The sequence below is a fragment of the Dermacentor andersoni genome, chromosome 4, assembly GCF_023375885.2.
Source record: "Dermacentor andersoni chromosome 4, qqDerAnde1_hic_scaffold, whole genome shotgun sequence".
NCBI classification, from domain to species: domain Eukaryota; kingdom Metazoa; phylum Arthropoda; class Arachnida; order Ixodida; family Ixodidae; genus Dermacentor; species Dermacentor andersoni.
In genome coordinates this window covers 90,730,754-90,802,842 of record NC_092817.1, presented here as the reverse complement: position 1 = coordinate 90,802,842, position 72,089 = coordinate 90,730,754, and the positions used below count along the sequence as shown (strand labels likewise).

At 45.5% G+C, this 72,089-nt stretch overlaps 1 protein-coding gene across 1 annotated transcript; it reads right to left on the bottom strand.

Annotated features, from left to right (window-relative positions):
* Positions 1-18,626: 18,626 nt before the first annotated feature.
* LOC126536452 (fatty acyl-CoA reductase 1-like) lies at positions 18,627-40,430 on the bottom strand. The gene is made up of 12 exons (XM_072287626.1): positions 40,346-40,430; positions 39,846-40,006; positions 37,355-37,468; positions 35,806-35,981; positions 35,290-35,362; positions 33,547-33,768; positions 33,121-33,165; positions 32,882-33,000; positions 28,176-28,415; positions 27,108-27,237; positions 26,026-26,153; positions 18,627-19,586 (listed from the first exon to the last, which is right to left on the bottom strand). Exons 1-12 carry the CDS (start codon positions 40,347-40,349, stop codon positions 19,436-19,438), a joined length of 1,563 nt encoding a protein of 520 aa, XP_072143727.1. The 5' UTR covers positions 40,350-40,430; the 3' UTR covers positions 18,627-19,435.
* Between the last annotated feature and the right edge of the window lie 31,659 nt (positions 40,431-72,089).

Genomic DNA, 72,089 nt, shown 5'->3' with positions numbered 1-72,089 from the left:
AAAAACCTTCGAGCGTCTATATACATATTTGCATCTAGATATATGTTTATTCTAGCACAGAAATAAGCATTATCTTATGTTTGCCTTGTTTAAATGGTACAGTAATCGAAAAGGCAGCATTTTATATCAAAGTATAATTTGTTGTAGGCCTTGGTAGTTCCCATATTTCAGAACTCCTTGTACTGAACGCCTTATGTTTTGCTATTAAGTTGGAAAGACCTTTAAGGGTGTCGTTGTTTTTTTTTCAATACTGCTCATATAATTTGGTATTAACATATCTTCATAAATGTTAGGTATTGACAGCAAATTGAGCTTTTCAAATAGAGTACTAGCATGCGTTAAGGGACCTCTAGTATACCAACATATGACCTTCTTCTGTATTTTATACACTGCATTGATGTTAGAAAGCATTGTAGTACCCCAGACAAGATGACAGTAGTTTATATATTGTAATAACAGTGATTTGTACAAAAGAAGTTTAATACTTTCTGGAAGAAAAACACGCAACTTATATAGTATTCCAGTCACTCGACAGAGCTTACCCATTACCATTTCCATGTGAGCATTCCACGACAGATGCTGTTCAAATATAACTCTCAGACACTTAGTGGAAGAAAGAATAGGCAAAATGGAGTTGTTGACACATAGACGCATAGCCGATGGCACATAGCCGAGTTGAAAGTATAAACCCAAACGGTCGATGCAAAGATAAAGCACATTGCATGAGTGCGGGTACTTCAAGGACCTCACGTACTGAGAGGGAAATTCAGTTACGTGTCCCGCATCTCATCACAGGTAAAGACGTGTTTCAAGCTACGTACCGCACCACAGAAATTAAGAGTGGAGATACAATCACAGTTTTGTGGACAAGATTCGCAAATTGTGACGCGGTCGTATTTCAGGAAAGCTTTTGAAGTCAACGTTCTGGGCACAAGGCGTGTTCTGAACCTCTGCAGGTGAATGCTAAATATTTGCGTAAGCTCCAGCGTGTCTTTCTTCATTTCATAGTGTCTGTACCGAATATTTCATGCATTTCCCCCTTTTTTGTTTCGCCAAGATGCGTCGAATCCATTAGGTGGGAAAGTGTTTTCTTTAGAGTTTGTTTTGTTTGCTTGCTGCTGCTTCTTCTAATTACTCTAGCCTCTAGCGTCTCTTCTGAGCTGCATGGCGTGCCGCCTGCTGGTGTAGTGGTGGTGGTGGTGGTGGTGGTCTCATGCAACTGCGATGCAACGTTCGCACGTATGAACGCTACGCGGCGTACATCTCATATGGTGTGCCTTTTCGCGCGTGTATATGGCATTGTTCCGCTAACAACTACCAGACGTTGGCGTGGCTACATCCGTGGCTTCAATATACTGGGTAATGAAGTAAAAGTCTTAGCTTATGCAGACGATCTAGCGTTCTTCTGCACGGATAAGTCCAGTGTTGAAAAGGTAGTATCGAAAATAGAAGAATTTGGCAGTGTATCAGGAGCACGAATGAACTCCGCAAAAAGCCTAGGCTTATGGTTTGGCTCATGGTGCTATACACCAGAACAGTTTGCAGGCGTTAATTGGACCGGTGTCCCGCCAAAGTATCTCGGCGTGCCGCTAGACGCATATAAATTAAGCGTACACTATTGGAAAGAACAAGTTTCGGCCCTGCAAAGTTACACCCAGACATTCGTTCAACACCGACTTTCTATTTTTGGGAAAGCCGAGGCCTGCAATAAGTTCTTGGCAACAAAAATTTACTATGTATTGCAAGTTATACGTTATGCCAGGCTCTACATCCAACGCTTTCACTGAATCTTTGCAACCTTCGTATGGTCTTCAATTTTTGAGCCCATGAGGCGAGACAATATTTTCAGGCCCGTTAGTGAAGGTGGGCTGGGTTTAGTACATCTTTATGTGCGGCAAATAGTGTCTCGTTTCTTCTTTTTTTGCGATACATCGCATCCTATAATTCGGTCATTCATGTAAGTCACACTTGTTAATGCGTTACCTGATTTAATCGTTTCTTCGAATTTTTCTTCGTGTTTATGCTTATGGGGGTTCCTGCAAGAAGTTTACTTGGCGGTTCGTTTCCTGACAGTTCGGTTTTCCACTGAATACTAGTACTCTTTGTCGCGTAAAACGTTATACAAAGATCTATTGTCCATGCTTTTTCCGCCTCCATTTTACCGATCACTATACATTCAATGGCCAGGTCACGATGTTCTAAGGCGAGTTCGTAAAATGTACCTTGCTGCAAAACATTCTTTTATAAACTTCATAGTGAAACCATACCGGTTAAAACATGGCTACAGAAAAAGGGTATCTTTGTCTCTTCTGTTAGCTGTCGCCTTTGTGACGTGCCAGAGACGATTGAACATTGTTTTATTAGCTGCACCGACGCCATACTATTTTGGGATGTCCTCCAACGGACTTTAAAAGAAGACTTTAACATCAACGCTCACACTGTGCGATACCTGCTGCCGACCGCTGATAATAGTGCACCTTTCGATATGTTTTTTCTCATCGGAATGCACAGTTTGTGGGAAACGCGAATGATGGACCGAAACGCCGAAACGGTTGTACCTACAAGGGTGAATTTCATCCAAATGACACTACACCTAAAGCAGGTTTATGATGGACTTGATACCCAGCCGGACTGGTACCCCATTTTGGTGAGGTGCCTATCCTTACCACGCTTCTAAAGTGAAACCACATTTCTACCCACAGTATGAACGATGCCTTTTCTCTGAGTGACTATCATTGTGCTCTCCATTCTCTGACTATGCACAACTGGTGAATATCGGGTTGTTGCTACTGTGATAAATACCATGAAAGGACGAAAAAAAAAAACGTTGGCGTGGCTCAGTGGTAGAGTAGCTGAGTCTCGCGCAGTGGGCCCAGGTTCGATACCCATGGAAAGTGGGCACTTTTTTTTTTCTAATTCCCGTAGACAGCTGCGACAGACACTGGCTGCGGTGGCGGCGGACACCATCACCAACCGAAACGGCAATTGGAATGAGCTCATAACAGCTTACGCTGTAAAAATAAGTATATGTAAGAATCCGGGGCACTCGGGGGTGCTAGTAGGCATGCGGGTTCACTATGGGCAGTACTCGAAGCTTCGAAACTGGACCAGCTTTGAATGGGGGCGCGGCTCATTTGCTTCGTGACCGCGGAAACGCAGAGTAGCAAGCTATAGGTCCTCGGCGGCCGCCTTCCCTTTGAAGCATTCGCGAGAGCCCTCTACGATCACGGAAACCGACTAATTGTTGGTGACGGGGATAAGAGTAACTACAGGCATTCTAAAAGTGAATAGCTTTCATACTTGACCCACAGCAGCGCTAACACAGACGAGGGCAAAGAAACAAGATTCACAACAAGTGCGCTGACTCCCACGTAAATGTTCTTTCTTTTTTTGGGGAAAAAAAGACGAGGATATATAGCGTTTTTTTTTTTTAGCTACACCAAATTTTTAAACATCACTTGTGGCAGATAGCACAATTATATCCGTCAAACCAAATTACTCGATGAGGTGGACATTACTACCGCTAATAAATCAAATGCGTAATTGAGCAATTAAAACAATTTCGCTTAATATTTCTTAAACTTATTAATTTGCAGCACATATTGCAATTTACGAATTGTGGCTACAGAATTTGCAAGGCATACCGACTTGAAACGAATCCTCAGGATGGCACCGGTGAAACTTGCGGTAAAAATTCATTTTAGTGGCACCTAAAAAAAGAAAAAAGAAGAAACGCTATTTTATGCATTGAAACTCAAAAGTAACTGGAATGCCAGTGTATTTCGTCGTACAGTTTGAAAATGAGAACCTCGAAACTAGCGTCATTTTCATCCTGATAACTCGTTCCGAATGGATACACCTTGCGAACTCAGGGGCTACAATTTGTAAATTGAAATATGTGCCGTAAAATAATGCAGTAAAGTTTTCATTGGTGCAGCTATGTTAAATCATCTATTAAGTAATTTGATTTATTGTATATAGAAGGAATGCCCGCTTCATCGAGTAATTTAGTTCGAGGGTTAGAATAGTGCTATACGCCACGGGTGAGTTTTAAAAATGTGGTGCAGCTAAAAAAAATAATAAATACAAAAATAAAGAACACCTGGTATAGATTTATTGCCAGTCTGACAACAATAGAAAGCCGTGCATGCAGTCGGGAGCCACAAGTTCACTGTCACGTGCAATAAACATGTGTGTAAAAAAAAAAAAAGGAGACAAAGAAAGAGAAATGAACGCAAGCAAAACTCACGAGGGTTGCAATGTGGGCTTGTTGGTAATGCATCTTGAAGCGGTGTACGGTAGCGCGGTTAAAATACGCGACCAAAGAAGACATACAGGGACACACACAGCGCTGTGTGTGTACTTGTGTGTCTTCTTTTGTCCTGTCTTTTTATCGCGCTGCCCTACACCCCTGCAAGCAAAACGACCGATTTTCCCCGTAGGCCGAATACAATCCAACGTGAAATTGTTCCTTTTTAAGGAACCGCACTTCATTCTCACTCAGGACAACAGACGCTGTCAAGCTGGCGGTTGTTCTATACATGATCGTCATTGTTTTTTTTCCCCGTGAATAAACATTCAGTAGCGAGTCAGCGCCCGTGTTGCGAAGTTTATTTCTTCGTGCTCGCCTGCGGCTGCTGCATGCGTCAGGTACGAACTTCTACGAACTCACCCAAGTTTTCCGAACATTGAACAGTCTGTCTTTTTCGCCTGTTCTCGCCCTTTTTGCCTTTTTCGCCTGTTTTTCGCCTCTGGTCGGCGGTCGGTGTTGGTCGGACTTTCGCCGCCGACACCAAAGGCGCGTGCTCTCGTGCAACACGGTTGCGCGAGAGCATAGATCTTGCAGACGCATTATCGCGCGAGACCACTGGGGTGTTTGAAGGCTTACAGATTGGCTTCTACGCTGGCGCTTGCGCTGTTGGAGGTAACACGTATATGACGAATCGACTTGCACGTACAGCCATCTATGCGCTACCACTACATATTTACAGCTTAACAACTGTGTTCTCTACGGAATTACGCAATGGAAAAAACTCCACCTAAATATTTTCACTCCAGCAAATATACGCCTCTAGGCGCATAATTCCTTCAACCAAGTGAATAACCTTAAAGAAGCGTTCCACTATTTGCCTACATTGACAATCATCGCTGATGGCTCCTGCACAATTAATAAAAAAAAGTTAATGTTTTCTTGTTGTCGATTATATGTGACGAGGTAAGATGCCTCTCAGCCCAGAGGCCCCCTGACAACAACGCACTTACAACCTAATGTCACCTAAAATGGCTCATGAAACGCCTTGGAAACGAACATGGTTTGCCGCTACCTGCTGACAAGAAATCATGCGCCTGCTGTTCGGACAGGCAGCCACCTTTGTTTTTATAATCTTTTATTGCTTGGGGGGTAGACACGCCGATGTCGATTGGTTATATTTATTACATAACTACTGCATGGACATCGTTTCGACGTGTTTGATGTTTGAGGTTCTCAGGTGTGACGTAACGTGCAAATAGGGCCACATAAGTATACATCCTACTAGAAAAGAGCGCTCCGAGATGTTGAATGCACATTGGGCAATTTAGAGACGACGAGTAAAGCTTGGCCTCGGCGGTGGTTGTGATCCGGCAGTGACGATCTCTGCAATATGCCGCTGCCCATCCCTCCACTGCGGCTTGATGGGTAGGCTCGTTAGTAGAAACTCCGAGTACTGTTCCTAATTATTTACCTAAAGCAGTCTCTAATTTACAGCTTTGCGACCCGATGACTGCTTGAGAGGGTCAAGGGGGCTCATGACGCGAGACCTTACCGTGGATTTAGTATTTTCTTAGTGTCAGTGACTGTTCTCTCCTTGGTGCAGCTTCGCGATTCCTAATTTCACGCCATAAATTTCGTTTATGTGGTTGGCAACGGTTTAGGTTAACATTATGGTTCTCATTTCCCGTAGTATGACAAAGTCCACAATCTGGACGACTATGCTTTGGCTATATAGTGGGAAGGACGGTTACATTAAGAGAGAGGAGGTTGGTGCGTGTAGATCTTTATCTTTTGCTGCTATTCATCATCATCATCATCAGCCTAGTTACGCCCACTGCAGGGCAAAGGCCTCTCCCATACTTCTCCAACTACCCCGGTCATGTACTAATTGTGGCCATGTTGTCCCTGCAAACGTCTTAATGTCATCCGCCCACCTAACTTTCTGCCGCCCCCTGCTACGCTTCCCTTCCCTTGGAATCCAGTCCGTAACTCTTAGTGACCATCGGTTATCTTCCTTCCTCATTACATGTCCGGCCCATGCCTATTTCTTTTTCTTGATTTCAACTAAGATGTCGTTTACCCGCGTTTGTTGCCTCACCCAATCTGCTCTTTTCTTATCCCTTAACGTTACACCCATCATTCTTCTTTCCATAGCTCGTTGCGTCGTCTTCAATTTCAGCAGAACCCTTTTCGTAAGCCTCCAGGTTTCTGCCCCATATGTGAGTACTGTAGTAATCGCACCGCTGGCACGAGTTGTTGGGGTCTCGGTGCTGACGCCCGTTATTGCCAATGGGTCGCAAGCCCCAAGGGTAGCGTTGGCCTGGCGGCCTGGGGCACTGGAAGCATCCGAAGGTCCCGGCAAAGCAAGAGTAGACTGGTAACAGAACAACTTGTTTATTCTAACATAGCAAAAGAGCGGCCGGTCAGGTCGACCGGAGTGGAGAGACGGGAGAGCAAGTAACTCAACAGTACAAATCGGAGCCTCTCCCCTGGCGTCCGGGGGCAGCTGCTCTTATACTCTCGGCGTCGCGGTCCAAAAGGGAAGGTCACGGGAAGAGCCCACGCGACGGCGGAGCATGAGCCCACGACGGCGCGCACGGTCGAGCCGAGAGACATGGCGAACCGAGTGCAGTGACGCATCGCCAACCCGCCCACACGACGGCGCGCACGGTTGAGCCGAGAGACATAGCGAACCGAGTGCAGTGACGCATCGCCAACCCGCCCACACGACGGCGCGCACGGTTGAGCCGAGAGACCTCCTGGCTCCTCATTTGGGGAACTCCGCTCCCCGGCTGCCGCGCTTTGACAAGCGAGGGCACACACACACACACGCACACACGAAGACACGTGGCACTGAAACACGCCTGGACACGCTTGGCGGGGAGGCGTTGCGGCGGCGTCGAACGGGCCAAAATGTCCGCCGCTTTGAACGAAGCCCCGGCGTCCGTTGCATCCGCGCCGGCATTACCGCGCGTTGAAGGCGAAACGTAACAGACCGCCCCGCCGGGGGAAGGAGATCCCGATGGTCAGGGGACTGCATCCGCTGTCCGGAGGGATGTCGCTCGATGATGCTCATAACCGAAGTCGGGCGTCCTTTGGCGTTTCTTGAGCGCAGCGCACAGAGAAGGCCTCGTTCTCACGTTCAGGTTCACACAGGACACTGCAAAGTGACTTCGGGAGAGTTGACATTTTTGTTCTCGTTTCCAGCAAGCGTTAGAACCACGCCTGAAAGTCAACCGCTCAGTCAGCAAGCACGGCACAACCCTCACTAAGCCCTGCCAGGCTCTTTCCCCTTTTATACTGCTGCCTAGTTCCTTACAGTAGTTTAGCAGCACTCAGAACGCGTCCACAAATCGGAAAATTGCACTAGAAAGCACATCATCACTTTGAAACACTACACAAAAGCAATAAGTTAAAAAAAAATCCTGCCTCAGGAAGAAAAACATCAGAAACAAGCAATTTTGAGGCTGATTCCCACGTTAGGGGCTTCGACTTAAGCCATCGGCGTTACCGTTGAGACTCCCCTTTTTGTAACGCACCTCAAAGGAATATTGTTGCAAAGCGAGGCTCCAGCGCAGGAGGCGGCCATTTTTGGGAGAGATGGTCTGCAGCCATTGGAGAGGGCAGTGATCCGTTTCAATGATAAACCTCGAGCCGGCTAGGTAACATGACAATTTCTGAACGGCCCACACGATACACGCACACTCTTTCTCGGTGGCGCTATACGCCTGCTCACGACTGGTCAGCTTACGACTAGTATACAGGACGGGGTGTTCTACTTCTCCATTTTCCCGTTGGCACAGTACAACGCCCATGCCTCGCTCACTAGCATCACACTGAACAACGAACCCTTTTGTGTAGTCGGGCGATCGTAGCACAGGCTGGCTTGTTAGGGCGCTCTTTAGGGCGCTAAAAGCTCTTTCCTTCGTCTCATCCCAGACGACTGTTTGCGGCTCTGTCTTTCTTAGAGCATCCGTCAAGGGAGCCGCGATATCAGAGTACCTGGGGATGTACCTCTGATAGTAGCCGGCGACACCTAAGAACGACCGAATATCGGTCTTCGTGCGCGGTTGCGGGAAGTCTCGCACAGCGGCCACCTTTATTTCAGAGGGGCGGCGTCGACCCCGACCAATCACGTGTCCGAGGTAGACAACCTCGGCCTGTGCTAACTGGCACTTGGGAGCCTTGACTGTCAAGCCCGCATCGCGCAGGCGGGTTAGCACTGCCCGCAAGTGCGCCATATGCTCAGGCCAGGATGCGGAGAATATCGCTACGTCGTCTAGATACGGTAAAGCGAATTCTTGCTGTCCCCGCAACACTTTATCCATGAGGCTTGAAAAGCAGTATGGCGCGTTCTTCAAACCAAAACTCAAAACTTTAGGACGGAATGTCCCCATTGGTGAAATGAACGCCGCATACCTACTAGCCTCTTCTGTAAGTGGAACCTGCCAATAACCCCTGACAAGATCTAGGGTGGAAATAAACTGAGCGCTACTCACTCTCTCAAGGCGCTCCTCGATGTTAGGGATCGGATAAATTTGATCCTTAGTGATGGAATTAAGCCTGCGGTAGTCGACGCAAGGACGAGGTTCCTTGCCCGGTACCTCAACTAAAATCAAAGGGGAGGTATAATCACTCTCAACCGCTTCAATAACACCGAGCTGTAGCATTTTCTTTACCTCAGCCTCCATAATATCGCTCTGGCGGGGTGACACCCGGTACGCCTTGGATCGTACTGGCTCTGGGGAGGTAAGTTCTATGTCATGAGTAAGGACAGAAGTCCTACCAGGCCTCTCAGAGAACAGACCTTGAAACTCTTGTAAGAGCTGGTGTAGTTCGGTTTTCTGCTCAGGCGACAGCGATGCTTTACTTACTAAGTCACTAATGACTTGATCGGTGTCTTTCCTGTTCGTCACTGAGCCTAGTCCCGGAAGCTCGACCGGAAGCTCTTCGGGCACGTTTACCATCATGCACACCACTGCTTCCCGTTGCTTATAGGGTTTGAGCAGATTACAGTGGTAAACTTGCTGTGCTTTCCGCTTTCCTGGCAGACTCACCACGTAGTTAACGTCCGACAGTTTTTGAACAATCCGTGCTGGGCCCTCCCACTGCACGTCGAGTTTGTTCTTTAGCGATGTGCGCAATATCATGACCTCATCGCCCACCTCAAAACGACGGGCCCTGGCTGTCCGATCATAATAAACCTTGGCCCTCTGCTGGGCCTCTGCCATTGCTTCACCTGACAACTCCTGTGCCCTTCTTAAGCGTTCGAGGAGCTTAAGCACGTACTCTACCACGACTGGGTCGTCGCCCCTGCCTTCCCATGATTCTCGAAGCATGCGAAGCGGAGATCGCAGCGAGCGACCGTACACCAGCTCAGCTGGCGAGAACCCCGTAGCCGCATGCGGCGCGGTTCTTAAAGCAAACATCACTCCAGGCAGACACAGCTCCCAGTCAGTTTGATGTTCAAAACACAATGCTCTCAACACGCGCTTCATGACGGAGTGGAGCTTCTCAACGGAATTCGACAGGGGGTGGTGCACTGAGCGGTGTAACAGCCTTACCCCGCACCTTTCGAGAAAGGCTGTCGTCAAAGCGCTAGTAAACACTGTACCCTGATCTGACTGGATTTCTGCAGGAAAACCAACTCGCGCAAATATGGACAGTAGTGCATTGACTATCTCAACTGAGCTGAGTTCTTTAAGCGGCACTGCTTCAGGGAACTTTGTCGCTGGGCAGATCACAGTCAAAATGTGTCGGTACCCCGTGGCTGTTACCGGCAGAGGTCCCACTGTATCAATAACGAGCCGTCTAAAAGGCTCCGTAATGATAGGTACCAACTTCAACGGCGCCCTCGATTTGTCCCCTGGCTTGCCCACCCGCTGACAGGTGTCGCATGTCTTCACAAAGTGGTCTGCGTCCCGAAAACACCCTGGCCAATAGTACTCCTGCAAGAGACGGTCCTTAGTTTTCTTAACTCCTAGGTGTCCGGACCACGAACCCCCATGCGACAAGCGCAACAGATCCTGACGATAGCATTGAGGCACGATCAGCTGATCGAACTCCACTCCCCTGCGGTCTAGATACTTCCGGTACAGGACCCCACCTCTTTCCACAAAGCGAGCATTTTTTTTTGCGATACCTTCCTTGATAATGCAGCGTATGTTTTCTAGGCTGCCATCCTTCTTTTGCTCGGCTATCAAAGCCGACCGGCTGACTTTTAGCAACCTGTTAAGTCCGTCTGACGTAGGCGCGATGAGCAAATCTGGAGACAGCTCTTCTAACTTTCCCGTGTCGGGAATTTCCTCTCCAGTATCTGCTGCCTTTAACGCTACAGGCTCAATTTTATTCAGTTCGGGCGTGCTCTGAATACCAGCTTGCTGCGCCTCTGACCCTTTTTCATCGTTCAACAACGTCGGCCCCGCAACTACCGCCTTTGCAGCGAGCTCCCGAACCTTCGATCTGGTTAAGGCCTGAACGCTAGCCTCACCAAACAAAAGCCCCTTCTCGCGCAGGAGGTGATCGGACCTGTTCGAAAATAGGTACGGGTACTGGGGGGGCAGCATAGATGACACTGCGGCCTCCGTCTCAAGTGCTCCGAAAGGTCCTTCAATAAGCACTTTTGCTACCGGCAGACACACGCTATGAGCTTCCACTGCTTGCTTGATCCATGCGCACTCGCCCGTGAACATATCGGGTTCTACGTAAGAGGGGTGAACTACATCCATTGTAGCTGCGGAATCGCGAAGCACTCGGCACTCTTTCCCGTTCACGAGGAGGTCTCGCATGTAAGGCTCGAGAAGCTTCATGTTCTCGTCAGTGCTGCATAAAGACAAAAACACGACTTGTGTTTTTGTTTCTGGACACTGCGCCGAAAAGTGACCCGGCTTCTGGCACGTATAACAAACGCGCGCTTGCCTCGTCTCGAACCGCTTTCTGCGTTCGGCTTCGGTTGCCGCCGTCTCCTTACGTTCGGTCGGACTGCTTTCACTCGCATCCGAACTACGTGTGTCCCCCTTTGCTCTCATGGGCGTGAACTTTGGCCTCTCAAACTTGGAGCCAAATTCACCCTTTTGACCGTCCTTAGCTCCACGAGCCCGACGCGTCACAAACTCCTCGGCTAACTCAGCGGCTCTAGCCACCGTACTAACGTCTGGCCTATCCAAGACCCAGTACCGCACGTTCTCAGGTAACCGACTATAAAACTGTTCTAGCCCGAAACACTGCAGAACTTTCTCGTGGTCACCAAACGCTTTCTCTTCTTTGAGCCACTCCTGCATGTTTGACATAAGCCTGTACGCAAACTCTGTATATGACTCACTTCTGCCTTTCTCATTTTCCCGAAACTTCCGACGGAACGCCTCCGCTGACAGCCGGTACTTTTTTAGCAGACTCGATTTCACTTTGTCGAAATCCTCTGCCTCCTCTCTCTCCAAGCGAGCGACTACGTCGGCCGCCTCGCCGGGTAGCAAAGTGAGCAAGCGCTGTGGCCACGTTTCCCGAGAGAACCCCTGCTTCTCGCACGTTCGCTCAAAGTTAACCAGGAACAAACCAATGTCCTCTCCAAGCTTAAACGGCCGCATCAGGTCAGTCATTTTGAACAATACTCGTTCTCCTGCACCGTGTGCCTGACTTCCATTACGAGCGCGTTCCATCTCTAACTCGAGACGCTTCATTTCCAAAGCGTGTTGACGGTCGCGCTCTTCTTTTTCTTTCTCTTTTTGTTCTTTAAGTTCGCGCTCATCTTTCTCTTTCTGTTCTTTTCGTTCACGCTCATCTTTCTCTTTCTGTTCTTTAAGTTCACGCTCCTGTCTTTTTGCCGTCTCCCTCTCCTCAATGGTCTCAAGGCATTCCGACAGCTCGTCATCCTCAGCTTCTAACTCAAGAATAGCCCTTAGCAGTTCTGGTTTTCTGAGTTTGTCTGAGACATCCAGACCCAACTCTCTCGCAAGCTCCAGCAATTTCGGTTTGCGCAACGACTTCAAATCCATGGCTGCTCTGAATGCTGCTTTCTCTACTGCCTACTATTGTCTTGCCGCAAACTAACCCGGTAGCAACGACAACCACAATTACCAGCTCTGTTTCTAACACTAACAAAAGCCTGGCAAAACTCAGAAGAAGAAAGTCCCGCACTCACCAAACCTTGCAACCAAGACTTCAGCGCAGTCGTTCCGCTGCAGGCAACCAGTCATCACACAGGGCTCGTTGCGCTGCTCCCGGATGGTCGTTGTGCTGCTCAGCATACAGTCAACCGCATCTCTTCGCTGCTGGCCTCCGTTGTCGCGATCTCTCCGCTGCCAACCAGTTGTAGTAATCGCACCGCTGGCACGAGTTGTTGGGGTCTCGGTGCTGACGCCCGTTATTGCCAATGGGTCGCAAGCCCCAAGGGTAGCGTTGGCCTGGCGGCCTGGGGCACTGGAAGCATCCGAAGGTCCCGGCAAAGCAAGAGTAGACTGGTAACAGAACAACTTGTTTATTCTAACATAGCAAAAGAGCGGCCGGTCAGGTCGACCGGAGTGGAGAGACGGGAGAGCAAGTAACTCAACAGTACAAATCGGAGCCTCTCCCCTGGCGTCCGGGGGCAGCTGCTCTTATACTCTCGGCGTCGCGGTCCAAAAGGGAAGGTCACGGGAAGAGCCCACGCGACGGCGGAGCATGAGCCCACGACGGCGCGCACGGTCGAGCCGAGAGACATGGCGAACCGAGTGCAGTGACGCATCGCCAACCCGCCCACACGATGGCGCGCACGGTTGAGCCGAGAGACATGGCGAACCGAGTGCAGTGACGCATCGCCAACCCGCCCACACGACGGCGCGCACGGTTGAGCCGAGAGACCTCCTGGCTCCTCATTTGGGGAACTCCGCTCCCCGGCTGCCGCGCTTTGACAAGCGAGGGCACACACACACACACGCACACACGAAGACACGTGGCACTGAAACACGCCTGGACACGCTTGGCGGGGAGGCGTTGCGGCGGCGTCGAACGGGCCAAAATGTCCGCCGCTTTGAACGAAGCCCCGGCGTCCGTTGCATCCGCGCCGGCATTACCGCGCGTTGAAGGCGAAACGTAACAGTACTGGTAACACACAGCTGTTGTACACTTTCCTTTTGAGGGATAGTGGCAACCTGCTGTTCATGATTTGAGAATGCCTGCCAAACGCACCCCAACCCATTCTTATTCTTCTGGTTATTTCAGTCTCATGATCCGGATCCGTGGTCACTACCTGCCCTAAGTAGATGTATTCCCTTACCACTTCCAGTGCTTCGCTACCTATCGTAAACTGCTGTTCTCTTCCGAGACTGTTAAACAATACTTTAGTTTTCTGCAGATTAATTTTCAGACCCACCCTTCTGCTTTGCCTCTCCAGGTCAGTGAGCATGCATTGCAATTGGTCTCCTGAGTTACTAAGCAAGGCAATATCATCAGCGAATCGCAAGTTGCTAAGGTATTCTCCATCAACTTTTATCCCCAATTCTTCCCACTCCAGGCCTCTGAATACCTCCTGTAAACATGCTGTGAATAGCATTGGAGATATCGTATCTCCCTGTCTGACGCCTTTCTTTATAGGGATTTTGTTGCTTTCTTTGTGGAGGACTACGGTGGCTGTGGAGCCGCTATAGATATCTTCCAGTATTTTTACATATGGCTCATCTACACCCTGATTCCGTAATGCCTCCATGACTGCTGAGGTTTCGACTGAATCAAACGCTTTCTCGTAATCAATGAAAGCTATATATAAGGGTTGGTTATATTCTGCACATTTCTCTATCACTTGATTGATAGTGTGAATATGGTCTATTGTTGAGTAGCCTTTACGGAATCCTGCCTGGTCCTTTGGTTGACAGAAGTCTAAGGTGTTCCTGATTCTATTTGCGATTACCTTAGTAAATACTTTGTAGGCAACGGACAGTAAGCTGATCGGTCTATAATTTTTCAAGTCTTTGGCGTCCCCTTTCTTATGGATTAGGATTATGTTAGCGTTCTTCCAAGATTCCGGTACGCTCGAGGTTATGAGGCATTGCGTATACAGGGTGGCCAGTTTCTCTAGAACAATCTGACCACCATCCTTCAACAAATCTGCTGTTACCTGATCCTCCCCAGCTGCCTTCCCCCTTTGCATAGCTCCTAAGGCTTTCTTTACTTCTTCTGGCGTTACCTGTGGGATTTCGAATTCCTCTAGGCTATTCTCTCTTCCACTATCGTCAATTTCACTATCTTCAATTTTTTGGCCGAGTACGATGCGTCCAATACTGAGAACTTGCTACCTGGACTGAGGAGGCCACCCACCTTTGGGCTCAAGAAGTCTGGTCTAACAATAAAGTTTATTTCTCTCTCTCTGCTGGTTAATAACATTTACCGGTAGTTGCAAAGCGCCATCGTGGTCTTCTATGCGGCTCCCAAGGCCCTCGTGTATGCCCTCGTGTATGCGTGTATAGCCTGGTGAATATGTCGAAATCTGTTGAATTCGTTCAATATGTGCGAAGAAAAACTAATTTGTCGCACCATAAGAAGACAAGAAACACTGACATCAAGGACAACATAGGGGAAGTTACTTGTGCTTAATAAATGAAATAAATAAACGATAAATAAATGCAAATGAAAGTGGATGGAAAAGCAACTTGCCGCAGGTGGGGAAGATTGCAAGCTGTGGTCAATAAATTGACAAATTGAAGTTGGGGAAGGCAGTGCCGGACAGTGGGAACAGTATACAGTGGCTAACAATTCTCCACGCAATTTCTCACTTGATGCTCACATGATACAGAGACTTGGCCGTGTATACTTTTGTCGTATGTACTCAGATGTCGGTTTGTTTCATCATCCTGCTGCTATTTGCTTTTACTTCTATAGCATTGGGAAGATACGTCTATCCGCGCCTGAAAATTATTTCAGAATCGGGCATTGTAGTGTGCCTTCACGCTGCCCGACAGTAGTGTTAGTCCGTATGCCCCCACAGAACATATACAGTCAACTCTAGTCCACAGATGTTAGCGTACTTCATCGGAGAGGTACTATAAACAGGTAAAATTAAATGTCAGCCACATAATTACCAGCGCTTCCATATTTTTTAAACTGAAAGCGAAATATTGGAATGCTACAACTAATGAATAAGTGAAGTAACCCACCGTTAGGCGACGAAGCCTTAGCGAAAGTCGAAGCATGCTCACTTAATGAGCTCTTACGTTCACTAATACGCCCAGCGTCTTTTAAAATTCTGCTTAGGGGAGAGCACCAGACCGCGAGTGACCTTGCAGTGAGTAGTGCCCGTGGGGCGCGGAGCTTTGCTCTTGACGAGAATCCAGTATCTTTGCCGTCCGAAGAGTAGGTTTCACGGGATGTATTACACTGAGGCAAAACGCTCGCGACTCTTGCACAATGATCTCAGTTTCCATATTGGTTAAGCGTGCGTCTAGTAAAGGTCACAAGGTCAGAAACTGTGATAGATGGTGAAAGAGTGATGTTAAATTCGCTTTGCACTGGTTTTCTGGCAGCCCACGACAAACCTCTTACGCCACGTCCATAGTAATGAGGCTGAATGTGGCGCCTTCAGCACGATAAGCCGCTTTCTTGCAGCCTTGCCCAGTGCGACTGCTTTCAGTGTATATTTACGGAACCACCCCGTGTCGTATATCCTAAAAAATTTACAGTGTCTCTTATGTTATCCCTTGAACACGAAAATCCAAGTTCCTATGCATTAAAGACGTACATAAAGGTATACATCTCCTTTAATTCGGTTAGTCTACTTCGCTTTGTCATCCCTTTTAATTCGCTGAGTCGTCCTCTCAATTCGCTTATTCTACTTCGCTTAGTAATCCGTCTTAATTCCCTTACTCATCCTCTTAATTCGCTTAGTAATCCCTCTTAATTCACTTAGTCATCCACTTCATTCGCTTACTTATCCTCTTATATCGCTTAGTCATCTTCTAAAATCGCCTAGTTATCGATATTAATTATATTGCCTTTACTCGCCATCCACTTAATTCGCTGAGTCATTCTCTTATTTCGCTTTATCATCCAGCTGTATCGTTCATCTTGCTTGCTTAGGGAACATTATTTAGACATCTTATAAGCGCCACCTGGTGGTGAAACTAATAACATGACAGAAAAGTCTAATGTAAACATTGGAAACATACACCGGTTGGCCTTTACTGTCAGTCGATCTCGCGATACGTGCTGCAAACACATGCGAATTATTTTTCTATTAAGAAAATATACGGCAGGCTGACCCAAACGTCTCCCGTTTTTTTTTTTTTTTTTGATATGGAACGCTTCTATAAGTTCTCCGTTAACCTGCCGCCTGTCTCCCGACAAAATGCGGGTGTTCGTGAACACAGGTCTGCAGCCACGACTATGCAGCAATAGTCTGCCAAGATGGAGCGTGCAGGGGCGTTCCATAATAAAAAGCGTGCTATCAATTTTGTTAATAAAAATTATTTTAGAGGCGTTCTACATTAAAAAATTGCGGCAGAACTCATCTCACAGTGACTGTGGATGGTTGTGCGTTATCATTGTATCTGTATGGCGACACAACGTATTGCCACCGTCGAAACAAGATATGTAACACTCCGCGCCATCTAGAGTCACTGCCGTGAAGTTCGCGCATGGCTTCCGAAATGGACGGCGCGCCCGTGCGTGCAGACGTTGAACGCGTCTATCTATCTATTTATTTGTTTATTTACTTAGGTACCTAATTACTTATTTATTTTAGCAATCCCCTCCCAGTATTATGGAGGGGATCTTATGTAGTAAAACATCGAGTGTTAGCTACCTACAACACTATAAAAAAAGGGATACATCTACAAAATGTCTCCTTATGAGATACAGCTTAGTTGCCGTCCTACGGCAACCGGCCTCCTCTCTCGCGCTTCTTTCTGAACACGCTGCGTCATCTAGTGGCACTGCCGGGAAGTCCTCGCGTGACCTCTGAGACGAGAAGCGTGGCGCGCCGGTGATCGCCAACGCTGAGAATCGGTCCTTCGCTTGACCGCACACTCAGTGGCACATACTCAGTGACTCGAGTTGGTGAGCGGCTCATTGAATAGCAGAACGCACGCGGTGCATTTGTGGCACCGGCTACTAATGCGTCGCGCCGCTGTCCTTGTGGAATCCTTGCGACGTGGGCTTGCTTCCGCTCAGCATCGGAGAAATTCAAGTGCCTTTTTCGTCACTGTAGAGTGGCAGTTTCATAATGGCACGTAACTAGTTATCGAAGCCGGCTTGAAAGACGTTCATTGAACAGCGGCTCACACCTATTGTCACATACTTAGTGATAAAACTTGGCATCGAAAAGGTTCATAGAGCGAGTGGGATATAAACAGTACTCCAAGTCGGTGTCAAAGAGTTTCTTCGAACCGTGTTACCTACCCAGTCCCGCGTCTACAGTGCTCCATGTCGGCGTTAAGAGTTCGCTGAAGAACGGCACGTATGTACACGTCACCACATACTCAGTGGCCCAAGCTGATCTAATGGTAGGTTTCGAACTCTGTTACTTCAGCACAGCAGCAAGCTGCGCTACCCATTCGACCACTGACTACCCAGTGATCAAGGTAAGCGGAAGAATGGTTAGATACAAAGATGCAAACATATATACATACATAGCCCTCGGAAAGTTCCTGAAGTACCCAAATAATGTCAACGCTTTAAAATATGGGAGGCGCTTGCGTCAGTCTGCCATATATTTTGTTAACAGGAAGAACATCCGCGTATCTTTGCCGCACGTGTCGTGGGATCGACTGATAGCAGAGGCCAGCCGGTGCACATTCGCAGTGTTTAGATGACACCTTGTGTTCATGAAGCTAGTTTCACCACCAAGTGACGCTTGTAAGTTCAGTATAAGTATTGTTTCTTCAATAAAAAGATCAGTTGAAACATTGCGCTCGTGTCGCCTAACGTTTTCTTTCGTCTGCGTGTATCGTGCCTAACCCAAAGTTTGAATAGGTACCAACGCGCCCAACTTGCAGCTCTTCTGCTGAGTCAAAATGATATCATTCTACTAGATCAGTCCAGAGCATTCGATTGCGTATACGATAACCAGTTAATTCCTAAAGTATCGGGTGCCTCAGGAAGCGGACCACTATCCTGTTGGATTTAAGCTATTCGGTTAAATCCAAAACACTTTGTTTATTCTCTCCGAACATTAGACGGCGAAAATACTTTATTTCATTTCCGCTACCACAGGGATCGGTGCTTGGGCCGTTATTGTTCCACACATCACATCACACACTGATAACGCTTCACCTTTGGTAAAAGATGCTCACTTTGCCAAAAGTTTATATGAGTTTACCAGATAGGTTTGTCCCAATAAGCTCAACTCTGAAAACAAACGTAAGTAAACATCACTGCTTCGCAGAAGAAAAATAAAAGACACCACCAAACGAACCGTTTCACCATAAAGATTTAATTTATAATACATTTTGATCGAATTAGTAATGAAACAAAAGCGCTTTGTGTATTGCACTTTCGTGCAGCTGTTGCGAGAAGGCTGAATTTGTTAGAAGTATTGAGGGAAAAAGAAAGCTCCGAGCTGATAGATATCTTTGCTTGCAACTTGCGCTCAACATTATTTTTATAGCCGTTGTGGGACTCTTCGCTCCCAATTAGACCTACAGATCCCAATGACTGCTAAGACCCACACCGCCAGGAAGTTTGATCATGAAAAGTTACCTATGGGCGCCGGAATTTTTATTAAATTATCGTATTTGTGATAACGAACATAGAATTGAGCACCGCGGTAAGCCGAAACGATGTTTTACGGAATATATTTTACTAAACTTTGAGAAGTGGGCAAGGCTAAGCTCGTTTGTATTAAGCGGAACTACTACTCTGTTTTCAAAGTCGTTGCGACGATGAACGGGTTAGCTTTCCTTGCGTTGCAGTAGTTTCGCATGCGAAACTCTTGAGATGAGGGACGGAGTATTCCTTACTTCATGAACTTTAGAGCAGCAGAGGTCATAAGGAGCGCCCGCCAAAGAGCCTGGCGGGATACACTGAGGCTCATTTAGGGACTGCGAAATGTCTGGTAGAGAGTGCGCGGAAGCGTAACTAAGCTATCGAATTCATCACCATAGCAAACCGGTGTCGTGCTACTCCGTAACCTTCGTCTTCAGAACATATATGCTTCGCTTTGCCCACAGTTCACGGCTGTCCATGTTTTTTTTAATCTTTTTTTTTGTGTGATGGCGAGAATCACAGCAACCGCGGGAAGCCAATCATGTCGCCGAGTACCGCGGCAAGGACACGTACTGAGCTGTAGGTGTTCCAAGCCTTCGGCGTTACTGCAAGTCGCCACGCAAGAACGGCCAGTGCCAAGTACCAGAACCAGCGCACGGCGTCGAGCCTGGGAAAAAAAGTAGAATTGCATGCACATTGTTCGTATGTAAGCTTCAAATTTCTGCCCTGACCTGTCATATGTTACTTCCGCACCTATCCTTTTCAAGGGTGTGTAGCTGACTGCGTTGTTTCGACACTATTAATAAAGCCTAACTTTTCCCGTGACAGAAATGGAGCGTGTCGTCACGCTTCAACTCCGCAAGCTGATGGCCCGCTGCCAGCAGTTTTCCTTTGCGTAATATTGTCCCTCTTACGGTAAGCACATTGGCGCACTGTGTGTTATGCTTCCTCAACTGTGTTATGCTGAAGTCCCTATAGGTAAGCTTTCTCAGCGCACGCACGCACGCACACACGCGCACGCACACAAAGGCTACGAGGAACATTAAAGCAGGAAAATTTAAGGAATCGAAAAGCGCCAGACCGTGTGTGTGTCTTTTCCCTATTTCCGTCCATATGTCACGTAAGATTTAATGTATCGCTACCCCACGCCTGCCTATAGATATGAACAAGGCCTAGCTTACTTTTTAATGGGGCTAATGCCACATAATACTAAAGCTCTAGATTTCCCAGCGCATGATGAACAATCGTCACGCGCACTGCAGCTCCTCTGCAAGGTCAAAGAAAATTCAGTTAGTGGCTTATATTAGCAAGCCTTGCTCGTACCTTTTGGTATGTGGTATTAGCAAAGGAAGGTCCAAATGCTAAAGCCGACAAAGAAATTCTTAACGCCCGTTGTAGGCACTCCGCCATTCTGACAATTCAAGAAATACTTAAAAACAATTCTATAAGGAAAATGGACAGCAGCCGATGGGTAAAAAGATTACCTTCTGGATTTCTAGCAAGAAATACGGCCTATATTATTGGCCCACCTGGCTTGGGTCTTTCATTCGAAAGTAAATATGTAACAGTAGACCAAACTGATTGTCGCTTTCAAACGTTCCCACGCCGTTACGGCTGATCAGTCCGTTATTGTGTTATGGCACTTCTGCGTAAATCTTTGCTCCCGTTACTGTTGAAAGCTTATTCGAAAAACCCCTTCCATGTACTGCTGGGTTTTACCGGGAATTCCTTACCTGGGTCTGTTCGCTCATGCCCATCGCAAAGATTTCTATCTGCCATCCAAGATGTATGGTCTTAGCACATCACCTTCATCGTTTTATCTTATTTTGCGGTGCATAATTTTCCTTTGTTAACCCACTCCTGATATAGCGCTTATTGCGCTGCAGTATGTGTAAATAAATAAATAAATAAATAAATAAATAAATAAATAAATCTACAAAAGAATAAAAATAATAAAAGGAGGGCGACAATGTAGCATACCATTCTGTCATGCTTATTTAAAAGAAATATGTTGTGCGTCTCTTCGATTGGCATATAGACAGACATGCAAAGTAAAAGATATAAGGTAGAAATTATTTTGTTGAGCATTCACACCTTCTGGCACACTTCTTTTAAGGAAGCCTTTGGTATGACTCTCCTTTTTCCTTCCCACGACACATCGGTCTCGACGCACCACATAGCCAGCCGCGAGCACCAAGTGAACGCCTAAGAATCCGCACGTCGGTCCCGATCCATGGTCGGGCAACCCGCAGCCTAGGCCTCTTTATTTCTTAGCACGTTTCCTTGTTGATTGCTTTACAGAGGTAGGTATCGCATAGGCACCTTCCCTTTACAGCGAAACTGTATAGCTCTATCTCCCAATGGGTCTGTCGTCCCCGCAGGTAAACACTCGGGAAGCGCATGCCGCCTGCGCCGATGGGTTCCTTGCAGAACCAGCAGATGGCGCTCGCTTCCGCGCATCCTGGGTGAGGAGCGAGGAGATTATGATGAATCAACATTTATTGGGCCCGAAATAAATCGGTGGTGCACGCAGGCACCAGACGGGGTGGTTCCCTAGTTACGGGACCCGTATGTTCCCAGCAGCTCCTGGCCCCTGTCCGTCAGTGCGAGCTGAATCGGTAACGCGTGGCTGGATAACAAGGTCTCCCATCGCTCAAGGGGTTGGGGATTGGGGGTGTTGGTGGGAAGGGGAGGAGGGGGGGTCTTTAGTTTTGTGCACTCTGCCAAGACGTGCGGCAGGGTGCCCTTTCCTCTTTAACAAAAAGGACAAAGCATATCGTGTTTCGCAGGGTACATGCGTTTCATCAGTACGGGATGCGCAAGCGATCCCGCCTGCGCTCGACGCCGGATCGTCTGTTGTTGCCTGGTGAGTTTGGGGTGTGGTTCAGGCAGTCTGCACCTTTCCTCTCGGTACATCCGGGTAATGTCCCGAAAGCTGGTAACCGGGTGCGGTAGCTCTTCCACCTCGTGCTCGGCCCAGATTGACATTTCTCGGGCATGGTAGTCGGCGATGGTGTTACCTGCTACCTGCGAGTGAGCCGGAACCCACACGATCTCTGTGGCTCTTCCCGGAGGCTTGCGCTTGGATAGAATGTCTCGGGCCGCGGAGGAGATTACCCTCCTGCAGAAGCTTCCGTAGGCTGTCTTTGAGTCGGTGACTACGGTGTCCACGCTCCGCTGTGCGAGTGCGAGGGCCACGGCCGCTTGTTGATATTAACAGGGGACTGAGGCAGGGGTGCCCTTTATCCTCACTGCAGTTTATGATGTACATATTGAGGATGGAGAGGGCGCTAGAGGGAAATAATATCAAGTTTAATCTCTCATGCAGACAGGTGGGTACAGTAGTAGAGCAGCAGCTTCCAGGTTTATTTTATGCGGACGACATTGTGTTGCAAGCTAACAAGCAAAGTGATTTGCGACGTCTGGCTAATATCTGTGGACAGGAAGGCAAGAATTTAGGTCTGAAATTTAGTGTTAGAAAATCAGGTGTTATGATATTCAATGAAAACAGTGAACACACAGTTGTAATACAGGGCCAGGAAATACCTCGGGTGGGAGTAGATAAATACCTTGGTATATGCATAAACGAAGGCAATAGATATATGGAAACACAGGAAAAATTAATAACAGTAAAGGGGAAGAGAAAGACAGCCATAATGAAGCACAGAACGCTATGGGGATACAGTAGGTGCGAGGTGCTCCGGGGTATGTGGAAAGGTGTTATGTTTCCAGGACTTACTTTTGGAAATACGGTTGTTTGCTTTAAATCAAGGGTACAATAAGGATTCGATGGGAATCAGGTCAGTGGGACGCCTCGCATTGGGCGCTCACGGGAAGACGAGAAATGAAGCTGTGCAGGGTGATATGGGCTGAACAAGTCTTGAAGTGAGGGAAGCTCACAGTAAAATTGATTATGAAAAACGACTGCGGAATATGGAAGAATGTAAACGGGCTCGGAGAGTGTTTAGGTATTTGTTCGGAAAAAAACATTTATTCACAGTGGAGGATACGAACTAGGAAGCTTAGCAGCAAGTATGCAGCCTGTAGGGTGAGCAATACAGCAACAAAGAAGGTCAAGCGGAAAGTCAGAGAGGCTGAAATAATCTCATGGGTGGCGGCAATGAAAAAAAAAAGAAAAACCCTGCCATGAGTAACTACTTAAGAGGAAAAAACGAATTCAGGAAAGAAACAATTTATGATAACTCAAAGGGAAGCTCATTACTTTTCGAAGTGAGATCAGGTGCCTTAGAACACGCACCTACAAGCGGGATATAAGAGGGAAGAAGAAGCATGTGCCTGCTGCGGTAAAGCTATGAAAACGATAGAGCATGTTTGATTAGAATGTGAGGATATCTGCCCAGCGGTCTATTTAGGCACCACTTGACTCCTTGAAGCCCTTGGATGCAGCGAGAGCAGGGGGAAAGTAAACATTTCCACAATAGAGATTAATAAGAGGCGACTGGTGGAAGTAGGGAAATGACAAAACACGGAGACGTACAAAAACAAAGTTCAAAATAGAATGTCAGAAATTTTGTTTATGTTAATTCATCGTGCGCTTTTTTTTTCGTTTTCTCTTTTTTCTTATTTAACCTAGGTAGGACATTAATCACTATAATAGCAAGAGCTTGGTGGCGCAACCCACCACCCAGTTCCACAGCGGACGCTCATAACATCCATCCATACATCTATCCATCCGCGGCAGCGGCGACGCCGGCTGTGCGGAAAAAAAAAACAACAACAATAACAAAAGAACCAGACAGCTCGCCTTCGCGCATAGCGTTCGCAGCAAGCGTTTCCCGGTTAAGGTACTGCAGTTGTCGGGAAGCGGCAACTGTAGCATACGAAGCAGAGAGTGACGTAGCTACGCTTTTATATGTAAAAGAAGAACTCACCCAGCAACTTATTTGTATTGTGGCAGTGCTATGGGAAGGTCACGTGTAGTGAGGACTCCTAAAGAGCAGCGCGCATACGAGGCGCGGCGAAAGTGCGGTTAAGTGCATATCTCTTTTCTCTCGTGCACTGTTTGTAGGCGCACGAAGTATTAGTGTAAGCCAAGTCGTAGGTCGCCTTAGGCTAATAGTCAAGTAAATGCATGTGAATGCCCCCATGTGGATAATTTCAAGCTAGGTCAGACTGGGTAATCGTTCTAATTGTCGTTTACAGCGTCGCTGTCATACCACCTCCAGTGCATGGATTGCAGACCAATTTCTTTTCTTTTTTGTCTGCTTATGCGTCACTGCGACTAGAATTGCGCAATGGGGAATTATGATGATGATGAGCTGTGACCATTACCTTTGTAGCGGGCAGGCGAACGGTTACCCTGCTCTGAATAGATAAATGAACGCAATAAAAGTAAATAAAAACTAAATGCGCGTACATAGCGTGCACTGTCACGTCACCTGTCTATTGTCCACAGTACGGTCTATCGGCGCACGAGCGTCCAACACTCCGCGAGGCGTCGTTTAGTCACTCCCACTGTCACTGCCAGGCCCGCGGTGGCCTCTCCATCTGCACGAAAACCTAGCGCTGTCGGGAGCGCTGCCTCCTCCTGCGGGGGTGTTTGCAGATTTGTACGTCACCTGTCCATGTTGTCTACGTCCTCAGCTACCTTGCCGCATGCCCTACACATTGTTCATTCGACAGTGGTGTCGAAGCGCCCGCGCCTCGAACATGCTGCCACCCACGCCATTGTCGTATATTGGCTCTGGAAAGATGCCCGTTTTCCAGGCTTTGTATTGCTGCAGCGTTGAATTTGACTCCAGCGTTAGGCGCCATGCTTCCATCTCCTTTTGGCGCACCCGTTCGTCCACCGCTCTGGCCCACTTTTGGGCACTGTCCTCTCGCATGGGGTCGCCGAAAAAAGCTGAATTTCCGGCGTAGGTATTGAAGCCGCTTCATCCAGTGTGTGCAGACGCAGTTCGTACTAATGTAATCAAACACTTTACGTGAGAGGCGTTCTCTAGCCATCAGCCGGCGTCTTCTTGCTACGCTATTGTTACGCTATTAAAAATGTCAAGAGCCATCTGTCGACTTGCAGTAAAGCTCCATCCGCCATGTTGCCGAAAGCACAGTAAAACGAAACTGCCCATTCGACAGCAGAGGCACACATAACTGCTGCTTTGACCGCTTCCCTAGTTGGTGTTTTTCTGTTGTTATTCGCTGCTATATTTGAAGCACCAGGGTTTGTGGCAACGCCAGGAAAAAGCGGCCAATGCGAACGACGTTTTCCATCCAGTCTGCATCGCGTCTATTTGTTTGAAGCCACGTCTATGAACGTCCTCTCAGACAGTTAACTCCTGAAACAATTAACTTCCGGAACAAATTGACTCCCGACCCTCGACTTGCCAATTGCGTTTGTCCTCCGTCTTCACGGGACATACGTGCGCGAATTGACTCGCACAGTTTCAGCTCACACTCCTTGAAGCCAGAATACAACACGAACAAGCTACCACAGCACACATTAGTGCGTGCACAGAGCTGTGTAAACTTCGACTAACCTCACTAGTATCAGAGCTTCGTTTTTTTCAGTTGAGAACGCGTTTACTTGCGGGCGCAACGAATCTGCAGGGTTGTAAAGCAACGCAAGGTTATCTAAGAGAGTTCAGTCGCAAGTTCCAGAACGCATAAGCAATTGTTTAGGATACTTAGCTAAGGTGTTGAAGTACTTGTCACCGCGAAAAGAGGCTCGGCAAAGGTTTCGGTTTCAAAGCAGTACGCCTCTTGAGAATGCCGCCTGAGCGGATATACAAATGTGCAAAAACTACTGGGCTTGGCTTCGTTGATTCGCGGGCCGCCGTGAAGTTCGCTCCTCATGAATTGGTGGACAATGAAGGCGAGTTTTGCATTTCTAGAGTCCTGAATAGCTGCACGGTGACAATCGCGGAGACACATCGGAGCGCATGAGATACAGGCGCTTCGCAACTGAGACTCGGGCAAGATGGCGGACGCGGCCAGTACTGCCACATCAGTATGCATTTTCAAAACCGCATTCACTCCAAAAAAATTTTTTTCGCATGATATTTGCCACTGTATCACGCGCTAGAAATCGCTTTGCAACTTAGGCTGCCGGTTACGATTTCATTGTTCGCTGAAAAATGAGTTCTTACCGCCCAAAGTGCTTTCGTGCAGTTGGAAATTCTGCATCGCCGGTCTTGAAGATGAACTTGCGGATTCCTTGTATGTACTGATCCCAGTAATGGCACCACTCCAACTTCCGAACGTCAATGTTGAACAACTGCAGCGACAGCAGGTTTTATATGACTTACAGAATACCTACGCGCCATTATTTTATTTTTATTTGCACTAGAAAGTGCTCATATACGTACAATACCATGCACGGCAGGTGGCACTGACATATCTACGACTGTCAGACTTATCACGAAGCATCTCACGTGTAAATCTCCCGGCTTCATTGTCACTTGGCTCTGCGGTCATGAAACACACACACACACACACACACACACACACACACACACACACACACACACACACACACACACGCACACGCACACGCACACGCACACACACACACACACATGCAATGCAACCGTTCCCTGCAGACCACATATGATTACTAGCAAACATTCTCTATCAAACCAAGCATGCTTCGCCTATAGTTGCTGCTGATTTTTTAATATCTACATTGTTCCCTCGTTTAACTTTCTTTTTTTTTTTCTATTGCTGTAATATTGCGATTGCGGGCTCTTAAGCAGCCAAACTTTCCATTCTGTCACAGTTAACAAGAAACAACAAACAACAATACGTGCAACAGAGAATTTTCGCCATCAGTGCATAATCATGTGCAATAAACAGCGGATTACTGAAGTTAAAAACGGGGCTATGTGCGATCATAGCTAAGAAAGTATAACAGCCTCAACAGCACTGCGCGGGTAAAGGGGTGTGGGGAGAAAAAGATGAAGGAAGAGGAAAGGAGAAGGTGGGAGGGGCCAACCCTCGTGTGCTCGGGTACGTGGCGTCGCAACACACCAAACGCCTGCTGACGCAGACGCCCCTGCGGTGGACACAGACTCTTCCTCGATTGCTTTTCGTATGTCGCTCGCTGTGTTCATCACCGACTGTGTTCTTCTTTTTCTTTTTATTACATGTAGAAGCAAGGCAGTACCAACCACTGCCCGCCATCGTGATGATTGTGTTTTTGAGCTAAAGCTATGCGGAACGGCCAACACACCTGCTTGTCCGTAGGAGAGAGGTCGTTGATCAGCCCCACGACGTTGTTTGATCGAAACAGCCAGCTGTTTGTGGTGTGGAACTGCAGGGATTTCATGGCGTTTATGGCCTTGGCACAACGAACAGCAAAACTAGATAGAGAATCAGCAAAAGGGGAAATGCATTGTAGTTATTTATTCAAGCGCTTTTCTTGAATACGGAGGTTTTGTTACCAGCCACGTTTAATTTTTTTTTAATGTCCGATAACCTCCACTGGCATGCACAAACGCGCACAAACACTTTGTTTTTCTTTCGTTTGGAGGCCGGAAAGACGTTCAAATGACTCTTTGTTTCCGCTAAGAACTTTGTTCCCTTTAAAACGATAATTTTCTATATATACCAGTATTGGTGCATGGCCACTCTGAAACTTTATTACTTAAATTTTTATTGCGTATTGGCAAATTGGAAAATTACGTTCCTGCTTTGATGTTGCCCTCATTAATCCTCCAAATTAGATACTGCTTGATGAATGCACAGTCAGCCAAAACATGAAAAGTAAGCAGCGTGGTGTACGTTAATTCGCAAGCACGTACAAGTGTAACCATACCTTGGTATGTTAAGAAATCAAGGGATCAACACGTGAATTCTGCTGATCAATACGTGGTCTTTGGAAGTTGTAACACAGCCCGAAGCACTCCAATAATTGTATCGATGATACATAGTAGGGATATCGGCTCACTGGGTATTTATTTGGCAGAGTTTCACTTATGACCCATCGTTCCCAAAGTGAATCAAGCTGCGTTCGCAAAATGGGACGGGTTGCTAATTCACTTGATAGATGATCATGACGTAGCTGAGGTGCTACTGATCGCGCTGCTAGAATCTCGTGTGTGGCCTTATATAGTCGGCCTGAGGTACGTCATCTTCGCCCGCCGATTGAATAAGTGAACTGTCCCGTCGTACAAATCCAGCTTTAACAGCTTTGATTTTAGGCGGGAGTACTCACAGACGAAACAGTTTACAGACTTACGCATTAAATGCAGGCATTTGTATAAGCAGGTTAGGCGCTTTAAAAGACTGCAGAACCAACCTGGGTTGCCGTCCAGTCATCCGCAAGGCCACGTCTCCTAGGAACGCAGGCACCAAACAAAGGCCGTACAGAGTGAGACGATGCAAGGCTGCGCTGCTGGTCACCATGAAGCTGGGGAAGCCACAGCTGCTCGACAGAGGGTTACGCATCATCGTTCTCCGTAATTCCTTGATTACCTCGCCCCACGTATGTGGTTGTAATGCACCGCTAGTACAGTTGTACACTCTCAGGTATGTTGGCCTGCGAAACGAAGAAAAAGAAAAGTTTATGCAGGAGCACTTAAGAAAATGTTCAGTTCAAGTGTGAGTCTATCATGAGTTCGAGTGGATCCAAATTAAATAGGAAACACAAAATATGCTGCAATAGGTTTAATGCTGACATACATCACGGGACGTAAACAAAGTGAACAATGTGAGCAGTAATACTACCGTGGTCTCACTTGTAATACTGCTGTAGTCGCGCCACGGGCACCCGCTGTTTACGTGTAGAATTTGGACCCACGTACAAGTCGCTTTCCCTAAGAATTTGGTCATATTTTATGTAATGAGTAGCACATGTGTATGAACATAACGGTGACATGGTCAACCACGGCCTCCGAGTTTTGCACGCGCTGGCAGATATTGCTCCAGCCGTTTCATTCGCCTGGAGAAAACATTAGTTTCAGCAGTGGGCGTGGCCTGCTGCTTCGTCGCACCGCGGTGCTCGCACACGATGGATTTTCATGCGTCCAAGAGGCCTTCACGCGCTCCGGCACTGTTGATGCGTCTCGAATGAGGCAAGAAAAACAGGATTTTTTCACTGGCTGCTATACTATTTCTTACTGATTAGGAAATGACGGCTGAAGGTTGTGGGGATCTCACCCGTCCTCGTGGGTCAAACGAACGACAACACAGTAGCGCAGACAATCACAAGAGCATTTATTGCACCTTTCATGCACTGATGCCTGCTACCTGAGTTGCTATCCACAAAACATGCCGATGGGCGCACGACAAATGGAGGAAGTCTGACTCACTGGATAGCGAGCGAGTATGTTCGCCCCATACTGGAAAACCAACGCCTGGTCGTTCGCGCGTACGGTCACGCGAACGCTGGCGCCTTCGAACGATCGTGTTCGTCCAGTCAGGTGTAAGTCTCGCGAGACGGTCTCGCAGAAGCATGGATGGGCGCACGCGCTGAACGTCCCCGCCCCTTGTGGACCCCGAACCCAAGAGGAAGAGACTACTCCCTGTCGCACCCGACCAACTCTGCCGTGGATGGATGGATGTTATCAGCGTCCCCTTTGAAACGAGGCGGTGGATTGCACCACCAAGCTCTTGCTACTATACTGCCTAATGTCATACCTAGGCTAAAAAAGCAAAAAAAAAACCACTACGAACTCCCACAACCAAATTTTCTGACCCCCTTATTGCGAACTTTGCTTTTGTAAGTCTGCGTTTTTTGTCGTTTCGCTACTTTTCTTCCACCAATCTTCCGATTGCCTCTCTCTATTACAGGCATATTTACCGTTTCACTGCTTTCGCTGAACCCAGGGCTTCAAGGAGGCCAGTGGTGCCTAAATCGACCGCTGGGCAGACGTCTTCACATTCTAATAAAACATGCTCCATCGTTTCCCTAGCTTTACCGCAGCAAGCACATGCTTCTTCTTCCTTTTTATATCTCACTTTATAGGTGCGTGTTCTAAGGCATTTTGATCTCGCTACGAAAAGTTATGAGCTACCCTTTGAGTTATCATAAATGGTTTCTCTCCTGATTTCGTTTTTTCCTCTTAAGTAGTTACTCATGTCAGGTTTCTTTTCCATTGGCTGCAGACCCCAAGTGTGATACGCAAATTTCTAGAGCACCTTGAGAAACCTCAAGAGAACGAGAACATAGCTTTATTTTTTTATGCGTCAAATGAGCAAGAGCTGGCAGCCTGCCGAGGAGTGTAATGGGGTTGGGTGGAGAGGAGGCGTTAGGGCCGGAATGATTTTCCAGTGACCTTCAATCCAAAAAGCGCCCTTTGATTATAATGCGTGTTCGAAGAGGTCACCATCTGCTGCAATACACATTTGGCATCTCAGGTACATTTTCCGAGGCGTTTTTGATCATTGCATCATGGATGGAGTTGCAGACCTGTCTTTTAGGTGCTCTGATGTTGTGGTTGGCGTCCGGTATACTTGGGCCTTTACGTGGCCCCAAAGAAAGAAACAGAGGGGAGTTAAATCTGGCGACCGTGCCGGCCAATGAATGGGCCCGTGTCGTCCAAACCACTGCTGCGGGAGTACTTGATGCAGCCCTTTGCAAGCTTTGCTGCTGCCGTGCGGGGGAGCACCATCATGCTGATACCAAATATCCTTGATCCTAGCCAATAGAACTTCGCAAAGAAAATCCTCAAGTGTCCCATGAAGGATGCCGTTGACGTATCTTTCGCCTGTAAGCGTGTTATAAAAAAAACACGGGTCCAATGATAGTGCACCACACCACACATTAACCGACCCCTGATATTGGTGATGCGTCTTCAAAACCCAGTGATGGTTTTCATTGCTCCAATATTGAGCGTTGTGGATGTTCACTTGGCCATTACGTGAGAAGGTAGCTTCATCGGTCCACAGTATATTATTGACAAAGCCTGGGTCCTCTTCCGTCTTTATTATAATCCAGTTTGCAAAGTCCTTTGGATTTTGAAAATCGCGGGGCTCCAACATCTGCTGCAACTGCACGTGGTACGGATGAAGTTGCCTCTTCTTAAGTGCTCTCCACGCTGAAGATTTTGACACTTCAGCTTCAGCACCCACACTACAAACACTTGCATGTGCGCCTGAAGAAAACTTTGACAGAGTATCTGTCTCCTCGTCCTCGCCCAGAATTCAAGATTTATGTCGTTTCTTCGTGAAAGTCCTAGTCTGCCTCAGCGCTTCATATGCAAGCACAATCGTCATTGAGCTCGGACGCGTACCTGGATGCCACCGTTGAAATAGCTCAACTGCGCGCCTTCTATGTCCACTTGACGCACCTAGAGCCAAAACCGCATACGCTCTTTCCTCATTGGAGTAAGCCATATCTGCTGCTCAACGTTGGTCACAGCCAAATAGCGTTGCTGTGGAGAACACGCAGGGATACGGGTGCCTGAGGAGCACTGTATGTATTTCAGTTCGCTGAGATTGGTTCAAACGAGGTACGTACATAAGGTATGATCTACATCCGGGAAACTGGAACAGACTGCGGGCGCACTCTCTGATGGACTGACGCACCAGTCACGGTGCACAAGTGTGAAGCCATACGCGGCCACCCGATAATGCGACTACGAAGTGATGCGCACGTACAGGGTGCGAGATCAAAAAAGAACGTCTGGTAGACAGTAAGTGACAGAAGGAGAGCAGACGGGGCCAGTGCGAAAAGAGTCATTGTCTAAAGAAGACATGCGTAATCTTCCTTGCATATAGCGAAGGTTTTTTTTTTTTTGCCATTACGTTTGTCCCCGTGCAATTTATTCGCTGCTATTCGAGCCCTAAGGTTTAAAGTTGTAACAACAGCGTTCCATTCGAAAACTGCTACAAGGTCTTGTGTACAAAGGCAAGATTGTAGCAGCCGTCATCAGCTTCCGTCGTTCCCACGTGCTTCGCCCTTTCCTTCTTTCGAGCAGAATCAAAATGCTGCTTTCGTCTTTTCTTTGTCGTGGCCTTAGACGCTTTATCGCTTCGGCAACGCTCGGCCAGCAGCATGCATTTGCACCGTCATGCTATATGAGCCGCATGCCCAGATACCTACACCAGAAATGACTCCCTGTTGCGGGCCAGTCTCGATGCAGCAGACCTTGTTCATCCATCGCACGCTTGAGAGCAGCCCAATAACTGTGCGCCAGCACCCCGTCATACTTGGGGTCTGCAGCCAATACTTAAATAGTTGATTAATTGAGCATAACTAATCTGTTAGTTCAGGGGAAAATAAAAAAAATTGCCTGAGTAACTCTAGGCCAGTGTCAACATTATGCATTCGGTTCAACTCGAGATTGGAGTGCCTTTTATTTTTAAAACAGTGGCTCAAGTTACGTGGGACAGCCTATATATATATATATATATATATATTGCTGGCGATATTGCTCGCGCCGAATGGGACGACGGGATCAACAAGAACCTAGCTAAATTCACAGCGCGAAGTATTGGGACACAAGCTAAGGCACAAGAAAATAGATGACACGGCGCTATTTCGGAAGGTTAGAGATTATGTCTTATGTCCTATGTCATCAAGCGTCATAAAACGGCATAAAAGCAAAATAAGTAGTTCAGTAGTTCGCGCTCGGAATTTAGCCATGCTTCCATACCAACTCGCCCATTTTTCAATTTCGAGCAAAACCTGTCCACCCACGATCTCGGAGGCTGTTGTGTAGCACAAGAAACCACGAGCAGTATGGCATAAAATCAATTTTCAGAACGCATTCCTCCGGGCTAACGGCGTGCCTTTTCTTTGGCTCTGCAGCTTGAACTCTGACTACATATAACCTATCGCGCAAAGGTCATCTGCCTGATTGTATGATCGCGAGACAGTAGCCTCCGAGATTGCATCACGCGTCTTTCGAGCCACGTAATCTAGTGCTATCTCGGAGGCCTCGGCCAGACAATGAAGTCAAGATGCTAAACAGCTTGCTCTTTAACACCAAACCAGTCACTGAGGCAACAAATATAAGCGGCTTACACTCTTGATGCGCAAAGGTTTAGTGTAGCCCTTACCTAGTCGTGGCGATCTGCCAGCCAACGCATATTAGCGTATCGGCTACAACGTCAACCGGAATGAGGTCTGCGACGCAGTTTTTTCCCAGTAATACTGATGGTAGCAAACCAAAACCTAGCTGAAAATGAAAGAAAAGGAGTGAGTAACCGCACGGCGCAAAACTGGTTCCAGAACATGCTTCGTGTTTACGCGCAGCATCACAAATTTGGACGTGATGAAGCATTTAAGTCGTACTTACCGACACGATGACATCGGTGCAGCTGTTCCGATAGTCTGTCCACCCCTTTGAAAAAGAGCGATGAACGAAGCGAGTGGTTATGCTACTTCAGCGGAATATATGTGGTGCTTCCTTTGAAATATAGCATAGGGAATGTGCTATAATTACTATTTGCTGTTAGAGCTGCCAAACACGCAATTTGTCCCTATAATAGCAGCTTGGGCGTGTTGGTTTTCCATACTGGTGTTAACAGCGCAAAACGTATACGGGACACCAGATGGCGGTGTCGCCTTCTAGTCTCTTGTCCCGTCTTACATTTGCACTGTTAACACCAGGACGTCATTTGTGACAATTTGGTTAAAGCATCCCGGTCGTCCGGCATACCAAGATCCTTGACCACTTGTGTAAAAAAAAAAAAAAACATTTCTGGACGTGCTGGCGTCTCACCGGGAAGGGATCTTTCCACGATGCAGTGACAATGGAGGGGCGGACTATAGCAAGAGGCAGCTGTCCGCGCTCATCCAGCAGTAGTGATTCAGTTACAGCACTTGTCAGAGTGAAATTATTTGGCTGCCCAAATAAAGATTTCTCAACAAGCTTAGTTGTCTTCTCGTCGGCACACCTGCATAAAGAGTTATACGCTCCAATGAGCCGTTTTATTTTAAGGAACTGGTGGCATCCTTAACAAATAAGAAACATTTGTAATTGAAATGGAATTGAAATTGAAATGGAGCTATCTATAATAGAACGGGTAATAAAGAACAATAATATACAGACAATTACCAAATGACGCAGTGATCGTGGTCATTGGACCTTTTCTTCTCTAGATAAATAAAAGTGAAGCTGCAACCATAATTGATACTTCTACATTGATACTTCTACGACCTAGAAATATTTTGCCAGCTAATTAATTGAACAATGAGATCTGAAACTTTAACGAGTAGTTACAGCTGTTCTTGGGCTTTTTCCTGTTTGCGACAGGGGCCATGTTCTCGCTGTATACCTTTAGGGGATAACACTTTAATGCGTGATGATTGGCTAAGCCATTGACACCAAGCATAAACCTCGCGCCAGTGAGACGGCGCCCTGGAAATAACGCCGCACAAAACTAGAAGTATCCCTTGCAGTTATCGACCGAGAACACGTGACGAGGGAGAGGAAATTTAAATACATTGCTGGGTGTGCTGTCTTTTATCATATTCCACTTTCTACGACTCACTTCCAACGCACGTGACAGTAGTTAAGGGTATAGTATCTGCAATCCAAGAAACTAAATGTGCTGCAATATGTGCGCTTTTTTGAGTAACTATAGGAATAATTATCTGAATCAGAAGAGAGGTCTGTTCCCAAGGGCAACAATTTGGTTAGTCACACTACGAGATAGAAACTATGGCCAGATTACTTACTGAGCTGCTTCGATAACTTCGTTTGCTTCTACTGGTGTTTGGTAGACCATCTCGTGAACATCCCTCTTGCCCCAGTTGCTATAGGCTGTTGACACATGAACAAGTGCCTACGAACGAGTGAGTAAAGAATTCATGCATATGTAGGGAGTACAGAAGAGCACCGATGATACTTGAAATGAATTCAGGTTCATTTTAATGGGCAGGTCTGGAGATAAATACGAGAAAGATATTCGCCAAAGATAATACAGAACGCCAAGTTATGATTAGATGTTTTCGTCCTCAGGAACTAAGGGAGGTTGTGGCCCATTGAGAGACGTCCTTAGGAATTGATGTCCTTAAAATGTCTCTGCGAAGAGAACCCACGTTGTGTTCTGTTATCTTGCAGTACTAAGCTCAGCGGCTGGAGAAAAAAAAAAAGTGCGTTCAGAAAAACTTCCTATGCACGTTAGACAGTGTGAATGAATTGTTTGTCTTTAGTTTCTGAGCAACAAAGATGTAAATTACTGAATCTCAAAGCATTTTACTTAGAACATTCTTTTATTGGGAGCATTACCAACAACCGCAACCACACTGCCACCAACTAGCAATCTTATGGTGCTATCTTCGTATCACCTTTTTTTCTTTCGGTACCCATCTTGGTTCTAGTAATAATTTTACGTGCGGTGTAATAGCACAAAAAATTTAACTGGGACTATGCATTGCATTTTGATGAAAATTTGGGCAAGTTGCCATATCCAAAGCTCTCTAATATACAAATGTCTGTAAACAATTTGGAGTAACTCACGCAGAGGCTTCGCATTTGTTTACAGATGTCCACCGTACGCCGTGTTCCCAAAACATTCAGCTGGACCGCCTGTCTGAAATATATAAAACAGATGTTCTAGATGCTCTATACCAGTCGTGATGCTGTAATCAAAACCCTTCGTAGAATACACATTAGATATGTATAGTCACTTAAGTCTCATGCAACTTTAACTTATAGCAGGTACAGATGTATTCACGTCATGAGGCATGACACCCAAAATGCTTCATTTGTAACTATGTTTAACTGAAAAGCTTAGTTTGAATCAGCAAAAGCAGATAAGCTTCATTCACTTCCACAACGCTTCTCCCCCCATGTTTAAATTCAAGAAAAATTCAAGGAAGCCGCAAGCTCCAAATGTATATTGCTGCTCCAGGGTGCCTGTATTACTTATTTACACAAATTATTCCTTACACGAAATTATCTACAATCGTATAACAGAATATTGGTACTGAGTGGAAGCTCTGTGTTGCAGGGCACATAGCTCTCTTTACTCACTTGAACGTTTCATTGGGTTTGGCTGTGGCTGCCAAGTGGAAGACGACCGACACTTCATCCACTAGGGTGTGCAGACTAGTTTCACTTAATCCCAGGTCTGGCTGAGTCAGATCACCAGCAACTGCCTTTACTTTACCGAGAGCATCGGGTACTTCTAGTCTGATTCGCTGAAATACCTAGACAAATAAAAAAAGGCGAGTGAAATGTATACGTGTCCATGCGATCGATGACAAAGTATTATTGTACTTGTACTACGGGCCTGCTTCTGGCATTGAAAAACGAGGGTGGACACACGCCAGAGCAACTTTGTTACCGCGTCGAACATAGTTTCAATGTATCTATTTCTATGTGTTCATAGTTTCCTAACGTAATTTTATAGTCACAGTTACGAATATTGTGCGTCAAACCTCTGCATGTGGACCGCAAGATTATGCTATAGACCAGCGAAATGTCCGATTCAACCTTTACCTAATTTTAGTTTAAAATGGACACTAGAGTCTTAACACACGTAACGTACTTACTAAACTTTAGAGATGTGCGTGAAGCTGGTCTAAGGACGTACACGTGTGTAATCTTCCAATTACATTCTAATATGTAAACACGTTATCTAATACTGCTGCTATGATGCATGTAGTTGCCACAAGTGAATTGTGCAGAGCCGTAACCACATGCGCGCAATTTTCGAGCGACGGCGACAATCGACAGTTTTGGCCATCGCGGAAAGCGTCACCATGGCTTGTCGCGTTGCCGCGGTTTCTGGTCAGCCAGAAAACTTCGCTTGTGGCCGGCGGGTCCACGCTTCGATCTGATTTAGCGCTTGCTACTTGCTCTCCGACGTGACAGCAAAAGACAACGGTAAAATCAGCCTTCGTTTGGTGTCATGTCGCGATTAGTACAGCGATCTTGCGATATTTCGTCGTTATTCTTTTAGAGGAGATGTTTGCTTTGATGCTGCGGGCCCAAGAGGCCAGCGAAAACCGCCCACGTGTTTTGATTTGTACCTACCAGATGGATCCACAACATTTAGCGCTGGGGACATAAAACGTTTCTTTTTTTTTCCTTGTGATGACGGCGTATTCAAACTATACATATAGAGTGATCAGATTACAACGTTTGCTTTGTGGTGCGTTTGCATTTCTTACGGCCGTACCATTGTACTTGATCAGAAAACAATAGAAACGTCTTCGCGATATTGCGTTCATGTGGTTGCACCACACCATTACACGACAGCGCGACAGGGTCCTCCCGTCGATTGTCGCTCCCTCCATCCCTCCCTCCCTCCCTCCCTCCCTCACTCACTCACTCACTCACTCACTCACTCACTCACTCACTCACTCACTCACTCACTCACTCACTCACTCACTCACTCACTCACTCTTTTTTTTATCTTACGTGTCTCATCGGGCTCATGGCCGCGGTGTATTCAGATTCAGCCTGTAGCTTCACATTTTCTCGTTCTGTAGACGTTAGCTGTACTAAGTGAAGAGTAGATTGCTAAAGACACCTTTGCTCTTATTTTAAACATAAACAGTTGGCATTCGAAACTTACTTCAGAACGGAGCATAGCTTCCAGCCTCGCGTCTGGTTCCACGCCGTGCTTGCTGCGTATCAAAAGGTAGATCCGCTTAACAGGGCAAGATCGCAGCAATTTCTCGAGCAGAACCTGAAACATAGGAGCACTTGTAAGTCACTGTCGCAGAGCGACACTTGAGTCAGAAAACAGCCCTTCCATAGATTTAAATGTCTGGAAATGTCAGAAAAATTAAATTGTTTCGCATTTTGTGTACCTCTGAGGGCGCTCAGATTGGCAGCAACTTTCATGACACTCCGCGTAAGACTCCGTAACATTTCTCTTACACAAAAACTATGACTGATGATTTGTAAAGAGATCATAAGGTTGTAAACTAAACAGGCAACACTAATTGTGAACATGAAGAATTATACATAACTTTGTTGATAATTTAATTACCATAAGTCATAATTTGACCTATATTGCACTGATGAACGTATTGACCTAATTTAGGACTTGAGCAATCCACAATATTTTTAATCAGCCCTACCACTGCAAAATATATCGACCATATCATCATAATCATCATCATCATCATCATAATCATATGCTTCTTCTTCTTCTTCTTTAGCCTGGCTACGCCCACTGCAGGGCAAAGGCCTCTCGCATACTTCTCCAACTACCCCAGTCATGTTCTAATTGCGGCCATGTTGTCCCTGCAAACTTCTTAATCTCATCCGCCCACCTAACTTTCTGCCGTCCCCTGCTACGCTTCCCTTGGATTCCAGTCCGTAACCCTTAATGACCGTCGGTTATCTTCCCCCCTCATTACATGCCCTGCCCATGCCCATTTCTTTTTCTTGATTTTAACTAAGATGTCATTAACTCGCCGTTTGTTCCCTCACCCAATCTGCTCATGTAGCATATAGCTGTACCTATATAGCATGGCCATATAGCTATACCTTATATTTGTATTTACCATGCATAGACAGCAGTCGCACGCACACTCGAAGGAGCACAACAACTGGTGCTGTTCTCCCGTTTCTTTCCTTCTTTTCGTCCCTCTATTTCCGCAGGGTAGCCAACTGGACGTGCGTCTGGCTAACTTCCCTGGCTTTCTTTACCTCTCTCTCTATCTCTCTGTTTGACACCAGACCAAGCTTCTTGCCGCGGCAGCAACGTCGATTCAAGCCCGTCAGCGCTAAGTGCTCTTCATTGTGCAAATGTATGTGTGGTCGCGGTATCGAATCCTGGCCACAGCGGCCGCATTTCGACGGGGGTAAAATGCGAAAAGACCTGTGTATTAAGATTTAGGCGCACGTTAAAGAATCCAAGGTGGTCTAGATTTCCGGAGTACGCCACTACGGCGTGCCTCATAACCACATCGTGGTCTTGGCATGTAAAACCGCATAATTTAATTTTACTTTCTTTTAATGCGTGTGTGTTTCTGCAAATTCGTTTAACAATCAAATATTGTGAAAATGCGGCTGACGAAAGTTTTCAACCTTTCAAATGTTGTCAAGCAAATAAATAAATAAACAAATAAATAAATAACAAAAAAATAATCGACAAACACTAGTTAGTTCACTTAGTCATAAAATTGAAAGCTCAGTTGCTATGTGCAAGTTCTTCGACACTTTAACGAACTCGTTGAGTTTCCTTTTAGCTGATGGATCGATATTTGCTTCGGTACTTTGTGGCAGATTGCGCAAGCGCTGCAACATTCCCGCCCTGTGCGTCACGCCAACTTAACATTTGTGAACACACCAAAGCTATAAACTTGCAGCCCTTTGAATGCGCCAGAGTGGTCCGCATTTGACAGCAGACCTTTTAGGACAACACAGTGTTTAAAGAAGCATGAACCTCACCTGGATTTTGATCATCGCTAGCTTCAACGGCGCAACACGAAAGGTTGCAGTCGGAATTGATTTCTCTCGTGAGACGAATGCCGGATAATCGGCGTTCCCTCGTTGTGTATCAAGGATTTTTTTTTCAACTATAAATTTCAGGCTCCAAAGATATTATCTGGTTATGAGGAACGCTGCGTGGCGGTGAAGGCGGCATTCTGCATTAATATTAGCCACTTAGGGATGTCTACGCGATAGCATTTGTACTCCGCTTTCGCAGTTTGTGTTAGCAACAATAGGTAGTCATAATCTGCAATGGCAAGAATTCAAAATGCTTGCAATCAGAACCTCACTGAAATAATAACAATAATAATAATAATAATAATAAACCCAATCAATAGACTGGAAGATCTGAGACCTCTAGCATAGATATCGGATTACCGATGTCCTGTATCCAAGAATTATTACATCGATTTGAATTCAGTTTGAATTGCAAAACAATCTCATCTATACCAAGCCTTATTTTGGCAATGACCTCATGGTACTTTTTGACAAAGCCAACTTCGCAGACAATATCAAGATATATATATATATATATATATATATATATATATATATATAAACGTAAGATACTGCAGCTATGAGTGCAACACACCCTTTCACTAGTATGAAAGCAGGCGCACCTTTCCGATAAAACTGGTTGCTCCTGTGATAAATACCACTTGATCTTGGTAAAAGTGGGCAATCTGCGATATCCCATTGTCTCCGGTTGTCCCCTGCGGCTCCAGGATGTGTTGAGGGCGGCTTTCCCTTCCCACCATGTCTCTTTGACGTCCGCAGTCTGCTGCAGATGAGAAACAAGTCGTTTGAATGTGTAAGGAACTATATAGATAGACTGTCGATTCTCGCGCAGAGTCAGATTATTTATTTGCGCAGTGATCTGCCGGGCATCATCTATCTAACAACATCGAATGGGCTTTAGTCTGCTTGCGCCCGCTGGGAACTTGTTTTCTACTCGCGCACTTTTCAATAGTACTTCGCATATACTCTTTTTCGCTGCTCGGTCGACAACCAAAGAAGAAAGAAAAGAAGCACGAAAACCCTACAAATTTTTCAAAAAACACTTGTCATTCTTTTCTTTCTTGATTTCCTGCTGGTCATTAGACTTTCTGATGGAACTCACCCATATTTTCAGGCGTTCACCGTGCTCCCTACTCAGTCAACGTCGCCGCACTCCACGCGCACGAATCCTTGCAAAAACTGTAACATTTACGACATCCGCTTCGTCGGGATCAGCAAGCTCGCAGCTGTTGGCAAACATCGTCGAAACCGGCCTGCAAAGTCAGCTGCCTACCCAGTCACCGAGGCACCACCAAGCGGTCGCAAGCGACCGACCGCTCCCTTGCTTGACTGCTCGCTTTCTTGCTTAACATGTTTACTTTGCTAACCTTGCATTGCGCGCACTGTGGCGAGATAGTCTGGATTGCATCACGCTTACTTATCAATACCGTGCCGCGTCGAGAAAAACTCTGAAGCTGGCGCCGAGACATTCAGACAAGGGATACGAAAGCGGTACTGCACGTACTCAAATCGACTTACCATTATTCCCATACCTTATCTGACTCATCGCAGGATGAACGTCGTAGTCAATGGTGAGGCCTATCAGGGACCACCTTCAGTAGCGACGGGCCATTGTTTGGGCTGTTAGTATGTTACTGTGCAGCATTACATTTACACAAAAGCCGAAAACACCGTGCGTAGCGATCGCCGTGAAAGCGAGCGAGAAGGAGAGAGAGAAAGAGAGAGAGAGAGAGAGAGAAAAAGCTAATTTGTTTCGAGCGCATGCTGTGGTCGCGTTGAGCAGATTTCGCTGTGTTCGTCCTCTGATAGGCTGACGGCAGCTCCGGCTTCAACGGTGCTGCGTCAGTGTGACAAAGCTGCGTAGGTGAATCGGCTGCCCGAAGGCCGCCAATACGGTGGAAGCTAATCCAGCCACAAAGCAACAGTTGCCTCATTGCTTGCAGCTAGCAATACACGTGTCTCTCTCTCTCTCTCCACTTTTTCCAGAGTATGGGGACCAGAGTTGAACGCCCCGTCACGCTGAAGGCAGCATAAAAAAAAAAAAAAAAAAACACTGACTCGTTAACTCTTCCCTGCGAAAGTGGATGTCCAGTGAAGCGGTTCAAAACCACCGCTACAACTGCTCAGGCGGGTGTACAATGCTTTATTGCTTTACAGTAATGGTAGTAATTTTTACAGAACAGGTATTCGGCTTTAACTCAGGAAGAGGACCTTAGTGTCGAAGCAATGGACGACAATCTTGTGGTCATCAATAATGAGTGTGCAATAGAAGTCGGTGGTAACTCCGTTAGACTGGTTGCCAGTAAGCTATCGCAGGAGACGAAAGATCTGATCAAGAAACGCCAATGCATGAAAGCATCTAACCCTACAGCTAGAACAGAACTGGCAGAACTTTCCAAGTTAATCAACAAGCGTAAGACAGCTGACATAAGGAAGTATAATATGGATAGAATTGAACATGCTCTCAGGAACGGATGAAGCCTAAAAGCAGTGACGAAGAAACTAGGAATTGGCAAGAATGAGATGTATGCGTTAAGAGACAAAGCCGGCAATATCATTACTAATATGGATGAGATAGTTCAAGTGGCTAAGGAGTTCTATAGAGATTTATACAGTACCAGTGGCACCCACGACGATAATGGAAGAGAGAATAGTCTAGATGAATTCGAAATCCCACAGGTAACGCCGGAAGAAAGGAAAGCCTTGGGAGCTATGCAAAGGGGGAAGGCAGCTGGGGAGGATCAGGTAACAGCAGATTTGTTGAAGGATGGTGGGCCGATTGTTCTAGAGAAACTGGCCACCCTGTATACGCAATGCCTCATGACTTCGAACGTACCGGAATCTTGGAAAAACGCTAACATAATCCTAATCCATAAGAAAGGGGACGCCAAAGACTTGAAAAATTATAGACCGATCAGCTTACTGTCCGTTGCCTACAAAGTATTTACTAAGGTAATTGCAAATAGAATCAGGAACACCTTACACTTCCGTCAACCAAAGGACCAGGCAGGATTCCGTAAAGGCTACTCAACAATAGACCATATTCACACTATCAATCAGGTGATAGAAAAATGTGCGGAATATAACCAACCTTTATATAAAGCTTTCATTGATTACGAAAAAGCGTTTGATTCAGTCGAAACCTCAGCAGTCATGGAGGCATTGCGGAATCAGGGTGTAGACGAGCCGTATGTAAAAATACTGAAAGATATCTATAGCGGCTCCACAGCCACCGTAGTCCTCCATAAAGAAAGCGACGAAATCCCAATAAAGAAAGGCGTCAGGCAGGGAGATACGATCTCTCCAATGCTATTCACAGCGTGTTTACAGGGGGTATTCAGAGACCTGGTTTGGGAAGAATTGGGGATAAGAGTTAATGGAGAATACTTTAGTAACTTGCGATTCGCTGATGATATTGCCTTGCTTAGTAACTCAGGGGACCAACTGCTATGCATGGTCACTGACCTGGAGCGGCAAAGCCGAAGGGTGGGTCTAAAAATTATTCTGCAGAAAACTAAAGTAATTTTTAACAGTCTCGAAAGAGAACAGCAGTTTACGATAGGTAGTGAGGCACTGGAAGTGGTAAGGGAATACATCTACTTAGGACAGGTAGTGACTGCGGATCCGGATCATGAGAATGAAATAATCAGAAGAATAAGAATGGGCTGGGGTGCGTTTGGCAGGCATTCTCAGATCATGAACAGCAGGTTGCCATTATCCCTCAAGAGAAAAGTTTATAACAGCTGTGTCTTACCAGTACTCACGTACTGGGCAGAAACCTGGGGGCTTACGAAAAGGGTTCTACTTAAATTGAGGACGACGCAACGAGCAATAGAAAGAAGAATGATAGGTGTAACGTTAAGGGATAAGAAAAGAGCAGATTGGGTGAGGGAACAAACGCGAGTTAATGATATCTTAGTTGAAATCAAGAAAAGGAAATGGGCATGGGCAGGACACGTAATGAGGAGGGAAGATAACCGATGGTCATTAAGAGTTACGGAATGAATTCCAAGGGAAGGGAAGCGTAGCAGAGGGCGGCAGAAAGTTAGGTGGGCGGATGAGATTAAGAAGTTTGCAGGGACAACATGGCCACAATTAGTACATGACCGGGGTAGTTGGAGAAGTATGGGAGAGGCCGTTGCCCTGCAGTGGGCGTAACCAGGCTGATGATGATGATGATGATGAATGGTAGTAATGAGAGTAATGGTTGTATAGGGTAGCACGCCGCAGCTGGTCGCACGCCACAACTATGCGTTGCCTACCAACAAAGGTGCTGCAGCAACAATGCAATCAGTTGCTGGGCTGGTTCTTTTATATATCTAAGGCTGGTGACGTCTCTGCGCACGTCATCCTTGCGCAGCAGTAATCTTTGCCAGGAAACGTATGCGAGGAGCGCTATGTGCTTCGCATTTTTATCAGGAGCTCCTTAGCATCAATTATGTGGTTTAGATGCTTGTTTTTTGCTTGTTCTTTATTGAATCGAATGCTGTGCTCGATATTGTAGGCCTGATACCAAAGAATCTATGCAATTTTCGCTTCAATCGCTGACGTTTTCTTGTTTTTTTTTTAGTTGCTGAAGATACTTTTTTCCGTGAGGACGCGCTGCCGAAAATCCCGATCAACTGGGGGCTAACAGCTTCGCTGTAAAAGTGCATCGTAGATGCCGCACTTGGGGCAACGATGTCCAAGCGCGGCAGCGTGGCGTTTACCTCCCATTTCTTGTTTCGCAAAAGTTTCTCGTTTTTTCGCTGTTCCGAGTGCTTGTGATAATTTACCGACAGAGAAAACTTGTTGAAAACTCTTCGCTACAGTCGCTACAGATCGCAGATCATCGATCAAAGTGAACCGTTGTGAAATGCGGACCTCATACGCTATGCCAGCAAAGGGTGACGAAGGCACTGCTAAAAACAGTTGTCACAAACAACAGTCTTGAACAAACTGTTTTATCCTGTGCTGGTGTACGTTATCGTGTACTGCGATTGGCTTTGGTGATTCCGATCGACTGTGGTCGTGTGTAGGTGCTCTCTACCTCTCGCTCCACTTTTTAATAATCTTTCAACTACGTAACTTCTACTCCGTTCCTTAGTGTAGTGTAACAAACTGAATTTTCTGTTCTAGTTATAAGCGTCCTGTTTTTTCTTCTATACATACCAAGCTGCAATAGTGCTTTTCTCCGTTCCGCCGCAGTAGCTGTCCACGGACAACACTCTTCAGCCTACACGACCTCTGAAGAAGCGCACTGTCGTACGCGAAGTGATGGATTACGTCACTTTGCTTACGACACTTGCTGCATAGACACTTGCTGCGTTTATGTCTTTGTATCGTCTTACAGTATTTGACTGGTTAGTGCGGATGCGAAAATATATATAAGAAACTGCGTTTTTTACCTAAGGAAAGCGTTCAGTCCAATGGCGCATTCTAGAGCGCACTAGTGGTGCTCTTGTGTCTTTTCAAAGGTAAACATTCGGCAGAGATCTTTCTGGTTGGGAACAACTGAAATAAAGACTGCAGAAGCTCGAACAGAAATTTATTTTAAGAAATCACACATTCGACGCGAACGCGGGTGGGCTTGATTACATGTACAGCACCTCGCAGCCCATGTTGCTCACCAAACCGAGCGGGCCAAGAACCGTACCTAAACATGTGGGTCGATGGTTCTCCTAGCAAGCACCGATGCATTATATTTTAACCAGAAGAAAAGATGATAGAAAACAGAGACTATTAGAAGCTACACCAGTGCATGTGTTTGACGACAAAGGTGGGGTTAGTCGCGCGCAAGAGTTTTTTTTTAACAAGGTTATGGCCAACACTACTTATACACCACTACCAAGCCAGACAAGCTACGAGTGCGAACACTTGTACCTGATTCACACATTGCCAGGAGTCATGCAGAGCGAACTTGCCACACCTCATTTGGAGCGGCGTAGCTTTTTCACAAGGAAGATCCGGCATCCAACACATGCTGCACGGAGACATTAGAACCATAGGAAACCGAATAAATACTAACTCATAAACACAATAAAACCATCGTAAAATACGGCAGACAAAGTGGCTTGTTTCGAGTGGTGTAGGAGGGGCCACCCAGCCCATGCGAGAGCGACGGAACTGAACATGCACCTAGAAGTATCAGAGTGTACATAAACCGGAATGCCAAAGACTGAAGTGAAGCTGTGGCTCAGCCAACAATCTGCTAACTTAGATTCCTTTTCCCCTTAATATCCAACAGCGACCGAGAGCCCCTTAAAATAACGGTTTTATTCATTCATCCACTTTAAGAACCAGACGGTTTCGGCACCCGACCGGCTCCTCCTTCAGTGGCGAGATGGCGTGAGGCTCAGCTTATATGCGTTTTATTAGTGCTTTGTCAGGCCTACGGAGACTTTGCGCAGTCCTTTGAAATAGAAGGCGGGGTTCGTCTGACGGACGGCGGATGTTTGCCTACACCTTTTGAATTTGCCAGGACTCTGAGCATTGTTTTGTGAACTATATATGCTCAAGCCTGACCCCCATGGTGTCGCTGCTTTTTGTCCTCTCCATATCCTACTAGACAGCCTTCAAAATTACAAAAGCGTTGCGTTTTGGGCGAGTGGAGTTCTTTGTACATGGTACGTGGTGCATTCAAAAGTCTAATAAGATTCAATATAACCTTCATACGATAAGCGGAATGATTACAACACCTACGTTGTTTTGGACATGAACGGTCGTAAGGGGTTAGGCAAGTTCAGCAGTTGTAATGCAGAATCTACAGTGTCATTTGAGTAAAAATATTTTGAATATGGCACCCATTGTCACACGTGCTCTGCCGCATACCAAGTCTTCATTATTTGATGTCGCAAAATAAATGCACAGATAATAACTGTTTAATATTAAAATGTTCTCTGCGCTAGTCAGCTTCCTTGCATCATCGGGTTTGAAACTATGATAGGTGATAACTAAAGCATTCTTACCGTGATTCTTTAACAAGGCATATCGACGTCGCCTTTATTACGGGCCTGGATTATCGATACTAACATGCTAGTTCGCACGCAGGTGCATTCTTCTGTACCTTGACGTGAACATCAGTTCATAGGTCTTTCATCCATCATTATAAGACGAGCTTCGTTTGCCCTGAAAAGTTGTACGTAGCGTCTGCGGCATTACTTCAAATGTGTGATTACTTCTGCACACAATTTATCCCTTCCCCTGACTGCATATATGGCCGATTAGTTCTTTCGTTCTATTGATTTCTTCAAACCAGAACATACATATACGCCTCCTTATGATTCTGGTTTTCCTTCTTTTTCAAGCCTTTGATTTCAATATTAGAGTTCGCTGAAGATTGCTCATTATCAGTTATTATAAATTGCTGGTACCCAAGGGTCTTCTTCACAACCTTTAGCTAGTTGTTAGGCGTTCTATATCGGCGTTCTTGTCACCTTTCTTTACTTTCTTCTTTCTCTCTCAAGTAATCCAGGCTTGCTTTCTTGTTTCTTTGACTGTCGTTAAACTTGAGACATTCATATCCTCCCACAAAGTTCCTAGGTCACTCGACTTTTTTCAAGATTGCGTGCACCTTGAAATCCTTCTATCAGCTCCTTGAAACAAGCTCCCGCTCTACAGGTTAAAGTTGGTTTGTTGGTACCAAGTAATATGCACGGCTGGGCAGAAGGCGTCAACAGGGAAAAAATTTGTCGCAATAATGTTGCAGGAACATTAACGACACAAAAAGCAAAACACAACGCCTGCTACAAAGATGCACTCATGACGGCCGCAAAACAGCAAAAGGAGAAGACAAGTTGAAGCCGCACAAATGAAGGAGATATTTTAGGTATATCTTATGAAAACGTTGGTTTTGACGATTCATCTCCGTTGCGGATTTCCGCTGAGCTAATTTGTAAAATTGTAAAATGTTCCAACCTGCCGCGAAGAGAACGATGCGTGGTTGAGGATCAGCCGTCTGTTGTCCGCGCTTCCGTCAAGTCAGAGTATCTAGAATATCCAGAGTAGGTCAGAGTATCCGGCTTCTCTGCCGCTCAGATGCCTCTGAGAGTCACATATGATCGGCGAAGCTGCAAACTTGCACCGAGGAAATAGCGTAAATAGTGACGCCACATCCTTTAACGGAGGAAGAAGTGAAACTGTGCGGCGCTTTCCTTTCATGGATTACGAGCTGCCGTAAGAGCGATCGATGATTAGCGAGCAGCCATTAGTGGTCCACGCCGCTGCAAATTGACTAGGCTGAGATAATCGTAGACACGACATGCCAAACCTCATCGACTATATTATCTAATGCACCATCTCCACTCTCATCCGTGCCAAGACCACAGAAAGGACAAATAGTGCCGTAACGCTGCACAGCTTTAATAATGATATAGTCGTAAGTAATTTAGCAGCAGCGGTTGCGGCTACGAATTGGCATGCTGAATCGTATTTTGCCTACAAGTGTTTTCTGCTAACCGTCCGTAACAACTGCTCGGCCCCAGTTCCCGCGCTCCTGATCTCGGACCTACAAAGCCTCCGCCTGCGTGGGTTGTCGGCGACGCTTCCTCAGCAGATCTTTATAGCCTGCGCAGATCACCGACTCAACGCGTTTGGCTCCTGGTTAAAAGGCATGGCGGATTACTTCGGCCAGCCAGTTTAGCAACAGCGGTTGAGGCTACGGATTGGCATAGTGAATCGTATTTTCACTACAGGTGCGAATCACACTTTCCTTTCTCATTCCCTTGTTTTACGCCGCTTCTGCTGCTGCTGCTGCTGCTGGGATTTCGTACTGACTTAGCGATGCCTACGTGTGTTGAACTTTCAAAGTGCATAGAAGTCTTGGAAAAAATTATCCAGAGCAAAATTGCTGAAGTTGTTGACGGACGTTGCTTCCCGTACTGACACAAGAATGGTTCCTCAGCCAAACCCATTGAATCATAAGATGAGAAAAGAAGTTGAATAACTCCAGATTAGTGTGAAGTTCTTTAAAGAAACAGTAGAGAAGCCGAACTCTGAACAAGAACATTTGTTAGCTGAAAACAAGATTTTGAGTGCCCGGAACTCTGAACTTGGACAAAGGAGTTGCTGAGATGGAACAATACTCTCGTAAAAATAATCTAGAAATCAAGCGTGTTCAGGGCACACAGGGTGAAAGTTGTCTGGCAATTCTTCAGAGCATTGGTGACAAAATTCAGTGCCCATTTCTGACGCTGACGTAGACATAGTTCATCGTGTTACCTCGAGCTCGAATTCGAGAAACTTGAGAGTGCGTTTCCATTTGTCCTTGTCGCCTTTTTAGTTTCTCGTGTCCACTCTTGCGCTAGTCACTTCAGCATGAAATACCAACTAGCCTGGTCTCACTCCTGCTCTATTCTTGAACAAAGAAGGCTGAGTTCACGGGCAGAACACGAAGGACATGGCTGCAGACTAACGACCTTGGTTTTTCAGGAAATGATGTTCAGCCCGTGTATGCAAACTATCACTTGACCCAGCACAATAAAAATATTTCCGCAGTCGCCCTAAAGCTGAAAAAAGATAGAAAATTGAAATTTTTATGGACGGATGACTGTTTGATCAAGGCTCGTAAAACATGTAACGGCTGTATCTTCCGGACCCTAGCATCTTTCCAATCTAATCTCCTCTGATATCTTGTCATCACAATGCCCTTACATCGATTCTAATAACCTTCAGTCTATATCATCTCAGACCTATAATTCCCTGATCCACTTCAACGCGCGCAGTCTCCGCAAGCACTTTGATGATTTCCTGGCCCTTTTTTGGTCGTCCCTTCCGTTCCCTTTTTCGATAAGCTGTGTGTCCGATACATCGCTTACCGATTCCGATAAAAAAATTTGTTTTGCTTTCCAAATTACAATGCAGAATATCACCACCATGTGTCCTCGTTGTCATGATGGCGCAGCGATATATATATCGAACGGTACAATCTACAAACGTAGAATTGACCTGGTTCTTGATGTGCCCGATTGGGAGGCCGTTTGTATTGAAACTGATAGTCCTGACTTCAATTGCAACGCACGTAAAACCGTGTTCAGCTGTATGTACCATTCACCTGGCTTTTTCGTGAACAACTTTTGCTCCACACTCGTTGTGTTGCTTCTCACATTAACCCAAGAAAATAAGAACGTAGTTATCATGGGTGACATCAATATCAACTTATTGGATGATTCATGCTACTCTTTGAATCTTTATAAAAATATTTTTCTTAGATGTGGTCTTGATTCGCTCTTGAACACTCCAACTCACCTGTATTGGCAACGTTTCTGGTAGTTCAATTGATCGTGCTTTAACAAATTTACTTACTGCTCCCGAGGCTTTTATAATCCGTACCAATATAACTGACCACTTCCCTGTAGCGCTTCGTTTTCGACGCGTAGCCATTCCTTCCAATAATTGCTTCTACAAATCGGTTTTCCACAAAAAAAGTTCACCGATTCAAAAGCTACAATAGACTGGTCTGACGTCATTACCTGCGAAGACCCTGAGGCTGCCTACAGCGAATTTTCTTCGCTCATATCTTATGCTGTAACTTCTTCAACCTCTAATGTCTTGTGCCGAAGAAAACATTAATATACCCTAAACCCATGGCTAAGTCCAGGTCTTCTTACTTGTTTATGAAAAAAAGATAACCTATACAGAATATCGAAGAAAAAGCTTCTTGATCTGTCTTTAAAAGAGCGATGCAATAAATATAGCAATACGTTCGTCCTACCATTAAGAAAAGCGAGAAGGGATTAATATCAATAAGCAATATTTCAAGCCAGTGAGAATACAGGAAAGCAGTGGCGTATAGTTAATTCATTTTTGAATAAAACTAGCTCGGTAACTGATATTACTGAAATCTGTCATGATAGAAGCACTTTTCGCGCTTCTGATACCATTGCAAATGCCTTTAGCCAATAATTTTCTAATCTGACAACACAATCCGGCCACTCTTACTATAGTGACAGTCGTCGTTCGTTGCAATCTTTTTATCTTTTCCCAACCACTCCCACTCAGATTCGCAACACGATCTTGTATCTTAAAACAACTGGCGCTGGACTTGACAACATAACCGCTAGGCAAATGAAAGACATTATTGATGTCATCGCTCCTATCTTCGCTCATATTGTCAATTTAATCTTTAAGCACTCTATTTTTCCTTCTGAACTAAAGAAAATCAAGATAATACCTATTTACAAGAAAGGCGATAAATCAGTAATCAATCATTGTAGGCCCGTGGCTATTATTCCTTCTGAATAAAGTTGCTGAAATAAAATTTTCCACACGTCTTACGAACTACTTGAACAAATTTAAGCTACTATCGCCACATCAGTTTGGATTTTGTCAGGGGCGCTCGACTAATCTCGCCTTGGCTGCACTTTCTGAAAACATCAGAAACATAATTGACGATGGCAAGTTCCTTGGATCAATCTTCATTGACTTCAATCAAGCTTTTGGCTTGATCCATCATTCTTTTCCTTTGGACAAACTCTCTTCTTATGGTATAAGTGGCCCGCCACGAGAACTAATTTCTAACTACTTACTTAATGGTACTCAGACTTTATCTATTTCAGGCGTGCTTTCTGACACCAAGACAATCAACATAGGGGTCTAGCAAGGCTCTGTATCAGGCCCTCTTCTATTCCTCGTCTACATTAATGACCTATGAGAAAGTTGTGACCACACACTGAATTCTTACACTAAGCCGATGACACCACGGTTTTCACTTCAGATGACTCCATTCCAGCCCTAACTTCACAGCTAAACAGTGATCTGTAGAGCGTTACTATTTGGTGCCATAAAAAATAAGTTTGTTATTAATCCATCTAAGACAAATTTTGTTATTTTCAGTTCTAGGTTTGAAATAACAGTGTAACTTACTCCCGGTGCATGTCAATAAGTATGCAATATTATGCTAATTATACTAACTATACTAATTATTGTACTAATCCACAGAAAGGGAGACGTTAAAGAATTGAAAAATTATAGACCCATGAGCTTACTCCCAGTATTATATGAAACATCTACCAAAATATTCTATAACCGAATAAGGGCTACACTGGACTTTAGTCAACCAAGCGAACAGGCTCGCTTCAGGAAGGGATTCGCTACAATGGATCACATCCATGTCATTAATCAGGTTATCGAGAAGTCCGCAGAGTCTAATAAGCCTCTCTGCACGGCTTTTATAAATTACGAAAATGCATTTGATTTAGTAGAGACACCAACAGTCACAGCGGCATTACGCAACCAAGGAGTACAGAACGCTTACGTAAATACCTTGGAAAATATGTAGAGGTTCTACAACTACCTTAATTCTACACAAGAAAAGCGGGAAGATACCTATAAAGAAAGGGATCAGACAGGGAGACATAATCTCTCCAATGCTGTTCACTGCGTGCTTGGAAAAGTATTCAAGCTATTACACTTAGAAGGCTTAGAAGTAAGGATCGAGGCGAATATCTCAGCAACCTTCGATTTGCCGATGACATTGTTCTATTCAGCAACAATGCAGACGAGTTACAACAAATGATTGAGGACCTAAACAGAGAGAGTGTAAGAGTGGGTTGAAGATTAATATGCAGAAGACAAAGATAATGATGAATAGCCGGGCAAGGCAGAAAGAGTTCAAAATAGCCAGTCAACCTCTAGCGTGTGCGAAGGAGTACGTTTACCTAGGTCAATTAATCACAGGGAACCCTGATTATGAGAAAGAAATTCACAGAAGAATAAAAATGGGTTGGATCGCATACGGCAGACATTGCCAGCTCCTGACGGGAAGCTTGCCATTATTACAATCAGTGCATTCTACCAATGCTGACATATGGGACAGAGGCATGGAGACTGACAAAGAAGCTTGAGAAGAAGTTAAGGACCGTGCAAAGAGCGATGGAAGGAAGATTGCTAGGCATAACATTAAGAGACAGAAAGAGAGCGGTCTGGATCAGAGATCAAACGGGTATAGACGATATTCTAATTGACATCAAAAGAAAAAAATGGAGCTGGGCAGGCCATAAAATGCGCCGGTTACATAACCGTTTGACCATTAGGGTTACAGAATGGGTACCAAGAGAAGGGAAACGCAATCGAGGATGACAGAAGTCTAGGTGGAGCGATGAAATTAGGAATTTCGCAGGCTCTAGTTGGAATCGGTTGGCGCAGGACAAGGGTAACTGGAGATCGTAGGGAGAGGCCTTGGTCCCGCAGTGGACATAAAACAGGGTGATGATGATGATACCCATATATTCAATACACATTTCTCCGTATCTAACTTGACTACTTCTAAACTTTAATGCGCACATTAATCAAATGAAAAGGAAAACCTATTTCGCTCTCCCTACTCTAACTTCTGCCTATTTTGCGCTCATTCATAGTCATTTGACCTATTGTATCTTGTCATGGGGCCTTACATATAAAACTTACTTGTGCACGCGAAAACATATCCAAAAACAGTCACTCCCTATTATAACCAACAGCACATATCATGCTCATTCGGCCCCACTATATTCTTTATTAAGTATCCTTCCTATTTCAAATAATATTTTCTTTATCTTACCCATTGTGGCCTACCGCATCTTGCGTAATCCAAGTCTTCTTTATATTATAGGAATGAAATTTACGAGTAACTCTAATAATACATGGTTATCTCGCAATAATAATATTTTACTGCCTACGGCTCGCACTAATTACGGACAAAATACCGTAAGCTTCGCTGCCATCAAAGTGCGGAATAGTCTACTTTTGGAGGCCAAAACCTCGTCCTCGCCTGTTCGCCTGTTCATGAGCAGTTTAATTATATGACGATCGCGTTCGTTACTTTTTCCTTCTCTCCAGTGCATTTGGTGTATTCTTATTTATGTTCATAGAGTTACTTCATGTCGTGTGATTAATTAGTGTTCAATTTCTTTTTTATTGCATCTGGGACACTTCGTTATGCCTTCGCTTATTTACTCCCTTATTTACATATGTTATTCAGTTTTAATTAGTTGTTCATTTAGTTACTACCTATATTTGCCAACTCTGTATATATATGTATTCTTTGCTTGTATATTGCAGTTGATTCTGTTTGCTTGTGTTGTATGCCTGCATTTCGCAATTGCTTCTGTTAATTTGTATTACTTTTATGCATGTTTTAACAAGAGGTCGCATTGCAGTGTTCACACTAAGGGACCTCTTTCTGTATACCTATCTCCATATGTAACATCCCTTCCTTCCATGTGACTTTCAATAAACTCAAACTTAATCATCGCCAGAAATAGCCTGAAATCATCGTTATCGTTACGTTTTTGGCAGGCTGTGACGAAATATTCGCTAACTTCTTAAGTTCTGTTTAAGACAAGTGTCGAGATTGCGATATTGAAGCCGAGCACTTGTAGGCTGTCTGCTCAGTAGAAATCCTAACACTCTTTTAAATATATCAGTCTTTACGAAGTGATATGAAACACACTGGGGTTCCAGTTTGCACAGTATCCTAAAAGCCTCCTTCAATATTAACTGCAACGCGAACGAGTCTCTTTTTTTATATCTTGGAGACATATATCCCTAGGGTGGCGCTGACCTTAGCATTTCAGCTCAATAAACAAACATGTCCCTTGTCTTGACGACGGCTTTACTTCAATTTTGCAATTTAGCACATTTTCCAAATTGAATATTAAAAAATTTAATAAACAGTTATATTTATTTAGCAATCTGAGCACTGAAATTCATAGCGCAGGTAACCTGCTCCTCTCAGAAATTTATCTTATAAGTGGATCTTCCACATGGGTCCCAGGCAATCTTTTTAGAAGCTCTGTTGAAAAAAAAGTACAGAAGAAAAATTGAACTTGTGATATGCCTATTTAACAATAGATGTTCCTCTCATGTTTGCTTGTTTTCGCTGTTCAATGTGTTTAGACATTTTAGATTCTTCTGGAATCTTTGTTTAGAGCATTGTCATGCTTTTTTATAGTTGTTTGTTTATAGTTGTTTATAGTTTCATATCTCTTACATTTGTACCGAACTCGAGGGCAGAGATGAAAAGATGAGGAGACTCCAATGATTCCACCAGCACCAAATTCATTTGCAGCAACAGCAGGTGCTCCCGCGTTTCGCTCCAACAATCCCAACTCTGTTGAAACCCGACGCCTTCCTTTGCAACTCCCACAACTGTATGCAACCCCCTGCAAGTCTGTTCGTTCGTAGCTTTATGCAGCGTTAGTTAATTGTGTGCTAACACGCACATCTTTATGCAAACTTGCGTTCACAGTTATCTGCCCACAACTTTAACAACATTCTGCTTAGTGGCATCCTTCAAAGAATGCACAACTTCTTCATCCAGTGACACTAGTAATGAAGTAGGCTGCTTGACCTGTTTGCGACGTTTGAAATAGCTGAGGATTTTTTTCTTGCCGTCATCGTCATGGCGACAAAGAGAACATCATTGACAAACATCTTACGCTTCCTTCCGCCGCCAGATATTTGGCCTACCCGCCAGTGTGAATACGGGCCAGAGCAGTGAAACATCTTACCCGTCATTATCTTGGACAACCGCGAAGAGGAGTTTCTACGAGAGGAACGCTAAATGTAACTGCTGTGCGTAGCATCGCAAGCGTAATGCGAAGACGTGGGATTGTTTCCCACCTGCGGCAAGTTGTTTCTTCATCCACTTTCATCGCCATTAATTTATCATTTCTTTAATTCAATTAGTAAGTAATTTCCCCTATGTTGTCCTTGGCGTCCTTGTTTGTTGGCTTCTCATGATATGATTAATAAATAATCGGGCCCCTCGGTTAACCCCCTTTCTTCTCGTGCTGTGGGGAAAGGCGCACTGCTCATGACTGCTATACTGCGCTTGAGCAAGTTCACTTTTACAAGCCTTACAGATGGTGCTAGATTTCTGCGCGAGCTGAGAGGTCTACGCTCTCGCACAACGGGGTTGCGGGTAGGGGTGCGAAGGAGGAGGGTAGGCTGCCACTCGCTCGTTCGTCGTGGATAGCTGAGGGAAAGCGTCGAGGGAAAGTGAGCGGTCCTCTCGGGCGTTGCGGGGATGGGCCGGAATGAGGGGGAAACGATCGCTTGCTCCCTCGGTCATCCGTTCATTTCATTTTTTTTTTCATTTCATTTATTTGTTGTTTGAGACATACAGCTGCCTCAGGTGCTGCAGCAAAAGCAAGTATTCTTGCCTGACAAAGGATGCAGCACCCAAAACACGTTGACACTCTGCAGCAGACAACAGCACAACAAGTGTTACAATTTTCAAAATATGATAACATATCAAAACAATAAAGAATTCGAATCTTAATCAGAACATGTTAAAAAAGGAAAACAAAACAATAACATTGAGGTACATAAAGAAGTTATACAATAAAGCAGCGAAGAAAATACGTTTTAATAGATTTCTTGAACCTCAAGCTTGATTTCGATGTTTGTAATTGTTCCAGGATTATGGGATTATTGTTTAATAACTTAAATATTTGAAAGTGTAATGCCTGTTTCCCGTAGTTCGTGCGAGTAAGGGGTTTAGAGATTGGGCCATGTCTGAGATTATACGGAGTTTCTTTGGTGGCGAAGGTCTGATTAAACTGTATGTGATCAGCTTGACGGAGACGGAACGCCTCGAGCGATAGTTTATGTAAAAACAGGTGGTCTATATGGAGTATGCCAAGCTTATCAAAAAACGGTTTAGTATGTGTAAGAACGGGTAGGTTACAAACTGCCCTTACGGCTCTTTTTTGCAGCCTATATAGTGACATAAGGTTAGTTTTGGTAGCAGTTCCCCAGAGCAGAAGGGAATAGTGTAGAGGAGAGTGTATTAGTGTGTAATATAGCTATTTGTTTAAATTCATTGGAATAAGATGCTTTAACATGTTAATAATTCCCGTCGCTCTACGAATGTCGGCTCTCATGGTCTCTACATGAATGGACCAATAAAGGTTTTCGTTAAACCATACACCTAAAAATTTTACGCACTTCATATTTTCTATACTGCACCCCCGAAACTTTAACTCGTAGTGGCCCATCAGCTGCTTTCCTTTAGGTTTAAATATAACATACTTTGTTTTTCGCAGTTCAGTTGTATTCTATTTGAATTTAGCCAACAGTTGAGGTCCCCCATCCATCTATTGGCAGCGTTAAATGCTTCTTGAATGTTATGATCAGAGAAGAAAACGCTGGTGTCATCTGCATACAAAGTTATGCACGGTGTGTTTGGGATGTTCACCTATCATTAATATAGAGAAGAAACAAAGTTGGGCCTAGGATTGAGCCCTGAGGAACACCGCAGTAGTTCAGCCATTTTACATCAGTGTCACTGTCATTGTCAGCTTCTATTCTATCTTGGACAAGTCATCCTCTGATTGAATTCTAATTGCGTGATCCCCATGACGTTTCCTGACGAACAGCTTTCCTTCCTTTATCCATGTAAACATGTAATCCTTCTCAGTTGCCTTTGCTTTCATTAGCCAAAATAGTCTCTTGTTCGTAGCTGTAAGGTTCTCACGCAAACCCAAAGTTGACCGTTTTGAACCGTTCTTCCCTAGTAGTTCGAGACTGAAACCTCACTAGTATCGGCTGTGTCTTTCATTGTTTCGCTGGAAGTCTATGAACAGAATCGAGTTTCATTGTAGTGACAGGAAGCAGACCGAGTTCACTAGCAAGGATGTTAACCTTGCTGAGCAAGTCCTCATTCTCGGTGAACCTTATGCCGTGTATTTCCATATGGTGTCGTCGTCCATACTGCTCAAGTTGATTAAGGTCATTTCTGAGTTTTTTTTTTGTTTCTTCACAGTCCCCTGACGCTTCAATGGCGGCAACTCTTTTTTTTCTAACGTGCCAATTTTGTTTTCCTGGGCTGTCATCTTATCCAGTGGCGTATCATACTTCTCGGAAACAAGTGTCACCAAGGACTCGATGCCGTCCACAGTGGCCTTCAGAATCAGCAACAGCTCTACATTTTTCTTTATTAAGTTTACTTCAAGCAGCTTTTGATTTGTGGCAGCTAGCTCATTGAATACATCAGTGATAGTGCATGCATCTGCTGAGCTGTCAGGATCAATCGTTGTTTTAGGTTTGCAGGCTTCACCGTTACATTTTTTTTTCCTTTTTTGAGTCATGGTTATTTCGTCCTCCCCCGAACAACTTCCAAAGTGATACCTGCTACCACAACTCACGCATAAAATGGAAGGTGCATCGTCGGGAAATGATAGGCTACATGAAGCACACTGAGCAGTATCGGCCATTGTAGAAAATTTGTACACGTGCAGCAAGGACACTCGCGGCAGCACTATCAAGTAGCGACGGAGGAGGCTCACGTTGTGGTGTATGCTGACCTGCGTTTACAGGAAGAATTCCCTGGTTAGGAATGTAGCCACAGGACTAGCGCCACGCCGCTGCTGCCGCAGAGTGCAAATGCAGTCGGTCTTCAGTTGACGTGGCTTCATATACTGGTTCCCGGGCGACAGCTGCTCCGCAGGCAGGCGATGCACTTCACAGAGGTACGTACGGATCACCAGTAAATAGTGCTGCCCAACCGCAGGCACCGCGAAGGCAGTCAATGCACGTGGCAGAGATACGCTTAAGCTTGCAGAAGGCCAAAAAACAAAAAAACTGTATGCCTGGCAGAGAAGCGCAGACGTAGAGACCTGCGTTTACAGGAATAGTTCCCCGGTTAGGAATGTAGCCACAGGACTACCGCCACGCCGCTGCTGTCGCAGAGTGCAAATGCCATTTGGGCTACGCATTTACGATGGCAATCATCGTCGACAGTTCCTGCATAATTTATTAAAGCGTAAGCTCTCTTTGGCGAGCGCCCCAGCCCTGTCACACGAAACGTGTAGTGCCTTGTAACTGCACAAAAATGTGTAATTTGCAAAGTTAAGACGTTTAATCCTTATGATAGTGTAAATATAGATGATTGGTAGCTTTTTTAAGCAATAAGCAACAATTTAAAGCAAGAAAATAAATAATATAAAGGAGGATACCCATAGAGATACATAGGGCTCCTTATAACACGCATGGGCAAGCTTACAGTATAGGGGTGAGCCAACTGAAATTCCGAGGTGGGTCAACATGAAATTTGGGTTTGGGTCAACTTGAAATTTGGACGTGGGTCAAATGAAATTTGGGTGTGGGCCAACTTAAATTTGTGGATGGATCAACTTGAAGCTTGCAAGTGGGGAAACATTAAATTTGTGGGTGGGCCAACTCAAAATTTGGTGGTAGGCCAAGTTGAAATCTGGGAGTCAGCCAAGTTAAATTAGGGAGTGGGCCAACTTGAAATTTTAGGGTGGCCGTATTAAGTTTGGGGGTGGGTCAACGTGAAATTTGAACGTGGGCAAACTTAAATTTGGAAGTGGGCCCACTTGAAATTCAGGTGCGGGGGGTAAACTTAAGTTTGGAGTTGGGGTCAACTCAAACTTGGGGGCGGGCCAACTTAAGTTTGTGGGTAAGCCAACTTAAGTTTGCGGATGAAGCAAGTTGAAATCTGGGGGTGTGCCAACCTAAATTTTGGGGCGGGCCAACTTGAAGCATGGGTGCGGACCTACTTGAAATCTTGGGCTGGCCCAGTGTCTAATTGACCGCCGCTGAGGATCTTTTTCCAGTCAAGAACACCTCGCGGGCAGAGAGAGAGAGAGAAGGGAAGAAGGAAAGGCAGGGTGGTTAACCAGACTGAGTCCAGTTTGCTACCCTACACGTGGGGAGGGGAATGGGGAGTGAAATAGAGAGAGAAAACTTAGGTGTAGGATGTCTATAGTCGGGCACTCAAGTCTGTTGCCTTCAGGTAGTGAAAAAGCGCTCGAGAGAGACAGAAAACTTTATTTGGTCGATTAAGGGTTTAGCGTTCGGTCTTCGTCTTCATCGCTGCAGACGCTTGACCTTCTTAGCAGGGTTGGGCCCCTAGTCCAGGGCTCCACTGAGCCGCGCTGCTTCGCTTGCGTGCTGCACCATTGCCCTTTGGGCGGCGAGCTCTCAGCTGGTGAGCCGGCTCTCCCACTGCTCCGCACTCGGGGTTTTGTGTTGGTGGAATGTGTAGTTACGCTTACACTCCCAGGTTATATGGTAAAGCGTGGTGGTTGCCCCGCACCACGGGCATGTGTTCCTAAATTGTGTAGGATACATCTTGCTTAGTATATGTAAGTTAGAGAAGGTTCCCGTTTGCAGCCTCCGCCAACTAGCTGCTTCTTGCTGTGTTAAGGCTTTGTGTGGCGGGGAGTATCTAATTCTCTTGCCTCTGTGGTAGTTCAGTAACTCTGAATAGGCGATCTCCACGGTGAAGTGCTGTTCCAGGGCGTGTGGCCGCTCGACTCGGTACGTGATCTCGCGAGCCAAGCTGTCTGCCCTTTCATCTCCTTCTATCCCCGTGTGTGCCGGAATCGAGATTAGTTTGTGGGTTGCGGTGTGTCTGAGGTGTTCTGCCTTGCGGAGGATAGCTAAGGCAGCCCTGCAGATTCTAACATTTGTGTAGTTCCTGCATGTCTCTTTTGAATCTGTTAAAATGACCACTGATTTGTCTTTTCGATAGCACTCAGCCGCTGCCAACGCAACAGCGACCTCCTCCGCTTCCACTATCCTGGCGCTACGTGTAGTTGCGCAGGTGATTAGCTTGCCTGCGTTGTCAACCACTACCGAAGCTGCCTTAATGTAATTTGTATGTCTATTCCATCGATACAGTGTTGCATCCGTGAAAACCGTGTGTTCTAGTTCGGCTAAATGCCTTTCCACATAATCTGCCCGCGCCTGCCTTCTGGCCGCGTGGAGATTTGGATCCATGTTTTTCGGAATGGGATTGACCTGCAGAGTCTTACGGATCTCGTCAGGTATATCAGCGGATCCATCGAGATGCCTCCTTGGGTCGCGACGTAACCTTGTCAGGAGCACTCTTCTCGTAGCCATGTCTCGGTGAAACTGTGCTCCAAGCTGTGCTTCTGCCAGTTCGGCGAAGGTGTTGCTAATTCCTAGCTGTAGCAGCTTGTCGTTCGGTGTGTTTCTTGGTAGGTGGAGTGCCGTCTTGTAGGCCTTCCGTAGGATTGTCTCTGTTTGTTCCGTTTCGCTCTTGATCGAACTGCTTTCTGGGCTAATGAACGGTTAGGCCAAGCTCCCAAGATCTTCGCTTCCGTAAAAGGCCTGTCATCCAGTCTATTCAAGGCACACTGGAGAGTGTCAGGTTGATTATCGATGCGAGAACCTTACCGAGGTGCAGTCAGAATGCAGACGATAGCTGGTGTGGACAAGGAAATCGCGCATAACACAGGCTTGCGAGAGCGCCAGCGAGTGTAACATGGCATCGAGGCGATGCACATTTTCCTCACGCCTGATGTTCGATTTCGAGTGCTCTGCTCCGTCGAGGCGCGTTCGCGCCCGGCGTTCCGGCTCAATTGGTAGAATTGCATTGAAGGGTTCGGCTGCGGCGACAAAATCGCACAATTGTCTACTAAAGCCTAAGCATTCTTTGCCACCGGAAATGACATGGTTAGACGTGCATAAGCTAGAAAAGGCAAGCGCGCAACACTAAGCAAAAACAAAGGCACAGCCGAGCCAAACAATGCTTACGCTTTAGAAGACAATTCTCATAATTTCTGTAGTTCCTGCATTCGTTTCAAGTCGTAATTTTTCGATGAGCTCATGCGGACGTAGAGGTCCCACTGGAACTATTTTCATACTAATACCTCAAATAAACAAGCGTGTTTACGTATGTTCATGATGGAACTGACAGCTATTCTAAACGTGTTTACCTGCTTTGGTTAACCCTTGCAATTCTTGATAAGTTAGCTTCCGTTAGCTGTGTTATAAATCATAACGCTAACACGCTCATGCATTTGTCCTTAAATTGTGCGTGTGATAATTTGTTCAAGTATTAGGACAAGGTTATTTTATCACGGCCGCTTGTCTTATAAGCCTATAAGCCTACAATGTGAAACACACCACACTTCCTGCATCACAGCATAGAACAGTAAGCCGCCGTGCCGGACTCATTAGAAGAAATATACCTACTTACGTAGTCGTATGTAACCTTCTAAGCAGACAAGCTGTCCATAATTAACGACGTTAAGAAAGGCAGTCACAGCAATCGCGCCGTTTACGGCGTGAAATTTGTCCTCCGCTTGTATCCAATGCGAAGGCAGCGGCAAGCGATAGTCATGGGATACAGCCTAAAACGTCCTACCTAACCTTTTCGAGGCTGTACGAATGCATAGCAGACCGCGTAAGTTTAGGCAGTGCGGTAGGCAGCAGGGAGTTAAAATTGCGCGAAACGTGTCCCTCCGACACGTACTCAGTGCTTACTCTCTCCCTTTCTTCCTCTTTATATTCCCCTTTCCCCCACCCCCAGTGTAGGTTAGCAAACCGGATGCTGTTCTGGTTGACCTCCCTGCCTTTCCTACCCTTGTTTTCTCTCTCTCTTCTCCGCTCAGGGTCGATTAGAAATGTACAGATCGTAAAAACAAGTTCCCATTGAAATTTTCTACGATGTATGCGCTGGCTGCAACAAAATTTCGCTTCTTTCTTTCTCGGATTTCATGTTAGGATAAATTTTGAGGTTTAGAAACCGTGTTGGGAGCTTAGGTGACAGAGCACCTATTCAGTCAATAGCAAATTGCGGGGAAATTGTCGTTACACTTTCAGCAATGGGATATATTAGAGTGCACCTTGGCCGCTGCACCACCACGTTGCGCATCCCGAGCTTTAGTATTTGAAGCTCCTATGATGACGCGAGTAGTTACGCATGAACGAGTGCGTGAGAGCAGTAATTGAAAGACACACGCGCGCGCGCGCGCGCGTGTGTGTGTGTGCGTGCGTGCGTGCGTGCGTGTGTGCGTGTGTGTGTGTGTGTGTGTGTGTGTGTGTGTGTGTGTGTGTGTGTGTGTGTGTGTGTGTGTGTGTGTGTGTGTGTTTAAGTTTTTATCACTGTATATATTATAATCGTCACCCAGCATCTGGAGCAGCATGTCAGGAGGACAGCCAGGCTAACATCTCCATAATGTTACTAGAGCGTGTCTTTCTCTCTAGCTCTTTCCTATTTACATAATACGCACAGTCCATAAGCAGAATGAACATGAAGGCATTCTAGAGCGTGTAAGAGCCTCACAATACTTACTGAGAACAGGAGATGATTCGAAATGACAAATGCGGCAAGGACCACGGGCGACAGCCCTGATAGAAGGCACGAAGGACAATATGCACGAGGTTCAAAAGGAAATTTAACATAATTAATAAGGCATTAATTTTTTTTACTATGAGCGAAGGTGGCCGCTGACTGTAGCATACAATATTTAAAACCCCGTGTTATCAAAGTGGCCCCAATCCAAATGGATTCCAATTGCAATATATTAAAGTAGACGCAGCTGATTAGCAAAAATAGCAAAGGTGATAATCATGCCAGTAAATAAATGTGCAGCAGAATTCTTACCGAAATGTACACGCGGGAAAGAAATAGTCACGTATTTACATTATCCCATGTTTGCAATAACAACTTATGTACCAATGGCGAAGCAAAATGCCGCACAGGGCTCTATGCACTGCGCGCTACCTACATATTTGGATGCACTGGAATCCAGTAACACTGCCACGACGCTGGAGAGGGGGCGTAGAGGAACTGATGCTTTGACTTTATTAATGCGAATATCATGCTGTGCCTAATTCAGCCATTTTTTGTCATTCCAACTTCGATTTCATTCCAACTTCGTCATTTTACTCTCGGCATGCCATCGTCGTCATACCGCTAACGTCAGCCGCCGAGGTTGCTTAGTGGCTTTGGTTTTCCGCTGCTAAGCACGAGGTCGCGGGATCAAATCCCAGCCACGGCGGTCGCATTTCGATGGGGGCGAAATGCGACCGCCGCGTACTTAGAAACCCGTTTACTTCAATTTAGGTGCACATGAAAGAGCTCCAGGTTGTCAGAATTAATCCGGAGTCCCCCACTACGCATGCCTCATAGTCAAATCGTGGTTATGGCACGTAAAACCCCATAATTGTTTTATGCCATTATCGTCATGCCATCGTCGTCCCGTTGTAGTTTCACGATTGTCGTCACTTCAGTATCGTCAACCCATTGTCGTCATGCCGTCGTGGTGATACCAACTTCGTCGATCCGTCCTCGCAATTCCTTCTTCGTCATTCTATAGTAATCATGCTGTCGTCATTCATTCGTGATCATGCTGCCGTTATCGTGTCGTCATGGTCATTGCGTCGTCCTCACACAGAAGCTATCACGCATTTTGTTGTCGTACCGTCCTCGTCATGTAGGCTTGGTCGTGCCACTGCCGTCGTTCCCGCTGTATCCGGTTGTCGACATACCGTCGTTGTCATACCATCGTCTTCATCAGTCGTCGTCATCTGATTATCCGCACCTCGCCGTCGTCCCTTTGTCGTCGATATACCATCGTCATCATTTAAACAAAGACACCTCATTGTCGTTATGCCGTAGTCGTTATACGCCTTTGTAGTTCGATCGACATCATTCCTTCTTCGTCATTCCATCGTCACTGCGTCGGCGTCATACGGCCGTCGCCATGCCTCCATGTCCTTGGGCAACCTTGGCATAGCAAAGTGGGACAATATTGCAGTATGTGGCATATAGCCGAAGCAACGAAAGTCGGGTAATCGCCGCTACACGTGGTAAATAAACGTGACTTGCATTTCTTTTTTTCGTGACTTGCATTGCTCGATTGCTATTCCCATTGCCATCGACAGTCATCGGGAGATAAGGTCTGCCGTCATATTTTTTTTTTATTTCGATGAGTTACGTTAACAAGCCGGATGAGCCATAATAAGCACAGAACTGAGGTGTTCGTCAGGTATATTAGCCCTATACGTCGGCATCTCATTTTGATGCTGGAGTAAATTTGCTTAGAAAGGTAGGTAGTGCCAAAATAGCCGCTGGGAAATAGCTCGCATTTTGCGAACTGTTTAGAGCCTCATAATTTATGAATATGGAATAGATTTTCTTCTTTATAGTTGCACTTCAAGTTATCGTTTGACTGCCGTTCTAATTGAAGAGAAGCTGGCAAAGAATCATCATCGCCCCTAAATGAATCTGGGGGCAATCATGGGGAGTGTTTTTACAAAGTGAACGAAATCCATCGAAAGTAAAGTCGAGAAAAACGTGAGAATTGCACACTGAAGCCGCTACTTGTCAATGGCAAACGCGTTTTTGTAACACGTTCATGAAAGTTATTTCGGCTCATTTTGATATACCTGAACGTTCAAGCGATGTGTATCAATGTGTAGTTTCCGACACAGGAAATTTTGGCTTAGTTTTAGTTTCCGTATTTGACTCACTGTGAAAAAAAAAAAGACTTCTCATTCGTAGTTCCTCGTTCCTAGCATCAAGGCCTGAGAATCGCTCGCAAAATTGTGTGCGCACATCGCTGAGTATTGTTGTAGCAAATAGGGAAGGAAATTCTGTATTAGTCTGCATTATTTCGACACCAGCGGAAATGCTCCCACTTTGATTTTGCACCTGCTTCTGAAGAAACTGCAGTTTTTCCCTGAAGCCTTATATGCATACATGCACAGGTCATCCATGAGTTGTGCCTCTCCTTGCAGCTTCTTATTGAGATTGTCCATGCAGTACTTGAGGTCGACGCCAAAGGCCAATTTACAAAGCCACTCATAACTGGACGGTAGTGGCTTCGGGTGATTCTTCTGTGCAAGCTACGAGGAACTGTTTATTTCTTGCCCTAAGTTAATGATGGTGATAGGTATATTTCTTCTCATAATGTTTAAGAAGTTATTAAAAACTGGTAAAGTATAGCGACAGATGTGCTCCTGGCTCGTGTTGTTCAGGTTTTTAAGAAGGGTAGCCCGGTAGAAATGAGTAGTTATCGACCAATTTCCCTAGCGTGTATTTCTTGCAAGGTGTTAGAGCATTATTCTGGTGAAATATTTAAATAAATTTTTGGATAAACACAATATCATACAGAATGCACAGCAAGGGTTCCGACGAGGCTTGTGTACTAACACGCAGTTAATAGTAACCATCAGTGAATTTGCTAAAGTTCTAGATGTGAGTAGGCAAGTGCACATAATATTTTTGGACTTTTCGAAAGGTTTTAACAGGGTGTCTGACAATAAACTAATCCTGAAGATGAAAACAATTGGTATACTTTCCGAAATAATCAACTGGGTTATATCTTGTTTGAATAATATAACCCCATATGTATATATAGACGGATCGTGCTCTGGAAATTTAGGTGTTCACTCGGGCGTACCCCAAGGATTTGTAACCGGACCGGTCTTCTTTAAGATCTATATCGCTGATATGGCAGACTCTGTCAAATCAGCTGTTTCAGTTAAAATTTTTGCCGACGACTGTGTCATTTTTAAAACCTTAAATTCTGTTTCTGACCAACTTGAGTTGACAGTGAATCTAAAATTACTGGCAGAATGGTGTGCTAAGCGAGATATGATTGTTAATTTTGAAAAAAGAATAACAATACAGATGTGTCTTACTAATAAAAGAAACAAACTGGTGTTTTTGTATAACATAAACGGTAACATCATCAAACAAGTAGAGGAATATAAGTATTTAAGGCTTACGATTACATCCAGGCTTAAATGAACGGCGCACACTGATAACTATGCTCTTCAGCTCGTAAAAAATTAGGCTTTCTGAGCAAAAATCAAGAAATAAACTAAGGAACAAGGCGTACAAGGTCATAGTAACACCTCTCGCGTAAGCAAGTATTGTGTTGGCCCTTACACAACGGTAGATATATAAAAACATAAAAGAATCAAAGATTAGCGGCTTGTTTTATCTATAATCGCTATAGATGCTGGGACTCTCCGTCTGCTGTGTTGCTGGAAGCAAAGCTGGAATGCTTAAAGCAACGCAGAAGAATTTTTAGAATTAAGCTTTTTAGCCGCTTGAATTTTTCGAAACTAGGCATTGATCCACGAAAATACGTAGCTAAACAATAATTTGAAATAAACTCGTCATTACATTAACACACTACTGAACCTATTCGTTTTTCTCACGAATGTTATTCATTTTCTCCAGTACAATCACGTATTCAATCACGTATTCAACACAAGTATTCCTTTTTCTCCAACACAATCACAGATTGGAATGATCTGCCGCATGAGTCTCTCTCCTCCTTGCCCTTGATGAGTGATTTCGACCGTCAGAATCCGTTGTCTGTGATGTCTGTCATGTGTTGTCTTCCATTATAAAATATGAAGACGCCAAATAAACAGACACACGCTAGAGAAGAGAACGGGACAGGGCGCCACTCGCAACTGTTTTATTTACAGAACGCAGGCACATATATACTGTGTGTCAACACATGCGCACAAAGCAAACATTCATTCACGCATCTAATCAAACATTCATGACGCAACACGCTCAAGAAACCTCGTCTCGGCCTTATATAATGTTATCGAAGTATCGCTAACGCACAAGCTGCCTTTCTTGCCTATGTGATAGGCTTCAACCAGTTCCCTTGCTCTAGTATCTTTACTTCGGGCAAGAATCCGCACGTCTGAAAAACGTGGTTCACAAGAGCGTGTGGGACAGGTCCCGATGTGCTTAGGCAAATTTGGGCCCTCTTTCATTTGCTCAACATTTCTTTCGTGCTCCCTGACACGCTCATTAACACAGCGCCCGGTCTGACCTACATAGGAACGACCGCACGAAAGGGGGATCTCGTAGACAACACCTTCGGCACACTTCATGAAAGGTCGCCCATGTTTGGTTCCACAGCCTTTTTCACTTCTTTTTTCTTTTCTTTTAGCGATTTGGGAGCAAAGGCTTCCGAGCTTCCTTGGGGCTGAAAACACTAGCGGGACGCCATGTCTGCTCGCTACCTTCTTCAGATTGTGGGCCACCTTGTGCACATACGGCACAGCCACCGGTCTCACCTCTTGCCGAGGGGCCTCTGCTCCAGCTCTCATCACCTTTCTCTTCATTTTCTGTAAGAGGCTTTCGGCTACTCCTGTTAGGAGCAAGAATGGCCTAACGCTTCTTCAAGCCGATAAGGAAGGCGGATTTGTAGTCATGTCGGATGATAATTTCTCGTAAGGGCTGCTCAGGTGATTAAAAAGAATTTTTCACCTATTCCAGTAAAATCGACAAAAGTCAAAGCCAACGCTGTGGCAATGTGTGAGCGGCTGGGGTTGGCCAGCCTTGCGAAAGAAATTAACAAAAGCAAAAGTAATGCGCTGAAGGTGTTCTTTTCAGTAAAAACGCATAAGCAAGACCTGCCTTTCAGAACAATAGTGACGAAAAAAGGGGCGTGGCAGAAGCAACTTAGCTCTTACCTGTTAAAAAATTTGCGTGAACTAGATGTACAAGATCCGTTTTTAACGAAAAGATCGGATGAAGTATTTGAATTCCTGAGAACTGAAGCTAGCGTGGGCTTTGCCTTTTCTGTGGATATTGTTGATTTATATTATTCTGTTCTCCATGATGCTCTGTTCTTTGCGGTTAGGGAGCGCATTGAAAGGAATGATCCTATTTCTTTTCAGAACTCTGCCGGTGTTTCTATTGACGACTTTTTAAGCCTTTTAAAGTTTTACCTGGAGTCTACTTTTATAATGTTTGACCAGCAGTTTTTTCTGCAGAAAGCTGGTAGATGCATAGGATCCTGTGTCGCCCCTGTGTTGTGTAACATTTTTCTTTCACAAATGGACCAAGTATTGCACCATGTGTTACCAGCTAACAAAGTTTCAAAAGTGTTTAGGTATGTGGATGATTTTTTAATTATTTTAACTAAGGACGGGAGTCTAAACTCCGCAGAGGTTGTGGCTAATGTTTTATCCGTTTTTAGACAACATGGAAAAGGCTTGGATTTTAGACATGAACTGCCGCAAGGAAATGTTTTACAGTTTTTAGATCTTAGCATTGAGTTTGGTAAGGATCATGTATGTTCGTGCTATGCACCACGTGCGAAGAAAGGGCTTCTGCCATTTGACTCAGCGCATTCGAAATTGGTAAAGAGAGGAATTGCGTCAATCTGCCTTGAGTCCGCGCTCAGGAAGTCGTGTGTTCACAAGATGGCATTGAGTTTCGACAATCAATTGGCTAGGCTGGCTTCAGCTGGGTTCCCTGGTTCGCTCCTAACAGGAGTAGCCGAAAGCCTCTTACAGAAAATGAAGAGAAAGGTGATGAGAGCTGGAGCAGAGGCCCCTCGGCAAGAGGTGAGACCGGTGGCTGTGCCGTATGTGCACAAGGTGGCCCACAATCTGAAGAAGGTAGCGAGCAGACATGGCGTCCCGCTAGTGTTTTCAGCCCCAAGGAAGCTCGGAAGCCTTTGCTCCCAAATCGCCAAAAGAAAAGAAAAAAGAAGTGAAAAAGGCTGTGGAACCAAACATGGGCGACCTTTCATGAAGTGTGCCGAAGGTGTTGTCTACGAGATCCCCCTTTCGTGCGGTCGTTCCTATGTAGGTCAGACCGGGCGCTGTGTTAATGAGCGTGTCAGGGAGCACGAAAGAAATGTTGAGCAAATGAAAGAGGGCCCAAATTTGCCTAAGCACATCGGGACCTGTCCCACACGCTCTTGTGAACCACGTTTTTCAGACGTGCGGATTCTTGCCCGAAGTAAAGATACTAGAGCAAGGGAACTGGTTGAAGCCTATCACATAGGCAAGAAAGGCAGCTTGTGCGTTAGCGATACTTCGATAACATTATATAAGGCCGAGACGAGGTTTCTTGAGCGTGTTGCGTCATGAATGTTTGATTAGATGCGTGAATGAATGTTTGCTTTGTGCGCATGTGTTGACACACAGTATATATGTGCCTGCGTTCTGTAAATAAAACAGTTGCGAGTGGCGCCCTGTCCCGTTCTCTTCTCTTGTGTGTGTCTGTTTATTTGGCGTCTTCATATTTTATAATGAACAGCTACCAACTAGCCCAACAAGAAGTGCTTTTAAGTTGTCTTCCATGTCTGTGATGTGCTATGGTGTTAACGTTGGGCGTTGTTACCTTCCTCTTATGTCTTTTTTTTTTATGCGTGCAATATATCGTTCCGTTTTGTATAGGTTTGTATTGTCAATTTTTGATGTTTTTTTGTGTGAATGCGCGTGCTTTTTTTCGAAGTCGAATATTTGTGTCCGTGTTTGTCCACATTCGGTCCGCGGTATGTGATAAGTAAGTAAAAAATAAATAAATAAAAATAAGAAACGAGACAAAACTTTTCGGCAGCTCAGCTATCGAGCCACCCTACGTGTGATAAGGCGCGTCTACGAACTCAGATTCCATCACCTTTAGAAATTTAGGGAACCGGTGGCGGTTGAGCACATACGACTTCATTACGTTATCAGCTGAAACAACAGGTTTCAGGTCTCGGCACGTGGTCAGGTATATCCCACGGGGGGCCTGCTCATGAATGATGCAGTGCAAAAAATAGTGCCGGGCTTTAAGAATCCGCCAACTTCAGCAGCGTTTATTATTTGCCCAACGAGTCCTTTTTTACCTCCGGATATAATTTATCCCCTATCAGTTGTGAGAGATTTGCCTTACTGCAAGCTGTATGCGTACAGAGTCTTTAATTATTTAAAGATTCCCTCCCCTGTTATCTTACCATACATGCTGCGGACGGAAGTTTGCTTCATGCTGTCGACTGAAGAAAGGCGCTTTATACGTTGTACAGCTATCCACGTGAGCCGGCCCGCCTAGGGTCCGGCTGTCATTGGATGGATCACCGCAGGCTGCGGGCCGGTCGAGAGGCCACCGCAAACCGTAGTTTGGAGACTCCTGGTCCAGACAATTACAGAGAGGTTTGGTGTGGATGTTATGGATTACACGTAAGCTCGCCTCACTTGGGAAAGTCGGGGCGGGCACGATGTACTAAGGAAAACCCACAAAAAAGTACACCCTATGTAATTTCAGCATAGCGTTGGTGAAGACGTACCGCGTATGGAGCACATGGTCATGCTGGACCATGTGCTAATAGCGCTAATAGAGCCCGGCACAGTAGCCGGCTAATGGAAAAGGAAGAAGAAGAACGATAAAGGATTGATTTCGACACATACATGCAACTCCCGGCCCCTATATAATCTTTGAGAAAAAGCTGCTCTCACACCTTCGTAGTTGAGTAAATTATTTTCTCCCTTAATAAGGGAAAGACATAGACATTGCATTTCACTATACTTTCTCTACAGAAGTTGTCTCGTTAGGAGGCCCAAGTACATGAGACAAGAACGGTTCCAACTCGTAGACTCATGCTTAAAGCAGTGTGGGCGCCCGATTGTTAAGTAATAAGGCGTAGCTTCACGGGTAACTTGGCACTGCTTCCCTTAATTTCCATTCATTGTCGAGCCTATAGCTCGTGCCGAAAGCGGTCGTACTGTCAAATCTGCTTGATTCACGTACCTTGTTTTTCACCGTTAGACCCGACCGGTGCTCACATACTCCAGTCAGAAATTGTAGATAAAACATTAAAGGTTACGGCGAAACACGACTGCGGCGCGTACGTGACATAAGTACAATTCACACCAGCAGCTCATTGCTTAGTCCAATGCACAAAACCCGCATTTACTCCCTCTTGACGTTTTGACACATCGTTCGTGGCTTTTCACTCTACTTATATTCATGTTGCATACCAGGGAGATAGCGATGGTCACGTCAGGTGCGTCTACGTTCCCTACCTGTCACTCTTCTCAATTCTGCAGTCTGAACTTTTTGAGTAGCGTGCAACAAGCCCCTCAATATGTATAGTCAAACTGTAATCTCGGAGCACGGGGTATAATAGAATTCTCGCACCATGACGTCCTGTCCATCCCTTATCCTCATTAAATGAATTCTCAGCATGCGGCAAACTACCTCGTCTCTCTCTACTAGCCTCACAACGTATGTGAAGGTTGCGTCTGTACAGCTGGGCTGCTATCTTGTACACGTTCGAAAAGCCGACGTTCGATTTCGCCTCGCGCGATTGTCCAGGCTGCGCCGATATCGCGGCCTATAGGCCAATCGAGTCCAATCGCGTGAGGCGAAATCGAACGTCGGCTTTTCGAACGTGTACAAGATAGCGGCCCGGTTTTCAAAGCTTACAATCTTCGAAGTAGTACAGTGTTTCAAAGTTCAGCCAACCTGGCGACTGAAATTGTTGCTGATGGTGCCCTGTCATTTATGATACCAACAGTGATCATAAATGTAAATGAACGTGAGGGTCGGAGTCGGTCGCCTTATACTGGTTGCTCATCAATATTTAGCCAACGTACTGAAGGTATATTGTTGGCCCCCAATGAAGCCAATCAGAGAGCTTTCGTATTATTTTTATTTCAGTCACTGTTTGCTATTTAATCGGTCAACTGTGCGAGTCTTAAGTCTATGGGAATGATTCAATTGAGGCTGTTTTAGGAAACTTCCGATTCAGCAGTATTTAATGCACTACCAATTGTGCAATTGTTATTCTTTTTGCATCATAAGGAAAGCAGGTGAAATCTGAAAAAAAAAAGAAAGAACATGTGACTACGCGCTTGTGCGCCGCGATCGCAGGGCTCCCAATCATGCCGCGTGTGAACAGCAACAGCGCATTTAAGGTTGACACCGAGGAAGTGACAGGGTGGTGGGTCGACTTCGGGTTTCTTCAATCTTGTTATCACTCTCACGAATGACCACCTCTGCTGCTTTCGGCAGCGCACCCGATACCAATCGCTGGCGTAAATTTCGAAGGCAATGCCTGCGTGCATTCGTAGCAGCGGCGGGGTAGATTATAAGGCATCGTTCGTCCATGCGTGGCACGTTTGCAAGCACTGCCAGCGTGACACGCAAGCGTGTGTGGTATTGTATTTTGTGGCGACAGCAGTTAAGCACCCGAAATTTGGTTCATCTTATGCGCCCGTCCGTCCATTCCGTTATGCTGACGACGAACATCGTCGTCTACATCGGCGACGCACAGCAGTGTTCCCTTTTTTTCTTTTTGTCATCGTGGGGCCACCTCGTCATCCCTAGCTTCGCCATTGCCACAGCACGA

Bases quoted from the DNA above. Each gene is read 5' to 3' on its own strand.
- LOC126536452 (XM_072287626.1), bottom strand. The intron at 35,982-37,354 runs GTAAGTTTCGAA...TTATTTGTCTAG, and splicing joins AAGCTATGCTCCGTTCTGAA to GTATTTCAGCGAATCAGACT. The intron at 19,587-26,025 runs GTAAGAACTCAT...TTTTTTTCCCAG, and splicing joins GCACGAAAGCACTTTGGGCG to GCTCGACGCCGTGCGCTGGT.